Genomic DNA, 72,089 nt, shown 5'->3' on the forward strand with positions numbered 1-72,089 from the left:
CCATTTAAGCTGGGACCCCAAATGAGAGATAAAGACCAACAGGTTGTATTCCTCATTCTTGGATGTAAGTTGTTACAGCAAAAGTGTAGATGTGTTTTAAGAGCTTCCCCACCATTAAAAGCAAGAATTCCAACTTCTATTGGGTTCACAATAATAAACTGCTTCCCAAGGTAAGAATTCTAGGAAATTACTCCAGTTAGACTGCATGACACAGGCGCGTACCCCCTTCAGGATCTTCTGCTTGGGTGTGAGGATAGTTAAAAGGTAGTCTTCAATTTAGGCCTTCTGTTTCTAAGTGTTAACTGAAGAGGCAGTTCTTCCAGTGCCCTATATCTTTGCTATTTAAAGCCTGTCTTCTCATTTTTTGAGAAGGGTTATCAGATTTCCAAATATATAAGAAACAGAAGCAAATGTCAGAGTTGAAGTCTCCAGTTTTTTGCCTTGTGTTCATCAAGAATAGAACACCAGAGGCTTGGAAATGATACCAAGGCTTTAAAATAGCTGTAAGAATGTTTTAAGAGCTGACTGAACAACTAGGAATATTTCTTACCAAACAGATAGCTTGCAAAGGCCATTTAAAAATTTGGACTCAAAACTTTGGCTGAATTTCTTTACCAGAGGCCACAGATCTGTTTATCATCAGTCTTTGTAGCAGCTGGTAAAGTCTCTAGAGGGCTTCCTTTCTGTGACTTGCATGACAGGCTCATTTAACTTCAAACATCCTTCTTTAGTGTCTGCTAAGCTTCATACTTTACCTCTTAATTAATTCTCATTTCCCATATTAAACTCTAGAGACATAGCAAACTTATGCCAATAGGTTTTACATTGGAGTCTTAGAGTTCTTGTGTGGCTCCCGATGCACAAGGCTCTAGTCTCCCATGAACTATTACTTCATGCTGAATTGATTAGCCATGTAACTGTTCGAATTTCCATAGAAATATCTAGTTACCACATTTCTTCAAGTGAGTATGCACCTCTTAAGGTAGAGTTTCTGTCCTTGGTTACTTCTGTAGAGAGCAAGGTGAAAGAATGAGATGCTATAGACTCTTTGAAGGTTGGAAATTGGGACCTAAAACCTGGAAGTCCTACCAGGGACTGGAATCCAGGAGATGACGGAGGATCTGCTTGGGTTTATTCTTAAAATCTATGGCTTTGGGCTTTATAGTGGACTAATATTGTATAATCCTTATAATGGGAAACACTGGTGTCTTTAAGCTTCCAAGGAAGGAATTCTGTTTTGCTCTAAATGAATAAACCTATCAATGGGTTTTATACAAGAACAAGGTCAAAGTCCCAGTCAACCAAATGGCCTTTAGAGTTTATATAGGATGAATGCTCACCTACTCATAGAACAGATGCTCCAGACACCTCACAGGAGCAGGTCACATCCTGTTTAGTGTAATGACTATTTGCAGATGAATCAACAGGTGGCAGGCAGAGATGCCTACCTTCACAACTTCATCCTTTTCCTCTGTGTGCTTGACCGCCACACCCCCACAAAAAAGGTCCACACCAGAATTCACTCTCATCCATTTGACTGGAATCACAAGAGGGTATCTATTAAACAAGTTGACAGAAGCACCTTCTCATCTAGGATTATTGATCTCTTCACCTAAGCCACAAGCCAAAGGACAACTGTCTTATTTACATTCCATATGCAAGTGGACTCTGACTCATCCACTGATCCATTTAGCTCTTCAAAAATATCTTCTCTTCTCCTTTGGCTACTGCACTGATCAATCTGCAAAGATTGCAGCTCCTTCTGCAGTGGACCGCCACCTTGCTTTGGGCTTGGAGTATCTCCCCAGGGTTAAAGCTTTGTTTCTTCCCTTGCTTGCTGGCTTCCTGAGGTTTAAGAGAAAGAAATGGCCCATCTGATGGAAATCTTACACAAGTTGTCAGCTACTTTTTCTTCTACCCAGTGTCCTTTTCTACTCTTCATATGAAACGTTTGGAAAATTGTCCATAGAAGGAATTCATTCTATGCCAACAAGCCTGACAGATTAGATCATCTTATAGATTCTCCATGAAGTCACTTTAAAATAGTGATTTTTAAATATTAGTTTACATCAGAATCACCTGAAGGGCTTCTTAAAACACATATTCCTGGACCTTGCTCTCAGAGCTTTTGATTGAGCAGGTCCAGAGTAGGGCCTAAGAATGTGCGTGCTTAACAAGTTCCCAGATGATGTAGATGCTGACCTTAACCCCACTGAGAACCACTGCTTTAGACTGTTCAAGAATGGCACTGACTGTTACCTCCCTAGCTGTCTTCAGGGTCGATGGAGTAGATGTGTAAAAGAAGAAAGTTCTTACCCATGCATTGGAAGGCACTTTTCCTTGAATGATACATAATTTTAGGACATGGAAATCTGAGACAAGTACAGAAAGAATTGATAGAAATCTTTAGCATATGTTACTGGATCAGGAAACTAATTGGAGTGAAATTTCCTCAAAGGGTTCTAGGTACCAGCTAAACTAGCTTCTTTTACCAAACAAGAAATATTTGGGGAGGCAAGTATTAAGTGGTACCTCATTCTTTTAGTACTTAATTGTAAGAGAAACAAGCCATATTATAGGCTTCGTTATACAACATCAAGATCTAGAGCTCATATATTTAGTTAGAACACCTGATACTACTCAGGTTGTTTACAGAAGTTCATCCTAGAGGAATAGGCACAAACCATGGTTAAGCTGCTTGGTTTAATTTTTTTTTAGCACTTGGAAAAAAAATGTACAGTAGTTTGAACACTTAGTCTTTGCAAACCTCCATTGAGGTCAAAGATTTCATTCATACGTACAAAATTAGTTTACAAATTTTTTTTTTTGGCAATTTCACCTTAGTAACCCGTTTTATCCTATTGCCATTGTCCCAACCATTGAAAAAGTTTACAATAATTTACATAGAAATATTTTCAAAGTGCTTAAGAATACTGATTGTTCTCTGGGATATTTACAGATGGCCTATACAATGTATGTACAGGTGGTATACACTATAGCACAAGTTTCGTTGCTGGAATATGGCTTTCGAGGGAAAGTGCATATTTGGCCAGAGGTGGCAATACTGTCTAGAGATTCAAGGGTTACAGATACTTTTGGTAACCACATCCAAAACTGAAGGAGAATGTGGATGGGAATATTTACAAAAGTAATATAAAAATGATTAAGTATACAAGCTTGATCCACGCAAAGATATCTTGATGTTCTTCCAGATGGCAGGAAGAAAGAGGCTTCAGCTGCTGGCTTGGTTACCATTCCAAAGTGGGGGGTTTCACTGGTTCAGACCTCAAAGGTCGTGACTTGTCTCAGAAGTCAGGCTAGATCATCGTCTGTGCTTACAACTGATATCTGTGGAACAGAAAAAGCATGGCGTGAGTTTGGTGATTCCTTTGTTGGTAGCAACTTCATTTTGTAAAGCAAACCTTGTTTTTGAGTTGTTCATTCAGAGACCAAAGGTGCCCAGAAGGGAAGCCAGACCCCAAACTGTACTGAGTTGCATCACTAATGCATTTTAACTTGAATTCAACTATATTTACTGGGTAGAGAGAGAAAATAGTGTGACTGATTCTGCCTATTCTCCTGAATGATCTTAGATTATGGATAAAAATGTGAAAAGACACACATGTGGCATGAACTGACCACCACTCTTGCTTCACCACAGCTCTGCACTTGTTTTGTTCAGACTGTTCCAAAAGTGAAGGCTAAACAATCCATGTTGGTTTCAATTGAAGATCAAGTGACTGAGTCCAGTGTTGAAAGGAAGGATAGCTCTGTGAAGTGGGAGAGGTGATTTTCAAGCATTTGGTCATCTTGGCTACATGAACCTTGCTCAATACACTGACTTTAAGTCATCCACCCTATAGGCACCTGCTTTAAGTTCAAAAAGGAGATCTTTGGTTCATGCTAATATTTACATGTAGCTTCCATAACCCAAAATATCTTAAATTGTACAATGATGTCCTTAAGTTGACTTGCCATTCCGTTCAGGGTAGACAGTTGTCAACTGACTTAAATTCTAACAGGCTAGACTGTCTAATCTTCAGGGAGTAGATGAAGTACCAGCTTGACCAAAAAGTTTGTTTGGGTTTTTTGATAATAGCTTATGAAAAACCCAAACAAACTTTTTGACCAACCCAATATTTGGTGACTCCATGGTTCTAATGGCTCTTTCCAGCCCAGGCAATCACAGCTTGTGTTGCGGCCTCCTTTCTAAAATGTCTGACTGCAACTCATGTACATAAAGACACAGAGCTGACTTACTGCTGGGTACGTGTGTCCAACAGAAGCACTGTGTCTACCAATGTCTATTGATAGGTCCTCTTCAGTGGTCTTCAAGTACACAGGATTGTCAAAGTTCATGCTTTTCATGTTCTTATGTTGCCAATTCCGCCACATCAAGTAGCCACCTACTGCTGCCATTGCTAAGAGCACTGAAAAAAAGTTAGAAGGTGACTAACCAAGGTCTAGTCTCAAAACATACAAAAAAGGAGGATGCTAAAGAATCCATGATTGTTAACTAATAAACTCTTCATGTTTTAGGAAGCTGGGATGACTAGAAGTTAGAATATAAATGGGGTAGGAGCTTAAAACAAGATCAGACCAGAGGTTGTATTGTTCTATAGCCTCTGATGCATAGCTAGACACCTCTGTCTGGGCAGTTGTGGAGTCCTTGGCTCCTCCCCAGGCTGATCGAGTTCAAATTTCAGAAGCTTCTGGAGAGTTCTTCAGATGGTCCTCCTGATGAGTTAGCTAAGCTTGGAATCCCATAATTTAGGATAAAGAGACCACTGTAGCATAGTGCCTCACACTTCACATGCCCTAGAATAGTGTTAGAGGTTCTTCTCGCTGGGCTTGGAAAGGCTTAACTATTTTTAATGTACCTTCTATAACTCCTCAACAAATCATTTAAGAACTCATGTATTTCCTCTGTATGAAGCATTATACATATTTCGAAGGGGAAGATAAAAGTGCTCTTCACTGGAAGGGACTTATTATGAAAGGGGATAAAGCCAGACAAACAACTCTGAAGTAGAAAGCAATGAGCACCTTGTACATAACAACTGAACATTCATGCCTGCCAGTTGCCGTGCTAAGAACACCACTGTAGAGAAGGTTATGGACTCTTAAATGAGCATGCCAGCTTGGGGAGGGGGCAAGGGTGATTCAGTGTCCGGAGTGCTGTGACAGTACAAGGAGCTACGGGAAGGGCCTCTCTAGATGGACTAGAAACAGCCATCCAGTATCTATGAAGTTCCTTGGATCCAGATGTGTGGGGAATGTACTTACAGAGGGGAAGGATGGCCCAGGCAGCAGAAGTCCCTTTAGGGGGGACATTGACCTCCGATACTGCTGTGGTCAAATTGATCCCTACAGGGGAATAAAGGGAATCCGTTTAGGAGGATCTGAATTCAGACTTAGAAATTCACCCACCTGGTAGAGAGCCTCATGCCCTCTTGCATCCACCACTGCTGCTCAGTATCTACTCCAACTGTATACCAAGAACAACTGGTCTAGAAGTATTTGAGAGTCTCATGTTATAATAGCCATTTCACGAACAGCTCCCTCACAGATGTCTTACTAAGTCAGGTCAGGCTAAGAGCTGCAGGTTCTAAGTCTTTGGAGTTTAAATACAGGTTACCAATTAGGGGCAGAACAAGGAGTTAAAGGCTGCATTAATGATATAAGGCACAGGTTCAATGAGTGTGGCTGTTAGTTGAGATTAACCGTTTGCAGTACTGAACCCAATACCTCCAGGAATTAGTCCACTAGTTGGAGAAATTTCCGCTGTGTTGGTATCTTTTGTCTCATTGTAATTCACAGTAGTTGCAGTACCTGAATTATAAAACCAAGAACCTGGTTAATGCCAAGGTTCCAGAGTGGCTAGCTCTTTAGTCCAAACAAGCCATGTGGTGGGTTATTTTAACATTGGGAAATTGACAAACCACTGCTGAACCGAGTTGCATGGTGGATGTGTCAAAACTAAGGGAAACCTCAGCAAAACCACAGATACACATGTCTTTGGGCAGAACTGTAAGCACTGGGAATTTGACAATTTGAAAAGATATACTGCCACACTTAACGACCTCTCTAGGCAAAGTCCCAGGTTCCTGGAAGTTGCAAGAAATGCTCTCAAAACCATATTACCAGGCATACTAGTTTCACTGTCAAATTGTTTTGTAATTGCTTTCTCAGTAAACTGAGCTTGTCCCTGCAGGGACTCAGTATCATGCTAATAAAAGCCTCACATTACGAGATCCTAATTCACAACATGTAAGTTTTAATTTGCCACTTAGTCAAAAGCTAAGGACAGGAGACCAAGATGCAAGCTTCATTTAAGTATGCGTTTAAGACAGTGTCACCCACTGGGGCCAGAAGTTTTCTTGGAACCCTGGCACTCTTTAAGCCTCATTTCAGACCCTTTCTCTGGAGGACAATGTTAAGACTTTAAGAATCTGCAAGTTGGCTGGGTCAGTGCTGTTATGGGACTAATTGGTACAAATCGGTATGTGAAGTCGCGTCGCTCAATCGTGTCCGACTCTTTGTAGCCCCATGGACTGTAGCCTATCAGGCTCCTCCGTCCATGGGATTTTCCAGGCAAGAGTGCTGGAGTGAACAGTCACCTATAAACTCATCTTATGTGAGTTAGAAGTCAGTCCTCAAGGAATGATGCGAACTCTTGGTAGAGTTGGTAGCAGATACGTTCTCTAATTTATTCCAAGAGTGAGTTAAAACAGAATTCTTAAAATCCAGGCTATTGCCTGTTGTAGGTCCTGCTTATGGTTGAAAAGGAAGAAAGCCTTACTTTGGCACTCTCGGCCATTCTCCTCTAGACTGTATCCATTGGGACAGGAACAGGTGTATTTTGGAGAGTGGTCATTAATCTGTGGGGCTGGCAGGCAGAGGTATTCACATCCTCCATTCTCCACATCTTCTTCACACCAGTTTTTACCTATTCAGAAAGAAAAGTCTTTTCAAAATGGGTCTTCCAGTGCCTGCTATACATAAAGCTTGGTTCTAGATGCTGAAGACATGAGCCCTTGTCTTTAAGGATTGCTCTGTCAACCCCTAAAGTTAAGCCAATACTCATGAAGGATAAATAGTAGTAGTACAGGCAGCATGCTCTAAGGACACACAGGGCCAGAAAACTTCTTGGAAGTAGGAAAAGAGTTATGCTGTACATAGATGCATGGAAGGAGGAGGTGGGAAAAGAGGTGAGTGAGCAGACCTAGCTTCACTATCGGTCCAAAGCTTGCAGCCAAGGCTCAGAGGAAGGAGAGAAGCATGCTCTTCTGGCTTTGTCTCACTCCCACAGAATAGCAGGAACCCAGCTACGGGGAGGCCTAGAGGTTTCATTTAGCTAGAACCAGTCATGTATTCTGAGCAGGAGACCACATGCCCAGATGTGTTTGAGCATCTGTACAGTTCCATACAAGAGGTGTCATGGTGGAGAGAAAGGGAAAGGTGATGGCATAAAAGCTACTTAGTGCAATAGTTGTAGCAAGAAGGAATGAATGCCAAGGGGGATGGAAGGGATTGATATTAAAAGTCAGGAGGCTGACAGTTGGGAGGGAAGCTAAAAGCTGAAGTTCTGAAGCTCTTTGACCTGTAAGTTACACTATACTGAGCACCAGGTCTGAAGGGTTGGAGGGAGGGTCCAGTGGGGGGAAATTTCCATCACGGAGCAAGCTGAGTTACTAGGGAGCTGCTGATACCCAGAGGGCTCTGTGTCAGGCTGCTGCCCTGAAAGTAGCCAGAGGGGCTCTGCTTCCCCACGATACCTGATGGTTGTACAAGTTCGTGATAGACAATGATGTCCTGGGCATCATTAAGGTTGTTAACTAGAGTGGCCAGCTCCAAGCCAGTGAATTTATTGGCACCATAGACTGCTTCATTTTCCCCATCTATCCAGTAGACACGATCCTAAAACAGAACCCCCAAATTAGTATGTACATGTAGGATCAACATGAGTCAGTCTCTAAGGTCATTATTATTTACTGCCAATTTAATGGATCAAATTTATTTAAGGCTGGGTTGGGACGTCAGATGTAAAACTCTAAGAGAAGCAAGTTCAGGTTCTTAAAATGCTATGAGGGATCAGTATATCCACTGGCCCAGGTTTCAGGTGATGGCCCAGGTTTAGGTTTAGGTTTCTCAAGTCATGCCCCTCCATCCTTCCCTCCTTCCCCTATTCTTTCTCTCCAAGCTGCTACAATAACTCAGAGGTATACGCTTAAATGTGAGACACACATCTTACCTCAAATATTGTGAGTGCCAGGGGATGAGCTAGGAATTCCAGAGACTTCAGGACTATCCTGCGATCTTGGCCGTTCAAGTCCACACTGGATAACATGTGCAATTTGGAATCCAGCCAATAGAGGCGGCCCTTTATAAGGTCTGGTAGGAAAAGAATGGTCAGAAGTCAGAACTGGTCTGCTTCCATTTAAAATATCTAAGGAATCCAGCACTCTGCTTTCACTGTTCCTCCCCTAGCCGGGGTTCTTAACAGGGTTCCCCAAATCTTGTGAAGCAGCATGCAGAATCTGCACCCACATACACCTGGGGGGACTCAAGGGGTACCTGAGATTGTCAAAGTAACTGACTCAAGTATTAGTGACATCATAGAAGTATTAAAAGAGGCCAGCATTTTGTTGTTCTCCCCTTAAGGAGCCAGGAGTACCCTGAAATTCAGGAAATGCAAGGCACCTAGGTCAGGAGTATTTATGATGAGAGTTCACCTAATTCATGTCACAGATTAGCCCCAGATGGGTAGAAAAGCTAGTAATTATGGAGCAAGTGATTTGCGAAGTCCACCATTCCACTTGCACTGTTTGGTTCTTCTCATCACAAATCCCTGCTTAAGAAGGAACCTTAGAGTTGTCTGCTGTAGTCCAGCGTTCGCTATAGAGATTAGTAACACTCTGCAGACAGTTGAACCGTGGTTGAGGAAAGAAGAAAGCACATACCAAGTGTAATTCCGTTAGGCCACTGGATGTCTGCTGTCACCAGCGCCCGTCTGTCAAACCCATTCATTCCTGCTTTTTCAATTTTAGCTGGTTCACCCCAGTCTGACCAGTAAACAAAGCTGGGAAGAATTAAATTAGAAATCAGCTTCAGTGGTTTGGAAGGAATAAAGTTGCAGCTTGAGATATACATGTTCGAAAAGTAAATGGGAAACTCTAGAGTATAAATTGTACCACTTAAGGGTCAAAGTTATGTTCTGGGTAAACAAAAGTTAACACTCTGGATCAACAAGCTCATTATTAAGTATATTAAACTATGTAACTCTGATATTAAACTATGTAACTCTGACATTAAACTTCAACCCAAAGTCACAGGTTATATATTTCCTTTATGAAAGGCCAATGCTTTCAAGAGAGTAAAAGAGGAGTATCTGGCAAGTTTTACAGACACTCAGGGCTGGGCTGTGTTCTAGGGAGGCTTCATGGGAGTCAATTGTGATTACTACAGCCTTGGTCAAATTGCTAATAGCTGCTTTCCTATATTATTTAGGGGCAATTTGGAGGAAGTCCTCAGTGAAATGTTTCTAGAGAGGTTTATTTATTTTCATTGGACTTTCAGACAACTTGCACACTTAGATGAAAGCCTAGAGATAACGTGGTTACCCAAATCCTCACAACTCATGTGACTACTTAGGTTGGATCATTCAGAGCTAACCTGATAAAAGTGGTCAGACAAAAATTAAATCACTTGCATTTAGAAATGAGCCTATCTGTGAAGCAGAAACAGACTCACAGACTGACTATGGCTGCCAAGAGGAATGTGGGGGAGAGGGGAGGGGTGGACTGGGAGTTTGGGATTAGCAGATACAAACTATTACATATAGAATGGATAAACAACAAGGTCCCACTGTATAGCACAGGGAACTATATTTAATATCTCGTGATAAACCATAAGGGAAAAGAATATGAAAAAGAATGTGTGTATATGTGTGTGTGTGTATATATATATCTCCATATATATATATCTCCATATATATATATCTCCATATATATATATATATATATATATATCTCCATATTTCCAGGCAAGAATACTGGAGTGGGTTGCCATTACTTTCTTTATACTTCAGTGTAAAACATGCACAGAAGCTGGGTGGGCATAAGGGTTAAATACAGCTTTTGATGTATCTCAAATCAGAATTGTTGTTTCTTTCATGTGAACTAGCAGTCATCTGCTCAGGGAGGGCCTGTCATATAGATGAGTTCATTCCCAGCTTGCTCAACTATGGCACCACTGACATCTTGTACTAGATAATTCTTTGTTGTAGGGAGCTGTTAAATCCTGGGATTTCAGTACTATTTTAGGCACAAGGAAAGCTCCTGACCTACACAGATAGCATCTGAAAGTCTATGTGATGAAAAACACAGAATACAGACCCAGACAACGGGTCCACAGCTATGGAGGCAGGCTCTCGCAAGTCAGAGTTAAACAGGAACTTCCTCTTGGTTCCGTCTAGGGTAGCTACTGAAATAGTCTTAGAAGCCGCATCAGTCCAGTAGATGGTCTTGTACACCCAATCAACAGCAATGGCTGCAGGATTATAGACATTGTCGATCATTTTAACATGTCTACCAACTTTGTCATCAATTGAGGCACTGAAACAGAATAGGTCACAAGAAATTTAAGAGTTTGACACCATCGGAGCCTGGAGAATGGACTTTCTGCTCACAAAATGGTCAACTACTTTGTTCAGAATGAACTCTAGTAACCCCATAGTTCAACACTCAAATTATGTAACCATGCTGCTTACCGATTCCAAATTACTAACACTGTAGGTGATCTTGTTGTTGGTCTGCATGCTACTTGCAAGAACACCATACTCTTAAGTGAAGCTATCTGCTTTAGTAACTATCATCTGAGTTTCTACAGTTCCTAATAAGAAAAAGCTACCACTGCCATTCTAGTTGTAGCAACTATGAACTAACTCAACTGGAAAAAAAAAAAGGGAGAACATCAGAGAAATTACGATGTTACTTGTTATAATCTTATAATTGTAGCCATCTTTTATTTTGCAGGTGATTGTTAGTTTCAAATGAGGAACTGATAGTAATTTAATAATTAAAGAATCAGTGTTTAGATTTAATGTGTATGTGTGCTAAGCTGCTCCAGTCGTGTCTGACTCTTTGTGACACTATGGACTGCAGCCTGCCAGGTCCCTCTGTCCATGGGATTCTCCAGGCAAGAATACTGGAGTGGGTTGCCATGCCCTTCTCCAGGGGATCTTCCGAACTTAGGAACTGAACTCGCATCTCAAGTCTCCTGCATTGGCAGGTGGGTTCTTTACCACTAGCGCCACCTGGGAAGCCCCTTAGATCTAACATTCCTGACATTCAATGCTAGACTGGAACTAGAGATGAGGGAAATTCCCCCAAACCTTCAAAAGGCCAGTGACAATGACTTAGACCAAGACACCAAGAATGGAACTGTAAGTTACCTGAAGATGGCCTTTTGGCTTAGATCAGCCCAGAATAGTTTCTGAGCAGCGATGTCAGCATCGAGAGCCACAGTGTTTCGCAGCTGTTCAACTAGTTGGATATATTCTTTCCTCTCCAAGCCAATCTTCCTGATGTCTCGTCTATTGGTGAAGATCAGACTTGGCTCTTTGCCTGCAAGACAGGAGTCAGGTTAATTTAGTTTTGCTGAAAGAAGACAAAGTCCTTCCAAGTTACTTCCTCCCAATAGAGGAGCACTTAAAAAGTGAGGGCACTGCTGAACACTTCAGGAGTACTCTTGCCAAAGTCCATGCCCCTGGGCCTGCGAGCGCTTCCTACTGTTTAAGAAGACTGTCCTTGGGTCACAGCATTCAACAAAACAGGGCAGCTGATAAATAAGTTACTTATTTGAATTGCACTCAAGTTTTGGAAGCAGAGAATAAGCAGGTATTCATGATACATATGCAAAAGGAATTGACTAAGGCAGGCATCTGGGGCAATGGTTTGCTATCTAACATATGCAATTGCACTGTGAATTTACTAGCATTGCTCTCAAGTACTATTTTATTTTCATATTTCATTTGGCTGTTGTAGTCACTGGCTGAGCACTTGCTCATAAAGGTACCAGAGCAACACCAGTCTAAGTCCATTTACCTACTGCTTTGCACACGCCCGTGGCAAGATCCATTTGATAGCCACGACTACATTCACACTTGTAACCGCCTTTTAGGTTGATACAAATTTGACTGCAGATTCCTGGATTTTGGCATTCATCAATATCTAGGAGGGAAATTAGAATTAGTCTTGCTATTCCTAGATGACCTACAGAGATCTTCTGACCTTTCCCATCACCCCCTGTTCTCAGGCTCTGTTTTTCAACTCACCTCCACAGGTTTTCCTATCTATGAGTTCAAACCCAGCTGCACAGTCACATTCATAGCCTATAACTAGGTCTTTGCAGATATGGGAGCATCCGCCATTATTAACCAAGCACTCATTTACATCTGAAAGAAAAAGGTAGTAGAGTTACTCAATACTCAAATTGATATTTGATCTATTAACATTTAAAATCCAGGCTATTCCTGATAACTGGTCTAGATAGTCTAATCAAACCCATGATTTTTCAAGATCTAATATTGTGTCTTGCAGATATACATCTCAGCCTGTATTGGGGGAATAGAAAACCCAATCTCTTGGCAAGTTAACAGTTGGTTAAGCAGTATTTAGTCAAGGTTCTCTATTGCTGATTGGTTATCATTAAGGGGGTGAAACTATGAACTACTCTGTCAGTACTTTTAAGTCATAACATTTCACTTTTAAGCCCAGCCACTGAACCTAATTCATTAAAGTAGTTTACCCAGCCATTAGGCAGGCTCCAAACCGCATTAGCTCTGCTGGGTCTACTTAACCTGTCCAACTCTGTCCTCACGCAACCCCTTCACTTACGGCATTCCTTCAGGGGCTCGTCACTCCAGTCCCTGCAGTCCTGCTTCTGGTTGCACACTTTACTGATATCAATGCATTCCCCACTTCTGCACTTGAATTTCCCGGGACCCAAGCACTGATTGACTACAAACAGAGACACGGAAGAGAGATTCCATCAGTGGGTCTGATCAGAGCAATCATTGCACTTACAACCACAACCAGGGGGACACCTACCGTTCTTGCAGTTGACTTCATCAGAACCGTCCACACAGTCTCGGATGCCGTTACATTGCCTGCTGCCGTGGATGCAGCTGCCATCCTCACACTCGAACTGGTCAGGTCGGCAGGTTCGGGAAGCTACAGGGGGAAGAGTATGGGATGGGGTGAAGTCAGCCAAAGTGTCCCTGGTGGATACCTGGGTGAGAGCTGAGCATGCCTCACTGACAGGAAAGTGACTTACGACAGTTGACCTCATCGCTGCCGTCCTTGCAGTCGGGATCCCCGTCGCATCGCCACTTCTTGTGGATGCACTCGCCAGAGCCACACTGGATCTCGCTGGCCGGGCACCTGGTGTGGATCACTGGCTGGCGGCCGCACTGCTCCAGGGACTCATCCGACTGGTCTGAGCAGTCTGCGTCATCGTCGCACACCCAGCTGATGGGGATGCAGGAGGAGGTGCTGCACTGGAACTCGTGGGGCCCGCAGGTTGGTGGGGCGCAGTCCAGCTCATCGCTGCCATCACTGCAGTCATCCTGGCCATTGCACATGAAATTCCTGGAGATGCAGCGGCCACTGGAGCAGGTGAACTCATCAGAGCTACACGTTATGTTGCCTATTGAGAGAGAAGATATCCCATTGAAGACTCATCAGGACTTGTCCTTTCAAGCTTCTCGTCCCCAAATCTAACATGCAGGTCATGGATCATGAACCCCAGCTTTTTCACCTAACTTAACAGTGAAAGTTGGATTATATCAATATTTCCCAGAACACTGGGAAACAGCCTTAACATGTAAAACAGGCAAGGACATTTGAAGAGGAACAGAAATGGAAGGAATGAGAAAATAGATGAAGACTAGAAATTCATTTGGGATAAGAGGCATCTTAAAGTGATGGCAATTAATAACTTAAACTGTTACAAGATACCTCATTGGAAAAGGTGGACATGAGTTCTCTTTAAATGGTTACACTGCTCATCAGGCCAGGCTACATCCTGAGCTGAGATGATCAGGCATCAGGTACATGAGCAATGTATTCACTGCTAATAAGCACTGTGACACCATCACCAAAAAGAAGCCTCCGTGTATTATGCCACCATACACGGTTCCTTCTCTTTTGGTCCTTCCAATCAGGATCAGGAGTAACAGGTCTTGTAAAGTTTTAGAAAGTCACTTTTGGGGCTAGAACTGAAATCTAGCAGCCAAGTGTGCTAGATAATGGTAAGCTAGTCAGTTCATACTTTGACTCAGATTCCTGCCAAATTAATAAAGGTCAAAATTTGGTGGTAATTGGGGTGGAGACCACGACTCTCTTGGGAAGCAAAGTCTAGATTGAAGAGGGAAACACTTGGCAGCTCCATGGCTTACCAGTACATAAAGCTCAGTTCTAGGATTCAGTGCCAAAACTCATTGGACTAGGTGCAATGGTAATGACCTTGGGATGTGACTTCTACACACAAGACGGGTGTTTCAACCACAAGTGCCCTCAACTCATTGTACACTTACTGCATCAGGAGGCCTATGCATGTCAGGCTCAACAGCTGTGGTTTTAAAGGCCCTATAAAAAGGTAGATGCTTGAAAGAACATTCAACACAATGTCTGTTCAACCTAAAGACTTTCCCAGGGCCTCGCCTTTAACATGGAGCATTTTATTACACGTTTTCCAAGAGCAGAAACATGAAAGGCTAGGAAACAGAGTTAGTTTTTACAGGTAGGAACTGTGATAGGAGACAAAGGTACCGCTGGTTGGTTAGAAATTTCTTTGGGTATCACCAGCAAGACATTAATTTGTCCTTCTGTTTCAGTTTAGCTTTTGGAAAGGTTAAAAGAGAATCTAGTTTGGGGGCTGAGGAATGCTTGTGTGAGACTCAAGTAATTTATGCCACTAGGCAGATCCAGTTTGGACCTGGGGATGTGTTTGCTGGCTTTAGTCTCCTCGTTTGATGGAGCCCAAGTGAGGAAGGCCCACGAGCTGCTGTCCTAACCGAGACAAGAGTTCACACAACTGCTGCTTCACTGAGCCATCTCAACATGGAAGTGCCTTGGAGGACTTACCTTCTTATTTCTATTTGCCTAGAAGAACCAGCCAAGCAAGCAATGGTCAGTTACCATGCACACTTCTCTGAGTTTGAGGGCAGTTAGGAAAGACAAGGAGTTGAGCAGGTAGTGAAGTCACTAGAAAGCAAGTCAAGTCAACTGCACCTTCACGCCCACCCTTCTTGGAGCAAGAGGGTCTTTGGGTTAAGCCACTCAACACTGATCTTCTTACCACAGTTTTCTTCATCTTCTCCACTGTCACAATCATTTTCACCATCACACCGCCAGGACACTGGGATACACTGAGTGGAGCGGGCGCCACAGCTGATTTCATTTATGCGGCATGTTCTCATATCTGTTGATGACATACAGTCTCAAAAGAGCCTCCAAACTCATCAGCACAAAGCTGCTGCTCCTGTGCTGCCTGGAAGTGGTGACGTCTGTGACTCAGTGGCCAGGCACACAGCTGAAATTCGACTGACTAGCTGGAGCCTGGGCAGATCTTCCGTGGCCTCCATGGCTGGGGAGCCAGGCCAGCCTAGACTACCTGGCAGTCCACCCGAGAGCCTTGAGCGTGCTACACTGTCAAGGTTCTGTGGCGTGTGCACTCCTGGCGTTTGTTTTATTTGACATGGTTGGGTTCCTTGGCTGGCCTGCTCCGTGACTATTATGTATTTGCTGGGTATCAAGTGACACACCCAGATATTGGCAACGAATGCCAACTTCATTAAAAGCCAGATGGTCTAATACCTATGAAGTCTTGTTCACAGGCCTCCTTCAGATTATCATCTTGTGAAGTAGGGGAACCCTCTAATTCTTGACTTTACAGGGTTGTCCCCCACTAGAACTTGGAGCTGGATCTTTGTGGAACCCCTCTTCACCTATGCTAACTCACCGCCTTTGGCCAGTGCTCTTATTATTCACCTTACTTCTTGCCTGGAGAACTGCAATTAACACATGTCTCTTCCTTTTTGCTTAATTTTCCTTTGTAATCTTATATTCCAGAACTAAACTTTGTTCATATTAGACTTCCACTTTCAGTGCTTTAGCAGGCCTCTACTGCCTTAGAAGGAACATGAGAACTTTCTTCACCAGGATATGCAAATGATTCTAATTTATCTATCCCCCATCATCTTCCTTTATGATGTCACAGACTTTCTCCTGAATGTCAAGCCTAAGGACACATGTGTATTTGCATACCTATGAAGTTTCTCTTATATAAGAACAAGCTGTAAGCTCCCTACTTAAATAACTTTAGGTTACATGTTTCTTAAAATCACTCTTATCACCCTGTTTGTAGTCACCTTACCCCTTCAGCAGTAGATTTTTTTCTCATAATATGAGAAACTCTGTATCTAAAAGCTTATACCCGGCGCACAGGGGACCCTCACATCTTGACTTAGCTTCCAGGACCAGAGTACCATCTGCTCAGTGTCATTATCATCGAATATTTGAAATCTATGCACCTAGTCAAGGAGTTCTTAAATCTTCTGGCTTCAGTCTTAAATGTTCAATAGTGAAGCTACCCAAGAGAATGTCAGTCTTGTTAAGATTAGGGAGAACATTCTTTAATATTATTCAAGATTGACTGATAATGATCTGACTGACCTTGGAGTCAACTGGCCTAACTTTAAAGAAGGGCAAGGAAAACTAGCAAGTTTTAGAGTATACAGTACTTAGAGCTATGAGACATGGAACAGCTTGGGAAAATTCAAGTCCAAAGCGAGTCGCACTCACGGCACTGTTCTGGGCTTTCATCAGAACCATCTTCACAGTCAGGATCCCCATCACACTGCCATCGATTAGGAACACATTGGCCATTGTTGCATACAAAGTCAGACTCAGCGCATGTCTTCTTCACTACAGAAGTGGATTTGCAGGGTTAAAGTTGAAGTCACTCACCCAAGAACCCTACATTCCCGTTAGGGGTACAACTGCATTTGAGATACTTTATTCTAAAAATAAAGCTAAGTCAATTAGCAGTCAACTGCCAATATCCAGCAGGACCTTAGAAAAATCTTTTTTTCCCTCCCTTTCCCCTAGAGGAGGAAGGTGATCATTTGAGAGCCTTGGAGGACACTGAAGTTAAGGGATCCCTTCCAATGAACTTCTTGCCCATTTTATAACGTTGAGATGGAGTAATAAGTTCATTCTTTTCAGGCATTTCTTCCAAGTCATTCAAGTGCTTCATAGGTTTAACAGTCAAACATTTCATCTTACGACTGGCTCACAGTTTAACTGTTTTAGGGGCACCTTGTAACAACACATGGGTTTAGCATAGAGACAGAAGGCCAAGCTCCAGTACCGAATACCATCACCCCTACAGGTGTATTGGGGCAGAGGAACCAATATTTCTTATTGGATAAGATAAGAAATATTGGAAGCTCAAATCTGAGTGTAAGAGAAGTTGTATTTAGCAACCGAAGGGTGGACTCACATCAACCAGCTAAAAGTCACTGAACTTACTATGGAAGCTGCCAGTCCTCATAACTGACTACTAGAGTTAAACAGCCTGAGACAAGGTATCAGTTCTGCTACTAATTCTTACTATGGCAGACTTTTCTCCTTAATTAGGGTGACTATGTAATTTGTCCAAATTGACACAGTCTCAGTAGAAAGAGGGTCGTCTTATTTTTACCAGGAAGATAAACATCATTCCAGGACTGTGCTAAGCAAAGCTGTATAGGCAGCTTGGTCATCCTACCCATGAGGAACTCCCTACCCAGGGAGTAAGATGAGTCTTGACAAGGAACCACATAGGGCATTCCAAGAGCATCCTTCTTAGGTTATATTCTTCTTTGCCCCTGTGCCTATACTTTCTACTTGAATTTCCAGTTTAAGTCATTCTTTAACAAATATTCTGAATGGAAAATCAGTTAAAAGTCAACAATTTATTGAAAATATGAAAGAGGCCACTTCAAGTCAGGGGTTTAAGCCAGGTACAACTCTCAATTCAGAGTGCACGAAACCAGAGGGCTGCTCTGGGTTGGCCTCAGATATTGTTAATGGGGTGACTTCCTAGGTGGTGCAGTGGTAAAGAATCCGCCTGCCAATTCGGGAGACAGAGGAAATGCAGGTTTAATCCCCAGGTCAGGAAGATCCCCCGGAGAAGCCAATGGCAACCCACTTCAGTATTCTTGCCTGGAAAATTCCACACACAGAGGAGCTTGGCAGGCTACAGTCCACAGGGTGGCAAAGTTGGACACAACTGAGCAATGAGCATTGTTAGCGGAGAGACAGGATTATAGTCAACTTCTAGAACTCAACATGGGATGATCACTTATGATCTGAAAAGGATTATTTATATCCTAAAATTGTGTAGCCAAGGGAACAAGAAAGGCCATATTACTTTCAGATTTACACCTGCTTCTAAAATCACTGAAATGCTCAAACCCCCCCCAGTGTTCATGGTTTAAGTGATATCCAAGGCCTGTCTTCTCCTGAGCCTGTAGAAAGATGCCAGAGGGTCTCGGTTATTGTAATTCACCCTGTGATACTCTTCAGAACTTGTGAAAGAGAGCGTAGGGAATGGTTATAAAGAGACTTTATGAATTTACAAAGTATAAGATGTTACAGGGATAGGAAAGATTGGTTGTATTACAAAATGAACAAAAGACAAACAGGGTCAGTAGGTTGCTAGGGTTTCTCTCTCTCCATTCTGAACACAGACTGGGAGGGTAAAGATGGGCTATTTGAACTGGGCCTTGAGAGATGGATAGAAATTTAGATGTGTCATGGGGAAACAGAACTACTAGTTCCATACTGAGGGTATCTGAGTTACTGATTTATCAGTTCAGCCTAACACCTGTAGAAGAATGAGTTACTGGGACTCGTAGAACATGGCTTGTAGGATCCAAGTTGAGTTGACTAAATATGCTAGTTGACATGCTTGAAAGAAAAAGCCCTGCTGAAGTTGTAACCAAGTTCAACATCAAGAGGTTGGACAGGAAAAATAGGAAGTAGCTTTAGAAGTGTTAAGTAATTGTGTAGGCTTTCATGGCAGAACATCTCCAAATAAGCATTCACAGCTTCCTGAGCAAAGCTCCTACTTTCCTTCTCTACTCTCATACCTGGAAGGCAGAGACAAATTATGGCCAAGCATATATTTCCTTTCTCCCATTCTGTGTGATCTAGATTGTATGCACACCTACCTCCTTATCTCTTCCAAGTCTTCTGTGATGTAGCTAGAACTGATTGATGTGGAGACTATTTTAGGAAAAGCCAGTGATGACCCCTGCAATGACTCAGGTTAGTTTCTGCTGAGGTGGTCAGATGGTAAAGTAAGACTTCAGAACTTCCAAACATGGAGATAATAATTACTCTCTAAGAACATAAAAGGGTTTTGCCAAATACATAGTTTAGCATAGAAGAAGAATTACTACTTACAGCAAGAGCACGGTTGACAAGAGTGAGGTCCTTTAGTGAGAAAACTAGTGAAAGAATTATATTATCCAGGTAGCACAGAAAGAGCATGGAGCTCAGTATCTTGTAGAGGAGATTAAGATCTTAGCTTTGGAATGCAAAGATGTAAACATGTCACATAGAACTATTCTTGGTCCTGAGACTGGAGATAAGCTTCTTGCCTGAGATTGCAGAATGGACTTACTCTGCTTCCAAATGAGCTACTAATTTACATATTGGCAGGCAGGCATCCACGATACTGCTCTGAGAGCTCAAGCACAGGACAGCCTGCCAGGATGTTTCTACTACCGAATTTTAGTAATGATGCATGAAGAAGTAGGCAAGGGCCTAACAAGAGAGCAGTTGATGACAACTATACTTAGCTTCTACTTTTCTTCCGTATTTTTAATTTGTATAGCAGATATCTTTATGTAACGCCTTTTAAAAGGTAAAAGACAACATTATCACCGACATTCATGAACAACCTTGTTTCAGCAATTTAGTGACATGGAACAAAGGGATCATAAAGCAAACTTCAGCTTGTATCCAAGGTCCCTAAATGCCATCATGGCATGTAGTTCACAGCTGTCCTGGCTTAATGAGAGGTCACACCAATTGCAAAAGCAGTCATTTCTCACAATAATCTTTTAATAAATGCTGATCGATCAGTATAATGGTATATCCCTGTTTTCTTGGGGGAAGAGAATGTCTCCCATCCTGTCTAGTGCTTTAAAATTAGCATCTCTGGAGAAAAGGAATTGTAAAAGAATCCTTATTTGATCTTTGATCTGGGCTGACTTATGAGGTACTGGGACTCATAGAACATGGCTTGTAGAATCCAAATTGAAGTTGACTAAATAGGCTAGTTGACTACACTTAGCAACTAAATATGCTAGATGAAGTTGACTAAATATGACAGGAATTAATTAATCTCTGAAGCTGCAAGGGATTTCTTACTGTCCATGGCTTGCTTTTGGGGGGGTCAAAACCATTTGAGAATTTTAAAAAAGTCTTTTCTAAGCAGTCTTCTGTCTCTATTCCTGGTCCTCTCCTCCCTTTCCCTAGCTTCCTACAGCAAAAGTTTGCCTGATCTAAGATCAACCAGGTCCTTTCACTGGAAAGGAACTCCACTTTATCTTCACGATTCCATACTCAGGTCAATAACCTCACACACTCGGTTGTATTCCTCCTAGACCAGAAAGTATAGAATCTTTGGACTCTGGTTCCAAGCAGTTCTTAGGAGTGGATTCAGAATCTTAACACATCTGTAGGAGTGAAGATAACGTCGTCCTTTTTCAGGAAAATGCCCAAGTCCTAGTGAGGAGACAGGTGAGACTGTGCAGCTCTTTACTTACCACAGTTCTTCTCGTCACTGCCATCCGTGCAGTCTTCATCCCCATCGCACTTCCACAGCAGTGTGATACATCGGCCATTTGTGCACTGGAACTGGGAGGCTTCACATTTGGCTTTTCTTCCTAAAAGCAGGAGGGAACACTTAGCTAAGCTGGGACACCTGGATGGTAAGTTAGAGATGCTAGTTACCTGAAACCCACGGATAGGCGTCCTCTCAGAGGGACAGGTGCAGCCTCAGAGGCTGTAACACTGTAGGGGCTGGAGCTGCATGGGCCTTGGGGCAGTGGCTGACAGTAATGAGTTCTTAGCTGAGCACACACTATCTACATAAAACTAGATCTCCCCGTCTCTCTTGCAGGAGGCATAGCCATCGGATGTTCTGGCTGATGAATGTCAGCAGAAATGGTATATACAGTTTCTGGGAAATATCCTCAAAGGGACAGGGGATCCAGTTTCCTCAATTTTGTTGCTTTCTGGTTCCTGAAAACTAGGCATGGAGGCTGGAATAGTGATATAAGGAACATAGATTGCCTACAAACTGCAGGTGGTGGGGCAGGGGTTCACCTGTGGACTCATTTCTCTCAATTGTTTAAGTCATTTTGTGTCACTATAATCATGCAGCCAAATCCTAATCCTTTAATGGCATTTCTTGCCCACATTCTATATTGTTACTCATCAATGATGTTTCTATTATGAGCAAAGTAAAGGAGATTTAGAAGAGGTGGCAAGGATAGAGGTGAGGTTAATACATGGTTCCTTGTCTTAGAATTTGAGTCTAATTGGAAAAAGATATGTTTACAAAATGACTCCAAGATAAAAAGTATGAAGAAGATACAGTTAAGAGGTGAAGGGAGATAATTTTTTTTAATCTAATTTTTATATGAGAGTTGATTTAAATGTGTTAGTTTCAGGTATACAGCAAAGTGATTCAGTTATACATATATCCATTCTTCTTCAGATTCTTTTCCCACATAGGTTATTACAGAATATTGAGTAGAGTTCCCTATGCTATACATTAGGTCCATGTTGATTATCTCCTTTATATATAGCAGTGTATACATATTAATCCCATATTCCTAATTTACCCCTCCCCCATTTCCCCTGTGGTAACCATAAGTTTGTTTTTAAAGTCTGTGAGTCAATTCTGTAGACAAGTTCATTTGTATCCGCTTTTTAGATTCCACATATAAGTGATATCATAGGATATGTGTTTTGTCTGACTGACTTCACTTAGTATGATAATCTTAAGTTCTATCCGTGTTGCTGCAAATGGCATTATTTCATTTCTTTTTAATAGCTGAGTAATATTTTATTGTATTGGGTTGGCCAAAAAGTTCATTTGGGTTTTTAAAATGAACTTTTTGGCTAATCAAATATACACATGTCACATCGTCTTTATCCATTCCTCTGTCCATGGACATTTAGATTGCTTCCATGTCTTGGCTATTGTAAACAGCACTGCAGTGAACACAGGGGTGCCTGTAGTTTTTTGTTTTTTGTTTTTTTTTTTTTGTCTTTTTTTTTTTAATTTTAATTTTTTATTTTTTTAATTTCAAAATCTTTAATTCTTACATGTGTTCCCAAACATGAAACCCCCTCCCACCTCCCTCCCCATAACATCTCTGTGGGTCATCCCCATGCACCAGCCCCAAGCATGCTGTATCCTGCGTCAGACATAGATTGGCGATTCAATTCTTACATGATAGTATACATGATAGAATGCCATTCTCCCAAATCATCCCGCCCTCTCCCTCTCTCTCTGAGTCCAAAAGTCCATTATACACAGCTGTGTCTTTTTTCCTGTCTTGCATAGAGGGTCGTCATTGCCATCTTTCTAAATTCCATATATATGTGTTAGTATACTGTATTGGTGTTTTTCTTTCTGGCTTACTTCACTCTGTATAATCGGCTCCAGTTTCATCCATCTTGTCAGAACTGATTCAAATGAATTCTTTTTAACAGCTGAGTAATACTCCATTGTGTACATGTACCACAGCTTTCTTATCCATTCATCTGTGGATGGACATCTAGGTTGTTTCCATGTCCTGGCTATTATAAACAGTGCTGCGATGAACATTGGGGTACATGTGTCTCTTTCAATTCTGGTTTCCTCGGTGTGTATACCCAGCAGTGGGATTGCTGGGTCATAAGGTAGTTCTATTTGCAATTTTTTAAGGAATCTCCACACTGTTCTCCATAGTGGCTGTACTAGTTTGCATTCCCACCAACAGTGTAGGAGGGTTCCCTTTTCTCCACACCCTCTCCAGCATTTATTGCTTGCAGATTTTTGGATCGCAGCCATTCTGACTGGTGTGAAGTGGTACCTCATTGTGGTTTTGATTTGCATTTCTCTGATAATGAGTGATGTTGAGCATCTTTTCATGTGTTTGTTAGCCATCCGTATGTCTTCTTTGGAGAAATGTCTATTTAGTTCTTTGGCCCATTTTTTGATTGGGTCGTTTATTTTTCTGGAATTGAGCTGCTTAAGTTGCTTGTATATTTTTGAGATTAGTTGTTTGTCAGTTGCTTCATTTGCTATTATTTTCTCCCATTCAGAAGGCTGTCTTTTCACCTTGTGTATATTTTCCTTTGTTGTGCAGAAGCTTTTAATTTTAATTAGATCCCATTTGTTTATTTTTGCTTTTATTTCCAGAATTCTGGGAGGTGGATCATAGAGGATCCTGCTGTGATTTATGTCTGAGAGTGTTTTGCCTATATTCTCCTCTAGGAGTTTTATAGTTTCTGGTCTTACATTTAGATCTTTAATCCATTTTGAGTTTATTTTTGTGTGCGGTGTCAGAAAGTGATCTAGTTTCATTCTTTTACAAGTGGTTGACCAGTTTTCCCAGCACCACTTGTTAAAGAGATTGTCTTTACTCCATTGTATATTCTTGCCTCCTTTATCAAAGATAAGGTGTCCATATGTGTGTGGATTTATCTCTGGGCTTTCTATTTTGTTCCATTGATCTATATGTCTGTCTTTGTGCCAGTACCATACTGTTTTGATGACTGTGGCTTTGTAGTAGAGCCTGAAGTCAGGCAAGTTGATTCCTCCAGTTCCATTCTTCTTTCTCAAGATTGCTTTGGCTATTCGAGGTTTTTTGTATTTCCATACAAATCTTGAAATTATTTGTTCTAGTTCTGTGAAAAATATGGCTGGTAGCTTGATAGGGATTGCGTTGAATTTGTAAATTGCTTTGGGTAGTATACTCATTTTCACTATATTGATTCTTCCAACCCATGAACATGGTATATTTCTCCATCTATTAGTGTCCTCTTTGATTTCTTTCATCAGTGTTTTATAGTTTTCTATATATAGGTCTTTAGTTTCTTTGGGTAGATATATTCCTAAGTATTTTATTCTTTTTGTTGCAATGGTGAATGGAATTGTTTCCTTAATTTCTTTTTCTACTTTCTCATTATTAGTGTATAGGAATGCAAGGGATTTCTGTGTGTTGATTTTATATCCTGCAACTTTACTATATTCATTGATGAGCTCTAGTAATTTTCTGGTGGAGTCTTTAGGGTTTTCCATGTAGAGGATCATGTCATCTGCAAACAGTGAGAGTTTTACTTCTTCTTTTCCAATTTGGATTCTTTCTCCATATATATGCCCAGGAGTGGGATTGCAGGATCATATGGTAGTTCTATTTTTCGTTTTTTAAGGCACCTCCGTACTGTTTTCCATAGTGGCTGTACCAACTTACATTCCCACCAACAGTGTAGGAGGGTTCCCTTTTCTGCACACCTAAATAAAGGGAAATCATTTTTAACTTAGTGATGCGAGAACAGCAAAACAGGGTGAAGCCACACACCTGTATTCTGTTTCTCTGAGCCTGTTTTCCTGTGCTCAGTGGACAAATATAATTCGCATAATGGCAAGAATGAACACTTGGAAGTAGGGCACTTAGTTTTTGCCGGGCGTGGGGCAGCTAACATTCAGGTGTTTCCTATCATTAGCAGGTTTGTCCTCCTGGAGGATGTAATTTCTTTGAGACAAAAGGCAAAGATCTGGGTGCTAAATGCTGATATACTGCAACTATTCGAGAAAACCAGCCAATGGAGGCATACAGTTCATGTAGAATCCTTAGGGAGGCCTGCCAAGCAGAAAGCCTTGAGCCTTCCTGCACCTTTCAGCATCTGCAGCTGTGGCATGCAGGAATGAGAACAGATGCTATAGAGACAAGCACAGACTGGGACTCTTGTGTTATGTACACAATGCTCTAGTTGGCCTCCCTGCTATCAGCTACTCCCTACTGTCTGGGAGCATTCTAGGCTTTGTGGCTAGTTCCCAGGAAGATTAAAAGTTGGTCCTAGTTTACTATATGGGTGTGTGATTACTTAGGTACTGAATGTGCTCGTTTCAAAACTATATGTATCATTCTGCCCTCATGAGTCTAGTTAAGCTAGGACCCAGATTCAAAGGGGTGTGACTCAATGGCACTCCTACCTATATTTCATTTTTCACTTTTTAAAACATTTTAATTTTTTGGTCCCACCACATGGCTTGCAAGGTCTTAATTTCCTGACCAAGGACTGAATCCAGACCCCAACAGTAAAAGCACTAAGTCCTAACCATTGCACCACCAGGGAATTCTGCCCAGCCCCAGTTTTTTGGGTTTTTTAAAATTTACAATCTTAACCATTTTTTATTATTTATTCATTTGGATGTTCCCCGACCAGGGACTGAAGCCAAATGCTGGGAGGTATCTGAACCAGGGCCCACTGGCTAGTGCTTTATCCGTACTACCTCTGAAGGCTGTGGGAGTGGTGAGAATCTACTTTGAGTACTTTATTTGAAAAGTTAAAAAAAAAAAGAACAATTTATAGTCAGAGAACAGAAATATACATATATGACAGAAAAGTCAGGTTGCACTTAGAATACCTTTTCAAAAGGTTTTCGTTACCAAAAGCTGTTTGGTCAAAATGAGATGCAAAAAACATGGAAAAGATAACCATATAATCTGACTTGGATAGGACTTTAAAGTAGACAACAGATAATAGTTTTCCACTTCGGGGTTAGGTACCTGGCAGATCTCTTTAAAAATGAGTCTTGAAGCTACAGATTTTATAGACACTCAAGCTGCTCTGAGATTAAAGACGGGCACACAATAGTCTAAGGCTGCTGTTTAGCCCACTCTCACCTGAAGGAGGCTCTCTGAATGTAACTGTTACATACAAGTCATCAATAGTAACAAATACTGGGCTAAAACCCCAGCAACGCTGCCTCAAGAGTGGCTGCTGAGTGGACTTAGGACAGACGCAGGCATTTTCTTAGTGTTTATTCCAGTATCTTTAGACAAAACAGAAGTTTAATTTCTACCTTTTTTTAAAATCTCAGATGTTTCCCCTTCACCCAAGCTTCTGCCCAAAGGTCAGTCATAAAGCTATGTTTTACCATAGCACACACAGCTCTCCATCAAGAATGGTAAATAATGGGTTGGAGTGGAGTATGCTACTAACCAGCCATCCCTGCTTGTTTAAAAGAGGAGCAGGGTTGAGGTGGGGCTGGGTAAAGCTAGCTGACTTTATAAAGGGTCCTTTCTTTAAAGAGAGGAGAAGAAAGATGCTAAGCTACATGGCCATGCCTCAGTTTCTTATTTCCTAAGCACTTTGTTTTGGGAGATTGCTCCTGGGCAGACAGGGTTCCCTGTGTGTGTGTTAGTTGCTCAGTGTCCAACGCTTCGTGACCCCATGGACTGTGGCCCGCCAGGCTCCTCTGTCCATGGGATTTTCCAGGCAAGAATCCTGGAGTGGGTCGCCATTTCCTTCTCCAGGAGATCTTCCCAATCCAGAGATCGAACCCAGGTATCCTGCATTGTAGGCAGATTCTTTACTGTTTGAGCCACAGGGCTCCCTGTTGCTGCTGCTGCTGCTAAGTCGCTTCAGTCGTGTCCAACTCTGTGCGACCCCATGGACAGCCTCCCACCAGGCTCCCGTGTCCCTGGGATTCTCCAGGCAAGAATACTGGAATGGGTTGCCGTTTCCTTCTCCAATGCATGAAAGTGAAAAGTGAAAGTGAAGTCTCTCAGTCCTGTCTGACACTTTAGTGACCCCATGGACTGCAGCCCACCAGGCTCCTCCGTCCATGGGATTTCCCAGGCAAGAGTACTGGAGTGGGATGCCATTGCCTTCTCCAACAGGGCTTCCTAGTTCTGTTTAATTCCCTGTGTTGTACAGGGATGGGCAGTGTTGGGGGACAGCTCAGCCACCTGGTTGCAGCGCAGTAAGTTTTCTGTCCAGGTTTCAAGAAGATCCTCCCTTTACACCTGTGGTGCCCACCTAGGAATGTTGCCGTGCAGAGCTCCAGGAAGCACCAAATGAGTTAAGAAGCTTTTGGTTTGCAAAGCTTTGGGGGATTACAGGATTGTGGCTTTGTAGTCTATTTCCAGCCATGACAGTTAAGTCTCCAGTTCAGTATTATACTTTCATAAAGGGAACAGGGTGAGCTCAAAATCGTTGACACCCAAGGTCCTTTTAATGCTTAGGCTAAGCTAAAGCCAATGATGCCTCAAAAAAATAAGTTATAAGTACAAGCGCTAGGCATTCTCTATTTCAGGGTCTATTGGCTCAGAAAGGTGAAAAGTCAGAGTAAATGGGATTTTTAGTGGGTTCCTTAAAGTCATGGGGTTCACAGGAATGCTTCTGCAGCACTGAGGTGGTTGAAGTGAGGGGAAAGGCTATGACAGCAGGGAACCTGGGTGTTCTGTCTCTGTTTCAACCAGTATTTCTTTTCAACATTGAAATTTTGTGTAAGAATTTGGAAAGGGCCCTACAGCTTTAAGAGATCAAACAGTCGGACTAGATCTGGGTCTCCTTTCAGCTCTAATACTTCGGATGAATACCCCTGCCTCTGGGCCAGGGGGTTGGAAGTCACTTGGACCTAGTCCTCCACATGGCTGTTTACATTGGTAATGACTGAATGCCCAGAAACACTGAAGATTCCTTGCTTACTGTCACACAATTGATACCAGACTCGACAAATGGAAGCCTTGCTCATTACCTAAATAGGTAACGTTGCCACCCAGATATGCTGGCATTTCACTGGCTCCAAGAAACTCAGGGGTTTTCATGTATTTAACAGGCAGCCTGCTGTTGTTGTCTAATTGTCCCTGTAAGGGTTAATATGGAAGAACAGTACGTAAGCTTTGGGGAAAAAAAACTGTATAGATCTTACAGTAAATGCCAAGCCTTCCAAATGGGCCAGAGTTTTCTGTAGGGCTCCGAGTGGCACCTTTGCAGGAGCGGTCCAAAAGAAACGCCCACAACAAAGAGATGTTCCTGTGTCAAGCTCAGACATGAATTTCACTCTGTACAGAGGGGCTGTGGCTGCCACACTGCTGGAACTAGCAAGGCCACATGTTCCCATCTCTCACAGGCCTCCTGTTGCTGAGCACACGGGTATTATCATCTCCTGGGATTTCTTCAGTCCATTTGTTTTGGCACTTCTGAGGCCGCCAAGGGCATTTATTTTTAGTTGAGCTCACTTCTACTGCTTGCCACTTGAACGCCAATCTTTCTATTCTTAGGCTAAAACTCATTTTAGGACAAGCAGCTTTCCAAGTCAGCACAGAAGTTTTCCTCCAAGGGAAGAGGGTTAGTAAGAGGAAATGGGAAAGAGGGTCTGAGCTGTGTTCTGGCCTTTAAGTCAGTCTCTGAGAATCAGGAGGGGTCAACTAAACACTGTGAAATAATTAGGTTAATCCTTCTGATTCACTCAGTCCTATAGTTCAATTGTCAGTTTCCCTATTTACAGTGGATTGAGATGATCTTGAGAATCATGGATAAATAACTTATTATTATTATTTTTTTTTACTGTTAGCCAAACACTACTCTAAGACCTCTTTCAGTTGATTTAGCTCTCCAATACTACACTGTCAAAACTACCATTCCCCTTTTACACATCAGGGAAGCTGTTTGGAAAAGGGAAGGACAGCACTTGCCAAGATCACCTTGGGCAGAACTAGAATTTGAACCTGGGTAGTCTGGCTCCAGACACCATGTGACTGAGCATGCATACCAAAGAGCGCACCTGACCGGGACCACTTCCTTCCAGAATATTCTGCTGACTTGTGATCTGGGTAGTAGCGTCAGTTTAAATTAATCCAGAATGAGGTAGTATCACTTGTCAGGCTGACCCTATCCTAACACAGCCTTATAGTTGAGACAGAGCCCTTGCTTCCTTCCCTATCCCTATTTTGATTTTTTAAAAAAAGGTGCCTCAGTATCTCCTGCAGGTCTTTTCCTAGAGAACCACAGTGCTTGGATTTCTGGTCTAGAGTGAGCAAAGGCCCTCCTGATACATTTGGGAAGTTATTCATTTTGTGGGTGGGAAAAGTCAGTGTTTCTCAAGGTCAGGTTGGTATCAGAAGCCTGCAAGTTCAGTTCAGTTCAGTTGCTCAGTCGTGTCCAACTCTTTGCAACCCAATGAATCACAGCACGCCAGGCCTCCCTGTCCATTACCAGCTCCCGGAGTTCACCCAAACTCATGTCCATCGAGTCGATGATGCCATCCAGCCATCTCATCCTCTGTTGTCCCCTTCTCCTCCTGCCCACAATCCCTCCCAGCATCAGAGTCTTTTCCAATGAGTCAACTCTTCGCATGAGGTGGCCAAAGTACTGGAGTTTCAGCTTCAGCATTATTCCCTCCAAAGAAATCCCAGGGTTGATCTCCTTCAGAATGGACTGGTTAGATCTCCTTGCAGTCCAAGGGACTCTGAAGAGTCTTCTTCAACACCACAGTTCAAAAGCATCAATTCTTTGGTGCTCAGCCTTCACAGTCCAACTCTCACATCCATACATGACCACAGGAAAAACCATAGCCTTGACTAGACTGCAAAATACTTGTTAAAACACCATGTGCCCCCACACCAGAGATTTTGGTTTAAGAGGTCTAGTGTGGGGCCTGAGTTTGCATTTCTGTTGAGTTCCCAGAGGATGTCGACGCTGCTGATTCCTGACCACATTTTGAAACCACTGTGGGAAGGTCAGGAGGCTAAGATTCTGCCAACGAGCCAGTGGCTACTTTGACCACTTCATTCTCAGTGTTGCTCTCTACAGTACCCACCCCATAAGCCCTTACGCACATCACTCGGTGGACTTGGTGACAGCAGTCAGTCTAACAGCAGATATTATGATGACATCCCTGGCATAAAGCCTTTATGCTATTAGGTAAAATCTACCTCGATACCATGCAGTGAAGATGTTCTTCTAAAAATCCGTCTTCCCCTCCCCCTGTGCCTCATCTTTGATTGACCCACTGCTTACTCTAAATCAGTAGTTCAATAACAAGCCTAGATCCTTCTCCCCTGGTATTTTGCCATCAAGCCCTGGGTGTGTCCAAGCTCTCACCTAATCTAAACTGATCTCCTGTTCCTCTACCTCCAGGCTGCCATGCTCTTTCTTCACATCAAAATGGTGAATCAGGCAGCCGAGGAAGGCCTGGAATGCCAGGGATGGGATCACTGGCAGGCTTCTCCACGGCTCTACGATTGAGTCTGGTTCCCTATCCATTTTCCCCAGCTTTTCTGTCTTGCTTACCACCCCACTCAAATGTCATCCTTGAATGATATCTTCAAGTCCTTTCTTGACCAACTTGGGGGTGGTTTGGAGGCTTTCTCATCATCTCCTGTGCCTGTCACATAGCTCTCACATACTGGGATGTACTCACCTACCTGTTTCCATCTCTATGGATGGAGATCCCTCAAGGCAGGGCCTGCAAGGTGTCTTTCTCTCTTGGGACCTGGTGCCTGACATCGAAAGATTCTTTAGGCACTAGTGGGTATTCTCTGACACATCTGCTGATTTATTAGTTTGCTAATGAAACTGGTCTACAGACTTCTCCCCCCACCCCCACATCATTCTTTCCAGGTTTTCTGAGCTTGAAACCAAGTGTGAGCAGTTGTTTTACTAGCTAGAATACTCTGAAAGGCTCTTAGGTTTCAAAGGCCACAGTTCCCTATGCCTACAAGAATACTTTCACCTCATCTTCATGATACTTTATCATGCAACGTCAGCAGAATGAATGTGTCAGGGTAGGTACACCAGCCTCATTTCCACGTGAGCAGAGAGGTTCCAACACAGCGTGCAGGGAAAGTTAGCAGCGGCACACTGTTAGAAGTTTCAGGGACTTTTATCTCTGACAGATTTTAGCATTCTTTGGTAATGCTGGCAGGCATACATTGTCATTGGAGCCCTATCACCTTTGTAGAATCATCTGCAGGGATGGAATGAGAGTCTTAAGTTTTTGGTAGTTTCTGAGAAACTTCATAAGCTGTGGCCCACGTGACGTGTGGGACCTCCAGCAATTCTCAGCTGTTACCTGCCTCTTTTATGACTAAGTCTTAACCACTGGGTCTGCTTGCTCCCATCCAGAGCTTCTATCCAGGCTGTCTTTGGATCACGGATTTCCTGGTTTGACTTCCCCACTAGACTAATGAAAGAGGAGCCCAGCTCCCTGGTCATTGTGTCCCCTATGTCTGGGGCTATATGGCATATGGTGGGCACTCAGTAAATGGAGGGCATATGGTTTTGAGCAACTGGACAAAGAAGGCTGGCATCAATCTACACCCTACTTAGTGAATCTACAGATCAGTTAATAACTCAGACTTAGGGAAGGTGTCTTAAGAAAACTAAAGATGAGAGGTGGTCTATAAAACAAACCTTATTTACTCATGGTATTTGGGGGAAGAATTATAACATGAAGTATTTAATTTCCAAATGTCTATCACCAAGGTTTTTATCATCTCCCTTGCTTGGCAAATTGCAGGCCCCACCAGATACCCTACCCCACTCCCTACCACAGTCACCACATCAAAATATATAAAGGCAACCAGGTAGTAACACCAACTCAGATGACCCAAGGTAGGGTGGCAAGGTCAACAACTCTAGCCAGTGGTCCTGTCTTACAGTTCTGTCCCCAAAGTTATCTCTTTAAATACAGGGCCATGAATACCCTTTCCCTGATTTACCTACCCATGTAGCATTTTTAAAGTACAAAGTGGGCAAAGGCTCTAAGCAAAGAGGAAGCCATTTCTAGCCACATCTCTGTATTTACTCTCACAGCATCCAGCAGGCATTCTCTTATTAATTTAGCGTCCACAAACAGCCAACAGGCCCAAACTTTTTCAGGAAACTTCACATAAAGAGGAAAGTGTGCTAATTTTATGGTGTCACCTGCCATTTCATTTAGTCCCTGCAGTGCATCTAGTCTATCTAAGCATCATAATGTGTCTAATGGCATCTAATACCATCAGTGAAAGTGAAGTCACTGGTCGTGTCCAACTCTTTACAACCCCATGTCCATGGGATTCTCTTGGCAAGAATACTGCAGTGGGTTGCCATTTCCTTCTCCAGAGGATCTTCCCGACACAGGGATTGAACCCAGGTCTCCTGCACTGTAGGCAGACTCTTTACTGTCTGAACCACCAGGGGCTCAATACCATCATTAAGTGGTATTAATGATGTTTAGAATTTCTTTTGCAAACCAACAGAAGAACTTAGCAAAGAGACACCAATTTAGACTGAAATAATGCACAGAGTGAAACTGAGATAATTTTCAGTTATAAAGCCAGATTTTCCCAGAACTAAGTCATTCTCTGCCTTTTGTTGTTTGTTTAGTGACTAAGTCATGTCTGACTCTTTGCAACCTGTAGCCTGCCAGGCTCTTCTGTCCATGGGATTTCCCAGATAAGAATATGGGAGTGGGTTGCAATTTCCTTTTCCAGGGGTTCTCTGCCTTTAAGTCTTATGAAGAGCTATCAATTTCCAGATTTCCTAGCCAGACAACTCTTTAGATGGGCCACACAACTACCCTGGACCACTTACTTCTCATCAGGTACATCTCATCCATCACCTCTGCCCAACATATTCTTGGACTCTTTGTCATGAAAGCAGTCTCTGTGCTGTGACCTAAGCACAGACAGGAACAAACTAAGCAATACAGAGTCTAACCACCTGGACAGCAGCTGTATTAGCCCGTGCTGAGAAATGTTTCTAAGGCAGGAAGTTTGATCATAAGCTTATGGTCCTTCTGATAGTCCTTTAAGGGATTTGATTTGCACAGACTAGTATGTGAAGGTGGTTATCCAAAGAAAGGTCAGTATCCAAAGTAAATTTAATTATGACTTGAAATTGTACAGGTGACTGCCTAAATTTGATCATTATTCCCTCTACTGGGAGGGACGACTTTATTCACATTCTGTAAGCACTAGAAAATGGTCTCCATTATTTCTAGGCTGTGCTCCATGTCTTCTGGTGTCAAGATCAAAACCTGAAGCTATACAGCTGGAGGGCTATGTGTTCCCTTAATCTTATGGCTGTGTTCTGCTCTTAAGAGTTCTTGCTCTTGATCAGTTTGACACTCCTCCTGAAACAGAAGGGGCTTGTGACTATTTTTCACCTCTTGTAGAGTTGTAACAAAATTACTCAAGTGAAATGGAGTTTATGGTTATCTGATTTTTCAAAAGGCAGAAGCACTTCTTTTGAGCATGTAGGTGGCTATAATTAAAATAGGCAGTATGGTTATACTGATGTCCTGATATTTGGCAGCTGTACTGAACTTGGTCTTTTATATACATGCTTTAGGAACCTAGTGACTCAAACAGTTTGAGCAAAGAATCAGAATGACTCAGGGCAGGTAGGCAGGTACATAGCTAGATGCCACGTGAAGTGGGCAGTGGGATGATCTGGGGGACAGTGCTGCTCCAGACCGCTGGTGGCTGTCACTGCCAAGGAAAGCTTGACTGGTGACACTCCTCCAGAGTCCCTGCTCACGTGCTTACTCTAATCTAGCTGGGGACTGTGGTCATCATTGTCACATCTTCTCTTGGTGCTATCTGGGTGAGTCAGATTTATTTTTCCCCAGCCCTCTGTTCTCCTATCCCTTCAGGCACTACCAATTTCACCAACCCACTCCCCACAACAGAAGTTCTGTCTACTCTTTTGTTGGTAGCTAGCCATATCTGAATAGCTCTCACAAAACCTTGGTTCTCCTAGGCTCTGGCCTTAATGAATATATGGTACTCTAGACCCTAATCTTGATTATCTAAGCTGGAGAAAAATGTCCTACAGCTCCCAGGGTTGGTTGGTGGTTTAGCCTAACTTAAGTTTTTTTGCCAAAGTCTTTGAGCACACCTCCTCTGTCCTAGAGTATTTTAAACCAGCATCATGAGTATGTTTGGGGCAGACTGTATAAGACCAGGGTCAAAAAGTCAGCCCACATGCCTTGGGGCTTTGAACTTCAGACAGGAGCCAATCTGGGTTAGTTCAGGTCAATATCTACCTCAGCCAACCCTAAATTTCCTCCAGTTCACAAAAGATGTGTCTCCTTTCCTTTGAAGAATTTAAGTTTTGCATGGGCTTCTATTCTCCACTGTTCACGGCTTGTCACGTATTTCACATGTGACCTAGGGGAGCAAAAGGGACACTCACCTACCTGATACAAGGTGAATATATGGCTTCAACTAACTTACTTTGACAATTTAGGTGAATTCCTAGCATTCTTTAAGATAAAGTTAAACTCCAATGAAAAGTTATTATATCTTAAAAGAATATGAACAGAACACACAGCAAAAATGAATCATCTCTCCCACCTTCCCGGAGCACCATCAGTAGATTCTGGTGTATCTTAATCTTTTGAAACGATATGAAAGGTGTAATGCAAGTCATGGCACTACTCTGAGAAATCGTTTAGTAAGTTAGTATTGCTCATCCATTAATGATTAATGCTAGAGTCTGAAAACTTTCATAAGCAGGGCTTTTTCCAAGCTCCGTCTGGTTACACATCAGAGGCCATCTTCACTACACACACGACTTTTTCAAGGAGTCCAGGCAAGGGAAAGAGTTTGAGAGGGCAGTCCATTGAAGCCTGTCCATTTTTCACGTTCCCTTAAAGATAACATTTCTCAAGCTGCTAAATCACCAGTCCGTGGAGTCACGTGACCAATCTAAACGTGATCGGGCTGCCAGCCAATCGCAGAGTGCAGAAAAGCCCGTCCCAGCTTCTCACGCTCGGGACAGTCAGAACCTAAGGGCAGGGGGGTATTTGGAGACTCAGCCTCCCCCCCTCCTCCAACCCCCGCTCCAAGTACTGCTTGAGGGGCTGCTTGACCACACACTTTGAAGTTCTCTCTCACTTTAGGAGACTCGTGACTGCAGGCTGGCAGGCCTCCCAAGCCACCGGGCGACAGGAGCTAGGGACTCTGGAGTGGGTACTTAAGGCGCGGGCCGTTTTCCATCCCAACTCCCCAGAGCTGGCGAGCCAGCCCCTTGGTGTCAGGTCGAGATAGCTTCGGGGACCCGCGAGGATTTTCACTGAATCCTCTCAGAAGAGCTTGCTGACGCCTGCCTGGGAAAGTTGCGCGGCCCCAAGTGGGAGCGTGGTTGAGGACAGGGCTCCAGGCCCAGTGAGGTAGACCCTGGGGACCCGACAGCAGTACCCCCACCCCCTGCAAACCACAGTCGTACACCAGCTCTCCCAGCTCCCGCGCTACTCCCTCTGATCTATTGTTTAGAATGAGGACTAATTACAGTCGCCAGATTAGGACTCGATTCCTCTCGAGGAAATCTCACCGGGAACGAGGCTCAGCAAACTAACCTGATTAAGTCTCCGTTCCACTCCCCTCCCCCGTTCAGCTCTCCTGGAGACCGAGAGGTTTACGATTGCGGCCCAAAGAGTGGAAAGGGGAAGAGGGGAGAAACATCTAGAGGGGAGTCCTATTTCAAGCCTCACTCGTCCTCTAACCCTCACTCCAGAGGCGGCCCGGTGCCCGGGGAGTCGCAGTCCGGGTGCGAAAGCGCCGCAGCCCACCGAACGTACGCCCCCTCACCGCTGCTGGGGACTCCAGAGCGGGTCGGCACCGGCGCCCCGCATCCCCAGAGGCGCCCTCCCTCATCCGCCGCCCACTCCCAACCTCCCTGGAAGTCAGAGGAGCGTGCCCGGGGCTGCAGCGCACGTCTCGGCCCACGCGGCCCTCTGCCTCCTTCCTAACACTCCGCCTGGCAGAGGAGATACAACCATTGTTCAATGGCTTAGAAGCCCACATCACCCATCCCTGGCCCAGCAGAGTGAAAAACGAGACAGAGCAGAGGCTTGAGCAGAAGGAGCGGAAGGGAATGAAGAAGACTAGTTCGGGAAAGGCGTTAGGACACCCCAAACCCCACTGTCCACCCCCCCCACCCCCCACCCCGACCAGCCCGGCACCAAAGAGCCGCGGTGCTGACAGCTCAGAGGCGCCACCAGGGTGGGGAGGGAGAGAGAGAGAGGCGACAAGAGCGGAGAGGCGCCTCCTAGGAGGGGGTGGGGGGAGGTGGGCAAAAGGAGACCCGCGCCTTGGGGCCCCCTGGCGCCCCGGCTGGGTCCCGGCAGCCCGCTGAGGGGCGCGTCCTCACTCACCGGCTCCGGTGGCGCCGCTCTCTCGGGGCGCCCAGCACAGCGCGAGCAGCAGCCAGAGCGCCCAGCGCGCGGACGTGCCCATGGTGCCCGCCTGGATGGTGCCGCCGCCGCCGCCGCTCGCTCCGCACAACAAGTTACCAGCCCTTCGGAAAGGAGGAAGGAGGTGGGGGCGGGGAGGGAGGAGGGGAAGGGGGAGGAGGGGAAGGAGTTCGAAAGGGGGGGAAAGGGAGCAGGGAAGAAGAGGGCACCCCCTCCTCTACAACTTGCACGATCTCCGCCCCCCCTCACCAGCTAACCCACTCGCCTACCCACCTCCCCGGGCTGCAGCGGCAGTGCAAGCCGAGCCCGCGGGCAGAAAATAATGCAGGCGCTGCAGAAGAGCCGAGGGAAGAGGAGGGGAGAAAGGGAGAGGGGGTGGGGAGCCGAGAGCGGAGAAGACAGAAGAGAACGGAGCGGGTCTCGGAGAACCCACACTGGCGGCGGCTGGAGCGCGGGGTGAGGAGCGAGGAGGGGGCAGGAGGGGGAGTGGTCAGCGGGGAGGGGGTGGCGGGTGCGGCGGCTTCAGCCCTCCTCCCCCTCGACGCGCTCCTCTTATAAGCTCCCGGGCCGGCAGGTGCGTGCGCCGGGGGTGTGTGTGAGTTTGCGTGCGGGTGTGAGCGTAAGCGGCCGTGGCCGTGGCCGCCGCTGCCACCCGGACTGCTCCCGGGGCCTGGCTGCTCCGCGCGTCCGCCGGGAGCTCACGGGGGCCCGGGGCGGCCGCTGGTTGGCTCGCGCACCGCCCTCGCCTCCAATCCCCGGTGCCTGCCCTAATTTCCTGATCCAGGGAACCTGCCGCCGCAGCTGTGCGCTCCCTACAGTCGTTACTGTACCTTCCCGGCAGCCGCCAACAGTAAATGCAGCAGCAGCAGTTAGCACTGATGCAACTACTGAGGCTGTTGCCACCGCCTTCTCACTAACGGGGCTTACAGCCCGGGGAGGGGGACTTGCAGCTTCCAGGGGCAACACGCATCTCTCTATACCACCCTCTCCTGTTCCCCAAAGAGAGGCTGGTACTAGGAGGCTGGTAGGTAGCTTCTTCCTTGGGTCTCCTCTCCATTTCAGAGTGATGAGGAGGAGTGGATCTAAACGTTTGGGGTACTCTGATGTGGGGTTGGGGCTGCTTGTCTCAGTTGAACGCTGAGATGCCATTTTTGCTTGGAAAAAAAAATTCAGTGTGTCTTTAAGTGGGAGCGTGTGTGTAAGGAGAGTGCTTGTGCTTGTGGTTTGTCCTCTGTAATAGAGTGGGACTAAAATAACCCAGCCTGGGATGAGGAGGAGAGCTGCACGCTAGTACAGCTCTCCATTCTCCCATCAACGATTCTAGTTAATTGCTAATTGCACAAATGATAGTTGGAGGGCCTGTAATTAAACGCTTAACCTTTTCTTGTTTGGGGGAGGGGAAACCCGTAGGTTTATTCTTCTTGATATAGTTCGCAACATTCAATTACACGGCTTACGGAAAGAGAAAAGGAAGCCAAGGCAAGACTTCTGTAAAGGATTGAATCCTGTTTTGTGTCTGGCAATACTGGGTTTTTTTGTGTACTTTGGTTTTCTTACTCAATTTCCCCTGCTTGTCCCTATCTAACCAGACCGGGAGGACACATGGAGCTATTTCACCTTCTTAAATAAAGGGTATGTATACATATATATGTGTGTGTGTGTATGTGTGTACATGTATACATACATATATATATATTCAAATTTATTTTGGGCTGTGCTGGGTCTTCTTTGCTGCACAGTGGTTTTTTCTCTAGTTGTGGTCGTGTGCTTCTCATTGCGCTGCCTTCTGTTGTGGAGCACGGACTCTGGGGCACGCAGGCGTCAGTAGTTGTGGGCACACCAGTTTAGTTGTCCCCCACCCCGCCCTGCCCCGACCATGTGGAATCTTCCCAGACCAGGGATTCAACTGGTGTCTTCTGCATTGGCAGGTGGATTCTTTACCTCTGGACCACCAGGAAAGCCCTGAGTTTATATATGTTATTAAAAGTTTTGATCTCCAGTGACTCTAACTCTGCCCATTTCAATAGGACCAGCTCTGACTATTCTATTGATGATATGAGAAGTAGAGGGGTCCTGCCTAGCTGCAATCCTCTTGTCTTGGTGCTCCAGGGCATTTGTCAAAGTTAACATTAGATGGGATGTTTATTAGAAACTTACTGCATCCTGGAGATGGAGAGGAAAATTCCAGGTCAGAGTACACTTTGCTGGGACTAGAGGATACCCAGATTGTGACTGGTCAACATGAAGGGGTTTAACTCTGTGTATTGGAAGAGACTTACACACAGTTCATTTTGAACTCTATTTTGCTCACCCTTGGTTATACATTTGATACAAACTGCAGCAGCCACACTTGTGTTGCCTGTGAAATTGAGCTGAACTCTGCTTTATGCCATTAGTAGTAAAGATGCATGCAAGGCATTAAGGGATGATGGAAAAAGAGGCGTGTGGCAATTTCAATGATCTCAGGGTTCTGAAAGAACATGTGATAGTGAGCTATGTCACTGACAGGAGAGAAAAGGTGGTAGAGGGGATGCATGGAAGAAATATGAAAAGGTACAACGTTAACATAGTTATGCAGCTCTTAATATTTTATTAATACTCAGCTAAATATATATACTATAAGATGAACACTTTTATGGTATGATAAGATTTACCTTTGACAAACACATTATACTTTCTATATCTCCAAAGGATATAAACAAACTGTTGGTGAACTTAGCTGCAGCTCTATGTGCAATCCTGCAGCTCTCTTGTTGAATCCAAAGGAAGCATAACTTTCACTGGCTGTGTCACTTGAGCAAATCTCAGTACCTCTCTGTGCCTGCCTTCTGACCTACAAACAGAACACAAAACCAGCTCACATAAAGTCAGAGTGCTCTGTGGCCTCAAGGGCCAGCTCTCTGCAAAGTGCTGATTACCGGAAGGATAGGTTGTAAGGAAGAGTGAATTTGATGAACATAGAAAGTAACCGATGAATTTATCATGAGTGGAGACAGGTAGAGTTGAGCTAGATAGGCTCAGGGAGGTGGATGCTGCTGGATTCAGAGCCTACAGGCAAATGCTCAGGCAACCCCATTCCCGCAATCCACCACCTTCATTGATTTGTTGAAGCAACACACACTGAGCATCCCTGGGTAGCAGGTACTATGCTAGGCAGTGGGTATGCAGAAATGCTTCTTGGGTAAAGCTCAGGATATGGTGGGGAGGCAAACTGCCATGATTGTAATACCCTATGCATAGCACATGCTTAGGCTTCAAGGTGTTGTAAGGTTAAAAGGAAAGAGTAGCTAATATGACTGGCATAGAAGGGAATCAGAAAAGGCTTTCCAGAGCACTTGTCTCTGAGCTGAAATCATATTTTTACCAAACAATTCCAGTTCTCTTTACTGCTGGTCACATGATAGGATTGCACTTTCTGGCTCCCATAGAGTTAGGTGGGGCTGAAAGACCAATTTTGGCCAGTTATTTGTGAGCAGAAGTTTTAAGGTGCCACTTCTGGCCTGGAGCATTTGATGGGACTTGCATGAGACCAGAAGTGCTCAAGAAGTGGCTGCTCCGTGAGCCTGGTCTCTGAATGACTAGAATGACATGTTCTCTGCTGTCTGCATGTCTCTGCCATGGTCATATAGAGTAGAGGTCAGTAAACAGGGACCTATTTTGGGGACCTTTGAATAAGAATGGTTTTTATATTTTAAAAAAGAGTTATACAAAAAAATGTGGAAGAAAATGCAACAGAGATTGCATGTTGCTCACAAAGTGTTAAAATATTTACCATCTGAGTCTTTTGAGAAAAAACTGGCTACCTCCTGACACTGAGTGAGAAGTAAATCTTTGTTGTCTTTATTTAGTGAGCTTTTCTTACCTCAGCATGACCTCTTGTTAGCTTGAGTGATACTCTGGGTAAAGGAAGACCCTGGTGCATGGAGGGAACAAAGGCAAAGAACATGAGTGCTGAAGGAAATTCAGGGGCTTCTGAATAGTTCCATGTTGGGGTTCCAGTCAGCTAACAGAGGGAAGTAAGGCTAAGGAAGACAGGCAGGGACTGGATTATGAAAATGTGTATGTAATGCCAACACTTTTTTTTTTCATTATAAGTATCTTTTTATGTTTAAAAATGTATTTGTTTGGGCTGTACCAGGTCTTAGTTGTGGTGTGTGGAATCTTTAGTATGTGGCATGTAGGATCTAGTTCCCTGACCAGGGATTGAACCCTGATCCCTACATTGGGAGCACAGAGTCTTAACCACTGGACCACAGGGTAGTTCCCCTACAATCTTTTTTTTCCTTTCAGTTAAAGTGTAGTTGATTTTGGAGAAGGAAATGGCAGCCGAATCCAGTATTCTTGCCTAGGAAATCCTATGGACAGAGGAGTGTGGTAGGCTACAGTCCATGGGGTCACAAAGAGTTGGACACAACTGAGTGACTGAGCATACACACATAGATGATTTATAACGCTGCTTTAGTTTTAGGTGTACAGCAAAGTGATTCAGTTATACATGAGAATACATGGATATTCTTCTTCAGATTCTTTGCCATTATAAGTTGTTATAAGATTAATTAAATATAGTTCTCTGTGCTGTATTGTAGGTCCTTGCACATCTGTTTTTTTATATAGCAGTGCATAGCTATTCATTCCACACTCCTGATTTATTTATGCCCTGCCCAACCCCTTTTATGCCAATATTTTTGACTTGACCCGGTAGGCCATGGTGAGGACTTGCGATGGATGTTTTTTTTCCCCATTAAAAAAAAAATTCTTTAAGTTATACAATTTACTGTGGAGCAATTATAAAATGCAGAGAAAAACTGCTTTTAAAATATACTTTCAGTATCCAGAGATACTGTTAACATGTCTATTTCTTTTCTTTTAAGAACATTTTTAGTTATATCCTCAGGTCACAGGATTGTATTGACATTATTATAATTGGTTCAGTTATGCCTGTTTTTACTTGTTGATTTTACTTTTGCAAAACCAAAGACCAGTATTCATGAGCCCAGTACTGCCTCCAAGAAATAGAATATTGACAGTAACAGACCTCTATGCAGGCATGTCCCCATCTCATAAGCCTTCTCCCTGGAGGGAAACCACTACCGTGATAGACTGTGATGAGATTTTGGGCGTTCATTGTGTTTTAGAAAGTTCGCTCTGGTGTGAAGTGGTCTGTTGAATGACTCCTTTGGGAAACAGTGTAGAATAAGACTAGGGGAAGAACAGTTAGAGGCCCTGGTAGTAAGGGAAGACACTGAGAAAAAAGAAGAAGCTATTACTTGCAGTCAGAAATACTTGCATAATTCTTTCATGCGATTCCCACCCCCCCACCCCCAGTTCTCTGAATGTAGCTTTTAGAACAGTATTTTCCAGCCGTGATCAATCCATAAGAATCCCTGGCAATGTGTGTGAAATGTGTAGATTCTTAGGCCCCTCTCTCGGAGACCCTGACTCCATAGATCCAGTGTGGAGCCCAAGAAGCTGTATGTGTAACCTTGCTCCAGGCGACTCAGGATCCGCAGTGATTAAGAAGCCTTCCTAGAGAGTGTCTTCTTCAATGCAAGTCTTAACTGCCAAGCAGTTTTACCTCTCTCACACCTGTATGTATAGATTTGACCAGTTTTCACATGGAGGGTGAGTTAGGGCCCACAGGCAAGGGGAAGGTTAGTGTTGGGTTTTTCTTTTACTTCAAACGCTGGAAACTAATAAATACAGGAGTCATCTCCAAGCCCTCTTACTAGACTAAAGCCCTGATGACTGTGTTTTCTACTTCATAGCCTCACCGTAGGAAGTAAGAAGTGAAATGAACTGTCCCTTGTGGAGCATTCTCCTTCTAAAGTATTCTGATGGTAACTTTGCAGACCTCCACCTCACCATTTTCTAATTGTGTGGAGGCCAGTGAATTAAATGAGACTCATCCCTCTTTAGGCTTCCAGGTAGGATCTGCTGGTTTTAAACCCGTGGCTTATAAATTTTAGCTTTCCTGAGAGTCACCCGGAGGACTGGTTAAAACATGAATTGCTAGGCTCCATCCCAGAATTTGTGATTCAGCCTGTCTGGGGTAGAGCCAGAGCATTAGCCTTTCTGACAAGTCCCCTAGTACTATGTCACTGGTCAGAACCATCACTCTAAGTCCATCAGCATAACTGCCCTCTTCAGCTGCTGCTAAGTCACTTCAGTTGTGTCCAACTCTGTGCGACCCCATAGATGGCAGCCCACCAGGCTCCCCCATCCCTGGGATTCTCCAGGCCAGAACACTAGAGTTGCCATTTCCTTCTCTAATGCATGAAAGTGAAAAGTGAAAGTGAAGTCGCTCAGTTGGGTCTGACCCTCAGTGACCCCGTGGACTGCAGCCTTCCAGGCTCCTCCGTCCATGGGATTTTCCAGGCAGGAGTACTGGAGTGGGTTGCCATTGCCTTCTCAGCCCTCTTCAGCTTCTGTTATCCATTCAAGGGCCTCAGGGAGTCATCCTCTAACCTTCTGGCCACTCTGATTGGATGCTTCAGCCCTAAGCACATTAGTCCAGGCAATCCAGTTATAATGAAGCTCAGGATTTTTGCTTGATTAGAGAGGCACTCTTTTTTTTTTTTTTTTTCCTTTTTACCAACTTATTTTCTTAAACCTTTCCCCAATATTGCTATTTCTGTTATTTTTAACTTTTATTTTATATTACAACATAGTTGATTAACAATGTTGTGTTCGTTTCAGGTATATAGCAAAGTGATTCAGTTATTCATGCACATGTATCTATTCTCTTTCAAATTCTTTTCCCATTTAGGTTATTACAGAATGTTAAGCAGAGTTCCTTGTGCTGTGCAGTAGGTTCTTGTTGGTTATCTATTCTAAATATAGCAATGTATACATGTCAATCCTAAACTCCCAATCTATCCATCCCCCTCACCCTTCCCTCTAGTAACAAGTTCATTCTCTAAGTCTGTGAGTCTGTTTCTGTCTTTTAAATAAGTTCATTTATATCATTTTTTAAAGATTCTTCGTGTAAGTGATATCATATTATATTTGTCTTTTTCTGTCTACTTGCTTCACTTAGTACGATAATCTCTAGGTCTGTCCCTGTTGCTGCAAATGGAAGTGTTTCATTTTTAATGGCTGGGTAATATTCCATTGGATATACATGTTCCATGTTTTCTTCATCCATTTATTTGTTGATGCACATTTAAGTTGCTTCCATGTCTCAGCTATTGTAAATACTGCTGTAATGAGCACTAAGGTGCATGTAATCTTTCTCAGATATATGCCCAGGAAGTAGGATTGCTGGGTCATACAGTAGCTCTGCTGCTGCTAAGTCGCTTCAGTCGTGTCCAACTCTGTGCGACCTCATAGACGGCAGCCCACCAGGCTCCTCTGTCCCTGGGATTCTCCAGGCAAGAATAAATGAGTGGGTTACCATTTCTTTCTCATGGTAGCTCTGTTTTTAGTTTTTTAAGGATCCTCTATACTGTTCCATATTGGGTGTACCAAGTTACATTCCCACCAACAGTATAGGATGGTTCCCTTTTCTCCACACACTCTCCAGCACTTACTGTTTGTAGAATTTTTGATGATGGTCATTCTGACTGGTGTGCAGAGATATTTCATTGTAGTTTTGATTTGCACTTGTCTGATAATTAGTGATACTGGGAGTCTTTTCATGTGCCTCTTGGCCACCTATATGTCTTCTTTGGAGAAATGTGTTTGTAGGCCTTGTGCCCATTTTTTGATTGGGGTATTTGTTTTTTTTGACACAGCCACATGAACTGTTCATAAATTTAGGGTACTAATCCCTTGTTGATTGCATCTTTGCAAATATTTTCTCCCATTCTGTAGGCTGTCTTCTTCTTCTTTTTTTTTATGGTTTCCTTTGCTGTACCAAAGCTTTTGTGTGTAATTAAGTCCCACTGGTTTATTTTTGTTTCTATTTCCATTACTCTAGAAATGGCTCAAAAAAATGTTACTATGATTTATGTCAGAGCATCCTGCCTATGTTTTCTCTAAGAGTTTTATAGTATTCGATCTAACATTAATGTCTTTAACCCATTCTGAGTTTATTTTTGTGTATGGTGTTAAAGAATTTTTAATCTCATTTTTTACATGTAGCTCTCTAGTTTTTCCAGCACCATTTATTGAAGAGACTGTCTTTTCTCCATTGTTGTATAGTTTTGCCTCATTGTTGTAGATAAATTGACCACAGGTATGTGGGTTTATTTCTGGGCTTTCTATCCTATTCCATTGATCTATATTTCTGTTTTCATGGCAGTACCTTACTGTTTTGATAACTGTAACTTTGTAGCATAGTCTGAAGTCAGTGAACCTGAGTCTTCCACCTCCATTTTTCTTTCTTAAGACTGCTTTGGATGTTTGGGCTCTTTTGTGTTTTTCATACAAATTTTAAGATTTGTTGTTGTTGTTGTTCTAGATCTGCAAAAATGCCATTGGTAACTTGATAGGGGTTGCATTTAATCTGTAGATTGCCTTGGGTAGTACAGTCATTTTGACAGTATTGACTCTTTCAGTTAAGAACATGGTATATCTTTCCATCTGTTTGTGTCATCTTCGATTTCTTTCATAACCATCTTATTGTTTTCAGAGTACTGATCTTTTGCTTCCTTAGGTAGGTTTATTCCTAGACATTTTATTCTTTTTGATGCAACAGTGAATGGGGTTTTTCCTTAATTTTTCTTTCTGATACCTAATTTTTAGTGTATAGAAATGCGACAGAGTTCTGTGTATTAATTTTGTATTCTGAAGCTTTACCAAATTCATTGATGAGCTTCAGTAGGTTTCTAGAAGCATCTTTAAGATTTTGATGTGAGAGTTGAACCATAAAGAAGGCTGAGTGCCAAAGAATTGATGCTTTAAAATTGTGGTGCTAAAGAAGACGTTTGAGAGTCCCTTGGACTGCAAGGAGATAAAACCAGGCAATCCTAAAGGAAATTAACCCTGAGTACTCTTTGGAAGGATTGATGCTAAAGCTGAAGCTCCAATACTTTGGCCATATGATGCAAACAGCTGACTCATTGGAAAAGACCTTGAGGCTGTGAAAGACTGAAGGCAAAAGGAGAAGGGGGCAGTAGAGGATGAGATAGTTAGATGGCGTCACTGACTCAGTGGACATGAATTTGAGCTACTCTGGGAGACAGCAAAGGCCAGGGAGGCCTGGCATGCTCAGTCCATGACATTGCCAAAAGCTGGTCATGATTTGGCAACTAAACAACAACAGCAGCAGCAATATATAGTATCATGTCATCTGCAAACAGTGACAGTTTCACTTCTTTTCCAATTTGGATAACTTTTCTATTTTTTCTTCTCTGATTGCTGAGGCTAGGGCTTCCAAAACTATGTTGAATAAAAGTGGCAAGAGTGGACATCCTTGTCTTGTTCCTGGTCTTAGAGGAGATGCTTTCAACACCATTGACTATGATGTTAGCTGTAGGTTTGTTATGTATTGTCTTTGTTAAGGTACGGTAAGGTGTATGTTAAGGCATGTTTCCTCTATCGAAAGGCACTCTCTTATAAGCAAAGGACGTTAAACCAGAACTTCTGTAGCCACTGTGCCACTGTGAAGAAGCCAGTTTGAAGAACAACTGACTCATGGAGAAGAGGAAGCTGAGAGCCTCAGGCGAACAGCACCCAAGCTGGAGCTGGAGCCCAGGTGTGATTCTCTTGAAAGCTTTCGTTCTGTAGGGCTTTCACTTACCTTAGCCCATAAATTCCCTTTGTTGCCTAAGCCAGTTTGGATTGAGTTTTGTGTTGTTAACAAGTAACTAGTTGATAGAGGTGCCCTCTTGAAGGAAGTAGCGTGCATATGATGTACATACTGAGCAAAACTATGCCTGCAGACATATTTCCAGTGGAAATAACATGTTCACCTCTCTTGATGGGTTTTGGGAGAGGAATGCAGGTGTCATTAAGGACTAATCTTGAACAACTGCTCTCTTGGACATCCTGACCCAGTCACCTCCCACCCCACCTCAGCCTGAAATAAAGCACTCGATGTCAATTAATTACAAATGAATCTTTATTGAGGGTTACAATCTCATAAGAACAATTTTTTTTTTTTAACATTCCAAAGTCAAAGACTTTTGCAGATAGTTTTTGAAGAATTTTAGAAAGTAAAAATGTGGCCAAATGTGGTAAAAACAGTTATGGTTTGAGAGAAACTCCAAAATGGGTTGAGTATGATGGTAGGCCAGTGGTTCTCACTTGGGAACAGTTTTGCCCCCAGTGAACATTTTTAAGTTGTTCTGCCTCAAGGAGAGGTACTACTGTAGTGGTTTATAGGGCTGAGCCCGGGGCTGCTGCTGCTCACCCTACAGTGCACAGGACAGCCCTCACAACAAAGAATTATCTGGTCCAAAATGTCAGTGGTGCCACAGTTGAGACATCCTGGGCTAGACTTAGGTACAGTCTGGTGATTCTGAAATGTATGAGATTATTTTTTGCCTCAAACAGGGTTGGGGAACATTATTTGGAACTTGGACGACCCACAAAAAAGATGTTCTCTCTTTGGACAACAAAAACAAAACTGGGTTTTGTCCAGTTGATAACAACAGTGAATGCAGTATCAGAGGGCACTGTGTAGATTTACAGACCTAGGAAAAAAACAAACAACATTAGAGTGCATTCAAATTGAGATAGATCAGTTCAGGCCATCCATATTCTGGCAGCATTGTGAACTCATAGCTTACTCCTTATAGGAAAGTTATGACCAACCTAGACAGCATATTAAGAAGCAGAGATATTACTTTGTCAACAAAGGTCCATCTAGTCAAGGCTGTGGTTTTTCCAGTGGTCATGTATGGATGTGAGGGTTGGACTATAAAGAAAGCTGAGCACCAAAGAATTAATGGTTTTGAACTGTGGTGTTGGAGAAGACTCTTGAGAGTCCCTTGGACTGCAAGGAGATCCAGTTAGTCCATCCTAAAGGAGATTGGTCCTGGGTATTCATTGGAAGGACTGATGTTGAAGCTGAAGCTCCAATATTTTGGCCACCTGATGTGAAGAGCTGACTCATTTGAAAAGACTCTGATGCTGGGAAAGATTGAGGGCAGGAGGAGAAGGGGATGAGAGAGGGTAAGATGGTTGGATGGCATCACCGACTCAATGGACATGGGTTTGGGTGGACTCTGGGAGTTGGTGATGGACAGGGAGGCCTGGCGTGCTGCGATTCATGGGGTTGCAAAGAGTTGGACATGACTGAGCAACTGAACTGAACTGAATTGAGGTGCGCTTTGAAAAGTTTTTATTTTGCTTGTGTTTTCATTTCAGGAATGATATACATGACCATTTCTTCGGTGATGATTAATTCCTGTGATCTTTGTCCCAGATTTGATTGTTTTCATTTGTCATCAGTGTGATTTACAAGAGGTTTTAGAATGTATGGTTGTAGCTTAACACTCTTACAGTTGGAGTGTTTTGGAAAACAGGGGCTATGTGGTCCCTACTGTGCTAGTTAAGTAGAGATGCTTATTAGAACATAAGAATTTTAACCTGCAAGTTACAACTAATCAGTCAGTGAGTTGTAAAGTATGTACCATTTCACCATGATTAATTCCATTTTCAAACTTTTAGGGGTTTTGTGGAAGTGGATAGTTTTTTTTAATGTTTCTAATGTTTTTTACTTGGCTATGTGCATAGTTTAAATTTGTATTATATTGCTGCTTGCATTTCTTGAAGGACTGAGTTTCTAAATGGGTATGCAACCTGGCTCTTTGAGAAGGTTTTGTCCCAGTGTCTCTAAATCGTTTTAGAAAGATGTTTGTGAGGAGTTTGAATGCTGATGGCTGCATCTGGAGTATGGAGGGAATCCTTGGTTTTCAAGCCCACTTTTAGGGTTCTGTGGTGGTTTGGAGGAGGTACAAGTAATTCTGGATTCTTGAAGGATGAGGTGGCTTAAGGTGGGAGTAGATACCAGAGGGGTAGCCAGGTACAGTTGAGGAAGGTATTTGTGTATCATTTGAATTTGTATCCCATAAGCAGTTAGGGATACTAACCCAAACCATTCAGGGCTTTGGATTAAGAAATGATTGGATCAGATATTTGTCTTCAGAAGTATGATTATTTGAGAAGGTGACCATGTCTGTATAGTATCTAGAGATCACCCTATGTGGTCCCTGTAAGCCTTTGTGCATTGAATGTGTGCAGGGAGCCAGTGTAGGTTAACAGTCATGAGAGAAGATGCTGGAGCCAGTCTTCCTGGGTTCAAATCCTGGCTCAGGCACTTATTAGCTGTGAAATTTTGGGTAAGTCATTTAACCTCTCTCTGTGCCCCAGTTTTCTTCACCTGAAAAATGGGGATAACAAGTACACTCATAACAATTCAGTGCACTCATACAGATAAAACAGAAATGTGCCTGGCATATAATAAATGCTCAGGAATTATTAGCCACCATTGTTAATAGTAATAACATTTATTGCTGTTCTTATCAGTAGCCCCTGTGTAAAAGAGAGGCAAAGGGATTAAGGGTGCAGGCCCAGGATTGGGACATTGGACGGCAGTGGTTCTGGACCCTGTCTGCACACTAAAAATCCCCTGGAGAACTTTTAAGAATATCAACCCTGGAGTCCTACTTGAGATCAGTTCAACAACAGTGTCTGGAAACAGGGCCTGGGCATGAGCATTTTTAAAGCTTCCCAAGTGATTTGCATTCTAATTATAACTCACTTGGTGTCCTGCCCATGGGAGACAGAGGGAAAGCTGGGTGGGGAAATTTGAGTGGAATGCACCGCGAGGGAGACAGGGATGTCCTGGTGGATGCCGCAGAGGAAACACAAGCAAATCCCCTGCCAGCGTTCCAGAACAGCCTCCCTGTCCTCATGCTGTGTGTGCTGCCCCTGGCCTGGCCTCCCACGTTCAGCCAGATTTGTCCGCTGTAAGAGAGCCAAGGACCATGGGAGGTCAGAAGCACTGTGCAGCCAGACTGCTAGGACCCCAGCTGGCATCTACCTGTCAGTGACGGATTATGGATTATCTCCAGCCTCATGCCTTTATGCATAGCCTCCTAACAAGGACTTGCCGAGCACCTTCTGGAGCCCAGTTTGCATGCCAGGTGACTGGAGGGCAGCAACCAGATAGTGATGTGGCTGCCACTGGGGAGTGAGTTGCTATTGTGTTGTTTGCCTTTTCTACAGGAGCCAAAATTCAGGCTTGTTAAGTGGTAATTGACAGTCCTTTCTTCTAAGGAAGTTTCTCTTGGGTTTGCTGCCAATAGGAAGTGTATTATTCCTCTGAGCACTACAGCATTCATTTATCGAGTGCCCACTCAATTATGAGGCACGACAGAGTTTGCCATCTAAGAGAGGAAAGACCACTTAATGATTCCTAGAGTCAGAAGTCTGGAATAAATGAATAGACAGATCAAAGAGTTAAGGGGAATCCATTGTAATTGGGCATGCACTTTAAGCAAGAGCTGGGTCTTCCACTGAAATCTTAAAGGAGCCTTTGAATAAGTTATGTGGCAGAGAAGATATCTTTTTGAACATTAAGCTACAGTGATTTCAACTGACCATCTCATAAGATAAAATGTGAGGGTTGTGGTTGTTTTGCTAAACCATGGTGGGAACACACACAAGCTTTGGTAGAAACAGGAATTCCATTTTGAGATCTTAAGCACTATTTCCCCCACCCCAAGAGAAATGGAATTCTCTCAGGGAGTATGTTTACCATAATCATTTTCTGGGGGCTGATTGTTTTACTGGATGGACAGTTCTTACTTGTGAGGGAAACAGAAAATCTTTACCCTTTGGGAGAGGTTTCCTTCTAGAGTTGAAGAAAGGTTCATGGTTCCTGATCCAAACTGAAGGACGAGTGATGGTTAATGACCCAAATCAGACCTTGTTCCTGGGATTTGTTTTGGGAAGAAGAAAACGGAAGGCCGCTTGGAAACACACATCAGCGGTCTGCTGGAGATGAAGTTGGGGAGGATACCAGCACTGGATGAGGGAGCTTGGGAAATGAGACCTGGCTAAGAACTCTGTTGACTCTAATACTTCCCTTTCATCATTTTTTTTCTTCTGCTTTTTGGCTACACAGGTGGCATGTGGGATTTTGGTTCCCTGACCAGGGGTCAAACCCATGAGCCCTGCAGGGGAAGCACTGAGTCAACTGCTGGACCTCCAGGGAAGTCCTTGCCTTTCACCTTCTTAACCATAACATCCCAATGTCACCCATATCCTTCTTTGCAATCAAAACTTATTTCTTTCCTGATGTAAATACTAAACAAAAATTACAGTGTAAACAGTTGCCATGTTTGTGAAATGAAATTGAAATGTGGGAACAGGTGTTTTAATCAGGTTCTTTCAGTGAAGTCCAGAAAGGTATCTCTTCTGCGAATAAGTGACGGAAAGGTTGATGAGTCATTGTTGAGGTTTCTGTCTTGAGTTTCCTTCACTCCCCTATTCTGTTAGTCAGAGATTCCCACAAAGAACAAAGAGATGAGGGGAGAAAGGGCAGGCTGACTGAGCATAAAGACTATGCAAAACACTCCATAGAAAATCGCGAACTCCCGGAAGATCTCTTCTTTTTATAGTGATTCCATAGGACTTGCCTGGCTAGTGGAACAGTTTTCTGAACATGAGACAATAACAAATAATGATGGTTTTGTCTTACATAGCGTGAGAGGAGTGTCTTGAAATTGTGCACTGTCTTTCTCCTGAGAAGGTTCAAAGTACTCGACAAATACAACATCCTTTCTCCCTGGGAGGAGACTGTGGACAGACTTGCAGAATAATCTCTCATCAGTTTGGAAGGAGCTCAAGCAGAGCTCAGTGTCCTGACTCAGCTTAAGCAAGTGTCCCAGCCTGGTTGAGTTCTAAATCTCACACAGAAAGATTGGTATTAATATGAAACATGGCCAGTTGAAGTCTACCTTGTGGTCCCTTGGTGAGCTCTGTGTCTCATGCTTTAAGAAGGCACACTGTAAGTTTTTCCTATTTCTTATTCTTTTTTTGCAAGTCAGTCAGTACAGTTGCTCAGTTGTGTCTGACTCTTTGCAACCCCATGGACTGGAGCACGCCAGGCCTCCCTGTCTATCACCAACCCCCGGAGTTTACTCAAACTCATGTCTATTGAGTCAGTGATGCCATCCAACCATCTCATCCTCTGTTGTCCCCTTCTCCTCCCACCTTCAATCTTTCCCAGCATCAGGGTCTTTTCCAATGAGTCAGCTCTTCGCATCAGGTGACCAAAGTATTGGAGTTTCAGCTTCAGCATCAGTCCTTCCAATGAATATTCAGGACTGATCTCCTTTAGGATGGACTGGTTGGATTTCTCACAGTCCAAGGGACTATCAGGAGTCTTCCCCAACACCACAGTTCAAAAGCATCAATTCTTTTGTGCTCAGCTTTCTTTATAGTCCAACTCTCACATCCATACATGACCACTGGAAAAACCATAGCCTTGACTAGATGAACCTTTTTTGGCAAAGTAATGTTTCTGCTTCGCTTCAGTCATGTCTGACTCTATGTGACCCTATAGATGGCAGCACACCAGGCTCCCCCGTCCCTGGGATTCTCCAGGCAAGAATACTGGAGTGGGTTGCAATTTCCTTCTCCAATGCATGAAAGTGAAAAGTGAAAGTGAAGTCACTCAGTCATGTCCAGCTCTTAGCGACCCCATGGACTACAGCCTACCAGACTCTTCTGTCCATGGGATTTTCCAGGCAAGGTACCATTGCTTTCTCCAATATGCTGTCTAGGTTGGTCATAACTTTTCTTCCAAGGAGCAAGCGTCTTTTAATTTCATGGCTGCAGTCACCATCTGCAATGATTTTGGAGCCCCAAAAAATAAAGTCTGCCACTGTTTCCATTGTTTCCCCATCTATTTGCCATGAAGTGTTGGGACCATATGCCATAATCTTAGTTTTCTAAATGCTGAATTTTAAGCCAACTTTTTCACTCTCCTCTTTCACATCAAGAGGCCCTTTACTTTTTCTTCGCTTTCTGCCATAAAGGTGGTGTCATCTGCATATCTGAGGTTATTGATATTTTTCCCAGCAATCTTGATTCCAGCTTGTGCTTCCTCCAGCCCAGCATTTCTCATGATGTACTCTGCATATAAATTAAATAAGCAGGGTGACAATATACAGCCTTGACATACTCCTTTTCCTATTTGGAAACAATCTGTTGTTCCATGTCCAGTTCCAACTGTTGCTCCCTGAAATACATGCAAATTTCTCAAGAGGCAGGTCAAGTGGTCTGGTATTCTCATCTCTTGAAGAATTTTCCACAGTTTGATGTGATCCACGTAAAGGCTTTGGCATAGTCAATAAACAAGAAGTAGATGTTTTTCTGGAACTCTCTTGCTTTTTTGATGATCCAGTGGATGTTGGCAATTTGATCTCTGGTTCCTTTGCCTTTTCTAAATCCAGCTTGAACATCTGGAAGTTCACGATTCACGTATTGCTGAAGCCTGACTTGAAGAATTTTGAGCATTACTTTACTAGCGTGTGAGGTGAGTGCAATTGTGCAGTAGTTTGAGCATTCTTTGGCATTGCCTTTCTTTGAGATTGGAATGAAAACTGACCTTTTCCAGTCCTGCGGCCACTGCTGAGTATTCTAAATTTGCTGGCATGTTGAGTGCAGCACTTTCACAGCATCATCTTTTAGGATTTGAAATAGCTCAACTGGAATTCTATCACCTCCACTAGCTTTGTTCATAGTGATGCTTCCTAAGGCCCACTTGACTTCACATTCCCGGATGTCTGGCTCTAGGTGAGTGATTACACCATCGTGATTATCTGGGTCATAAAGATCTTTTTTGTACAGTTCTTCTGTGTATTCTTGCCACCTCTTCTTAATATCTTCTGCTTCTGTTAGGTCCATACCATTTCTGTCCTTTATCGAGCCCATCTTTGCATGAACTGTTCCCTTGGTATCTCTAATTTTCTTGAAGAGATCTCTAGTCTTTCCCATTCTGTTGTTTTCCTCTATTTCTTTGCACTGATCACTGAGGAAGGCTTTCTTATTTCTCCTTGCTATTCTTTGGAACTCTGCATTCAAAAGGGTATATCTTTTCTTTCCTCCTTTGCCTTTTGCTTCTCTTCTTTTCACAGCTATTGTAAGTCTTCCCAGACAACCATTTTGCCTTTCTGCATTTCTTTTTCTTGGGGGTGGTCTTGATCTCTGCCCCCTGTACAGTGTCATGAACCTCCATCCATAGTTCTTCAGGCACTCTGTGAGATCTAATCCCTTGAATCTATTTGTCAATTCCACTGTATAATTTTAAGGGATTTGATTTAGGTCATACTTGAATGATCTAATGGTTTTCCCTCCTTTCTTCAATTTAAGTCTGAATTTGACAATAAGGAATTCATGATCTGAGCCACAGTCAGCTCCCAGTCTTGTTTTTGCTGATTCTATAGAGCTTCTCCATCTTTGGCTGCAAAGAATATAATCAGTTTTCGGACATCACCATCTGGTGATGTCCAAGTGTAGAGTGTTCTCTTGTGTTGTTGGAAGAGGGTGTTTGCTATGACCAGTGTGTTCTCTTGGCAAAACTCTATTAGTCTTTGCCCTGCTTCATTCTGTACTCCAAGGCCAAATTTGGCTGTTACTCCAGGTATTTTTACATTCCAGTCCCCTATAATGAAAAGTACATCTTTTTTGGGTATTACTTCTGGAAGATCTTGTAGGTCTTCATAGAATCATTCAACTTCAGCTTCTTCAGCATTACTGGTCAGGGCATAGACTTGTATTCCTGTGATATTGAATGGTTTGCCTTGGAAATGAACAGAGATCATTCTGTCGTTTTTGAAATTGCATCCAAGTACTGCATTTTGGACTGTTTTGTTGACTATGATGGCTACTCCATCTCTTCTAAAGGATTCTTGCCCACAGTGATAGATATAATGGTCATCTGAGTTAAATTCACCCATTCCAGTCCATCTTAGTTCGCTGATTCATAAAATGTCAATGTTTACTCTTGCCATCTCCTGTTTGACTACTTTAAATTTTCCTTGATTTGTGGACCTAACATTCTAGGTTCCTATGCAATATTGCTCTTTACAGCATTGGACTTTACTTCCATTACTAGTCACATCCACAGTTGGGTGTTGTTTTTGCCTTGGCTTTTTCTCTTCATTCTTTCTGGAGTTATTTCTCCACTGATTTCCAGAAGCATACTGGGCACCTACAGACCTGGGCTTCCCTGGTGGCTCAGATGGTAAAGCGTCTGCCTGCAATGTGGGAGACCCGGGTTCAATTCCTGGGTCGGGAAGATCCCCTGGAGAAGGAAATGGCATTCCACTCCAGCACTCTTGCCTGGAAAATCTCATGGATGGAGGAGCCTGACAGGCTACAGTCTATGGTGTCGCAAAGAGTCAGACACGACTGAGCGACTTCACTTCACAGACCTGGGGAGTTCATCTTTCAGTGTCCTATCTTTTTGCCTTTTTATGCTGTTCATGGGGTTCTCTAGGCAAGAATACTGAAGTGGGTTTGCCATTCCCGTCTCCAGTGGACCACGTTTTGTCAGAACTCTCCACCACGATCCGTCTGTCTTGGGTGGCCCTACATGGCATGGCTGTTAGTTTCACTGAGTTAGATAAGGCTGTGGTCCGTGTGATCAAATAGGTTAGTTTTCTGTGATTGTGGTTTTCAGTCTTTCTGCCCTCTGTTGGAGAAGGATAAGAGGCTTATGGAAGCTTCCTGATGGGAGAGAGTGACTCGGGGGAAACTGGGTCTTGGTCTGATGGGCAGAGCCATACTCAATAAATATTTAGTCCAATTTTCTGTCGAAGGGTGGGCTGTGTTCCCTCCCTGTTATTTACCTGGGGCCAAACTATGGTGGTTTTCCAGCAGTCATGTATGGATGTGAGAGTTGGACTGGGAAGAAAGCTGAGCACCGAAGAATTGATGCTTTTGAACTCTGGTGTTGGAGAAGACTCTTGAGAGTCCCTTGGACTGCAAGGAGATCCAACCAGTCCATTCTAAAGGAGATCAGTCCTGGGTGTTCTTTGGAAGGAGTGATGCTAAAGCTGAAACTCCAGTACTTTGGCAACCTGATGCAAAGAGTTGACTCATTGGAAAAGACCCTGATGCTGGGAGGGATTGGGGGCAGGAGGAGAAGGGAACGACAGAGGATGAGATGGCTGGATGGCATCAGTGACTCGATGGACGTGAGTCTGAGTGAACTCTGGGAGTTGGTGATGGACAGGGAGGCCTGGCGTGCTGCAATTCAAGGGGTCACAAAGAATCGGACATGACTGAGCAACTGAACTGACTGACTGAACTGAAACTATGGTGGAGGTGATGAAAATAATGGCGACCTCCTTCAAAATGTCCCATGCAGGGACTGCCTCACTCCGTGCCCCTAACCCTACAGCAGGCCACCACTGACCCACGCCTTTGTCAGAGACTCCTGGACACTCATGGGCAAGTCTGGGTCAGTCTCTTGTGGGGTCACTGCTCCTTTCTCCTGGGTCCTGGTGCACACAAGGTTGTGTTTGTGCCCTCCAAAGTCTGTTTCCCCAGTCCTGTGTAAGTTCTGGGGGCTCTGTGGTGGGGTCAATGGCGACCTCCTCCAAGAGGGCTTATGCCACACCAGGTCTGCTGCACCCCAAGCCCCTGCCCCCAGGGCAGTCCACTGCTGACCTGTACCTCCCCAGGAGACACTCAAACACAGTTCTATCTCAGTCTTTGTGGGGTCCCTGGGTCCTGGTGCACAGAAGGTTTGTCTCAGCCCTCTGAGCATCTTTGGCAGGTACGGGGTTTGATTCTAAAGGCGATTTCACCCCTCCTACCATCCTACCCCAGGAGAAGCTGTGGCTCCTCCTTTGCCCTTGGATGTGGGGTATCTCCTCACAGTCGCTCCAGCACTCCGCAACTGCTGCTCCAGCACCTACCATCTTGCTGGGGCTTTTCCCAAGTGGCCATGCTTAAATCTGGCTTCCATCCATTTTGGGGGAGCAAGGCAAAAGTAAAATGATAGAACAAAGCAAGAGACACCAAGAAGAATTTGTGTTATCATGGCAACACCAAATTGTCTCACCTCAGCAAAACCTGGAGTCTTAGAGATTCCTTGAAGAGAGAAATGGAAACATACCTCCCTCTGTTGTTCTGATTAGGATCTATAGCAAAAGGTGGTCATTAGAAATTCCATTAACTTGAAGGAAAAAAACAAACTCAGTTGTTACTATTTTTCTTTCTGTCTTTACAAGGGAAATTTAATCACATCCAATAAATTTACTTATTTTTGTTTTCTTCATTCCACTTCTCAACCCCTGCCCTGCCTTCTGCCTGGCTCTCTTAAGAAACTTGGGAGGTCCTGCCTATGGCAGAAAATTCACAGGATAGAAAGAGGAATGGAAAGGTGCCTTGTAGATCTAATATTTCCTCAAATCAAGGTCCACTTCAGGGGAAGATTCAGTGGAAGAATTACTAGAAATGTTGCAGCAAGGATTATTTAGAAACTGAAGGTGAAAACAGGAACTGTTTATCAGTAGGTCAAATTCTCTTCCCATTTCCTTTGACTCTGATATGAATTGGCTTCAGTTTGTCTTTTTCCACTGACAGTTTTGATACCTTGTGAGATAAAGTAGCTATTACATTAGAATCTTTATTTTCTTAATCACTGAAATATCTCTGGAAGGAAAAGGCGCTGGCCATTTAAATCATTCTATAAATACCTGTCGTGTATCTAGACCTGGCAGTGTACTTAGGTTTACAATCAAAGCAGCAAACTGTGCCTTTTTGTGTGGTTACCAAGATTTTTGGTGGGCTGTGTTTCTCTTTCCAAATACCTCCTTGTTAATTAAAAAAAAAAAAAAAAAAGGAAAACAACTTCCTGGAGGTACAGTGGAAGTGTTTGATTGATTGAATTGGACTGAGTAAGAGACTGTGAAGGTTTGTGGCATGACCCTTGAACAACTCAGGGGTTCAGGGTGCCAATGCTCCAACCCTGTGCAGTCAAAAATCTGCATATAACTTTTGATTCCATGAAAACTTGGCTACTAATAGCCTGCTGTTGACCAGAAGACTTACTGATAACTTAGTCAAGTAGCACATACTTTGCATGTTAAATGTATTATATACTTATTCACAAAATAAATCAGGAAAAAGAAAATGTTATTAGGGAAACTGTAAGGGAGAGAAAATACATTTACAGTACTATACTGTTTTTATCCATACTGTATATTTACATTGTCTATTTATAAGATGAATGGTCTATTAATAACCTATGTCAATACTGTCTTATATGATAGAAAACACTGTAGATGTTATATGTATTGTTAACACTATCATGACCCCATGGACTGTAGAGTCCATGGAATTCTCCAGGCCAGAATACTGAAAGGTAGCCTTTCCCTTCTCCACAGGATCTTCCCAACCCAGGGATTGAACCCAGGTCTCCTGCATCACAGGCAAATTCTTTACCAGTTGAGCCACAAGGGAAGCCCAAGAATACTGAAGTGGGTAGCCTTTCCCTTCTCCACAGGATCTTCCTGACCCAGGAATTGAACCGGGGTCTCCTACATTGCAGGCAGATTCTTTACCAACTGAGCTATCAGGGAAACGCCTTTCATATGATCGGAAACATTGTAGATGTTATATGTATTACTAACACTAGCATCAAAAGTAAGAAGATAATATACAAAGAAATATATATGTATTTATAAGTGTAATAATTCATGCATTGATAATGAAGAAACGGCAGTATGATTGCTCTGTGGTAGCCTAGTATAATCAATGCAATTGCTTCACAGTAGCCCAGTGTATACACTAGTGAATGAATCGTTATAAAACCTTTATGGCATACAGTATTAGCCATATTCATACTGGATATTGTATTGTATTAGAAACATTGTTACATTTAAAAACAACACTCACCTGTGATGATAGGCTGATATGCAGTTTCTCCAGTTACTAGAGAGAGGGGCATAGCGTATGGTAATGAAATTCTTTGAAAGCAAAGTTATAACAGTAAGGAAACTAACACATGATTGATTTTCTATTAAATATCACCCACTTTTATGCTAGTATACTATAGACTAGTGTCTACATATGTTTATACTATAGACCAGTATCTACATATGTGTCATGCGTTCACGACCTACATTTTTCTTAATTTTTTGTATATCTAGGCTTTGCAGTTTGCCTGCATGTTTTTCAAGTTGTCACAAGTGTCCAAAATTTTTTCCAACGTATTTATTGAAAAAACCTCTATGTAAGTAGATTTGTGCATTTCCTACCAATATGTTCAAGGATCACACGTAGGTGGACTGCCAAATTCCACCTTCTCAGCTTTCTCTGTTGTACACATTACTCTTGTTGAGAAACTTCTGGTATCTTTCCTTCCAAAGGCTAACCTCCTTAGAAGGCACACTTGGGCTTCTTCCCCTACCTGTCCCTGTGAGATCATCACCCCCCCTTCCCCAGAAGCCCCTGCTATGGTCACGCATTTTCTCAGGGCTTATTTTTGTCTTTGGTTGCTAGTGTCATGGGAGACAGAGTCTATGAAATATTAGCCTTTGTATGCATGTTGTCATATTCAATAAGGTTGAGGATCACAAAACATTACTCTTGATTTGCTGTATAATTTTTCCCTTCTGTAGTGATTTTAACCTTCTAAGGTTCTGTCTAGTCTGTTCAACCGTGTTGACATTCCTGAAATGTTTGGGATCCCAGCCATGGAGCCCACAGTGGCAGGCTTCTATGCATACACACGTGAGAATGATCTGTCCCCAGCCTGTACTGACTGTACCCTCTGTAACCTACTGAAATTCCTACTGGAATTAGAACTGAGATGCCAAAAGCTTGAAGCCTTCAATAAGTTCTGTCCTTTGAAGCATGGAGCTCTCATAGATGTGAAGCTTTGTACCAGAATCCTTGTATAACTTGGCAATGTAAAGTCTGGGACTGGACACAGACACTTATCTTGTGCTAAAGTTGCTTCGTGGAAAGAAGTTAACAGTGGGGTTCCACTGTGTGTAATTTAACCACTGAAAGTGATCTGTGGTACTTGTTCATTGATAGAAATCATGCAGAACAATTGCCATTCTTAAGGGATGAACCCTGATGGGTGGGTTCTAGGGGTCCACAGCCCTCCCATGCATGCAGCCTGGAGGTGCTCCTGTTGTGGGTAGCAAACACTGGTTTCCGGGTCCCAGGAGCCCATAGCCCTCCTCACTCACAGAACTGCTTGCTGCTCACAGGTCTCCATTAGTTCCAAGAAGTGAGTTGGGGGGGCTGTTCCACCAGCATCTTGCATGTTCTCATGGAGTTCAGGGGTGCCCAGCAATGAGAAATACTGAGGTGCCCATGTTCAGAAAGGGAACGAAGAATAGCCTGTGTCAAAGTGACATGGAATTTCAGAGCAGGAAGAGACCTTCCTGTCCTGCTGTAATGAGGAACACACACACAAAAGTGGCATTCTCAAAAAATTTTGCTCTTTCCCAAGCTCTGCAGGACCGTTGAGTTCAGGAATGCTGGATGTTCGATAATTCCAATATGAACCCTGCAGCCCCTCCATAAAATTCTAAATTGCTTGGGTATGTTCCATTAATAAGTAGCTGAGTCAGTAACAAGTGGGAGTCTGTACGTTTGCGTGTGTGTGTATGTGTATGTGTTAGAAGGATTTCAGGCAACTATTGGTGATACTGTCCAAACTGCAAGTACTAAAGCAAAATGGCTGTCTGAGGAGGCCTTATAAATAGCTGTGAAAAGAAGAGAAGTGAAAAGTAAAGGAGAAAAGGAAAGATATAAGCATCTGAATGCAGAGTTACAAAGAATATCAAGAAGAGATAAGAAAGCCTTCTTCAGCGATCAATGCAAAGAAATAGAGGAAAACAACAGAATGGGAAAGACTAGAGATTTCTTTGAGGAAATTAGAGATACCAAGGGAACATTTCATGCAAAGATGGGCTCGATAAAGGACAGAAATGGTATGGACCTAACAGAAGCAGAAGATATTAAGAAGAGGTGGCAACAATACACAGAAGAACTGTACAAAAAAGGTCTTCACGACCCAGATAATCACGATGGTGTGATCACTCACCTAGAGCCAGACATCCTGGAATGTGAAGTCAAGTGGGCCTTAGAAAGCATCACTATGAACAAAGCTAGTGGAGGTGATGGAATTCCAGTTAAGCTATTTCAAATCCTGAAAGATGATGCTGTGAAAGTGCTGCACTCAATATGCCAGCAAATTTGGAAAACTCAGCAGTGGCCACAGGACTGGAAAAGGTCAGTTTTCATTCCAATCCCAAAGAAAGGCAATGCCGAAGAATGCTCAAACTACGGCACAATTGCACTCATCTCACATACTAGTAAAGCAATGCTCAAAATTCTCCAAGCCAGGCTTCAGCAATACGTGAACCGTGAACTTCCAGACGTTCAAGCTGGTTTAAGAAAAGGCAGACAAACCAGAGATCAAATTGTCAACATCTGCTGGATCATGGAAAAAGCAAGAGAGTTCCAGAAAAACATCTATTTCTGCTTTATTGACTATGTCAAAGCCTTTGACTGTGTGGATCACAATAAACTGTGGAAAATTCTGAGAGAGATGGGAATACCAGACCACCTGACCTGCCTCTTGAGAAACCTACATGCAGGTCAGGAAGCAACAGTTAGAACTGGACATGGAACAACAGACTGGTTCCAAATAGGAAAAGGAGTACGTCAAGGCTGTATATTGTCACCCTGCTTATTTAACTTCTGTGTGGAGTACATCATGAGAAACGCTGGGCTGGAAGAAGCACAAGCTGGAATCAAGACTGCTGGGAGAAATATCAATAACCTCAGATATGCAGATGACACCATCCTTATGGCAGAAAGTGAAGAGGAACTAAAAAGCCTCTTGATGAAAGTGAAAGTGGAGAGGAAAATGTTGGCTCAAAGCTCAAAATTTAGAAAATGAAGATCATGGCATCCGGTCCCATCACTTCATGGGAAATAGATGGGGAAACAGTGGAAACAGCGTCAGACTTTATTTTTTTGGGCTCCAAAATCACTGCAGATGGTGACTGCAGCCATGAAATTAAAAGACACTTACTCCTTGGAAGAAAAGTTATGACCAACCTAGATAGCATGTTGAAAAGCAGAGACATTACTTTGCCAACAAAGGTCCGTCTAGTCAAGGCTATAGTTTTTCCAGTGGTCATGTATGGATGTGAGAGTTGGACTGGGAAGAAAGCTGAGTGCCAAAGAATTGATACTTTTGAACTGTGGTGTTGGAGAAGACTCTTGAGATTCTTGGACTGCAAGGAGATCCAACCAGTCCATTCTGAAGGAGATGAGCCCTGAGATTTCTTTGGAAGGAATCATGCTGAAGCTGAAACTCCAGTACTTTGGCCACCTCATGCGAAGAGTTGACTCATTGGAAAGAACTCTGGTGCTGGGAGGGATTAGGGGCAGGAGGAGAAGGGGACGACAGAGGATGAGATGGCTGGATGGCATCACGGACTCGATGGACATGAGTTTGAGTGAACTGCGGGAGTTGATGATGGACAGGGAGGCCTGGCGTGCTGCGATTCATGGGGTCGCAAAGAGTCGGACACGACTGAGCAACTGAACTGAACCTCTTTGCTTATGGGGAGCAGGGAGTAACTCTGGTTACTTTGTTTAAGAAAGAATGAATATATTTTACAGCCTGTTGTAAAATATATGTTGTTTGGCTTAGAGCTTGTTTGACTCAGGGAAGCTTTGTAACTGTTTCCATTTTCATCCCTTTGATGTGACCCAACCTGTGCTGGCATTTGGTTTCAAAACCTGGAGTTGGATTCTAGGCTCTGCTGCTCAGGAGCTCTGTGTCCTTGAATAAACTCCTGAACTCCTTCTGGGCCTAACTTATTCAGCTGGGGGAAGGAGACAGTTCCTGGCCTCCCTATCTCTTAGAGCATTTCATCTGGCTCCAAAACACAAAGTGCTTATGAAGGAGGGGAAGGGAGAAGTACTAATAAATTTGCCTAAGGACTTTTGGGATTTTCCTGGGAAGGAAGGAACCAAAATCTCAACCCTTTCTTAGTCATTTCAGGCTATAGAAACCTTTAGGGTGGGCTGAGTAATCTATAGGAGTATAAAAAGTCCTCTGTAAAAGCACTCAGGGTAGAAAGAGGTGTTGGATGTGAGCCGAGGTGCTGGATGTTGCCTTGTTCCAAAAGCAAAGGGTTTGGCCTGGAGCAAATGGCCCAGCTGGGTGAATCTAGAAAGATGGCAGTTGCCAGCCCAAGTCACATTTGGCATGTGGAGCCCTTAGCCAAGATAACTCTGAGTAGGGAACCCTCCTTTTTATCTGAAGGTCCATATTGCTCTGCTTGGTGGAAGAGGAGTGTTCGTTAAAACTGAGTGCTATCAGTCTTCCTCTCTAATAAGAAATATCTTAAAACATTCCTTCTCTATCTTGAAATGAAAGTCATAGATGATAGCTTCAGTTCAGTTCAGTCACTCAGTCGTGTCCGACTCTTTGCGACCCCATGAATCGCAGCACGCCAGGCCTCCCTGTCCATCACCAACTCCCAGAGTTCACTCAGACTCATGTCCATCAAGTCACTGATGCCATCCAGCCCTCTCATCCTCTGTCGTCTCCCTCTCCTCCTGCCCCTAATTCCTCCCAGCATCAGAGTCCTTTCCAATGAGTCATGTCTTTGCATGAGGTGGCCAAAGTACTGGAGTTTCAGCTTCAGCATCATTCCTTCCAAAGAAATCCCAGGGCTGATCTCCTTCAGAATGGACTGGTTGGATCTCCTTGCAGTCCAAGGGACTCTCAAGAGTCTTCTCCAACACCACAGTTCAAAAGCATTAATTCTTTGGTGCTCCGCTTTCTTCCCAGTCCAACTCTCATATCCATACATGACCACAGGAAATACCATAGCCTTGACTAGACAGACCTTAGTCAGCATATACACACTTATAATCTGCAAAAAATAATCATCATAATATCCTAAGTATAATATAAAGAAAAAATGGACACCAATTTGTAATAAAGCAGTATGGCCAAACTATACCAGAAGATGCAATACAAAGTCAGATATTATATGTGTGGAATCTTTGTGAGCAAAGTGGCCACATACACCAACTGGTACAGGTACAGTGGGTTAAAGACTGCCATATTACAAGTGGCTTTGCTCTCAGTGATATGATTTTCTGAAATAGTGATGCACAACTGGTGATGTTCCAAACATACCCAATAATTTTCTGTTTACTGGACATGATAGCTGCATTCCTGGAGATTTCAGTATAAGTTAAAACCTTGCCAAGACCTTGTGTGCTTATACATAAACCAGAATCTAAGCTCCAATAATTATAAACAAGGGAGAAAACTTTTATGCTTGGTGGAGTATTTTTGGGTGTTTGCGTCATGTAGGTCATAGTTCTTGATGAGTAAGAGGTATTACCTGCTTTGCAGGATGTCTAGAATCCCTGGCCCTGCCCATTAAAAGCTGGTAACATAACTTCAGTCATTGTGACAACCAAAATGTGCCCTTCTAATTTTAAGATACCCTCTGGAGGTCATGCCATTCTTATTGAGAAGCACTAGGGTAGAGGTCAAGCTTACCTTCACTGTTCTAGAGACAATTGGAAGTGACCAGGCTTTCCAGTGAAGGCATTGATAGCCAATGGAAGACTTTACTGCACTTCATGGGACCCCAGGTCTATTAGCTTAAGCTGCCATAACAAAGTACCCCAAACTGGGTGGCCTAAATACCAGAAATTTGTTTCTCAAAGTTCTAGAAGCTGGGCAGGCCAAGATAAAGCTGCCTGCTGATTTAGCGCCTCTCTTCCTGGCTTATCTTCTCTGTGTCCTCACATGGCAGGGGGAGGGCTCGTTGGGCCATGTCAGTCTTCGCTGCAGCACATAGGCTCTCCAGTTGTGCACACAGGCTTAGTTGCTGCATGGCATGTGGAATCTTAGCTCCCCTACCGGGATTGAACCCACATCCCTTGCAAGGTGGGTTCTTAACTACTGGACCACCAGGAAAGTCCTTCTCTTTCTCTTCTTACAAGGACCCTAGTGCCATCGTGGCGGCTCCACCCTCATGACCTCATTTAAACTTGATTATCTGCAAAGATCTTACGTCCTGGGCTTCAGTGTATGAAGTTTGGGGTGATGCAAACAAGAAGTCCATAGCACCAGGTTTCCAGCCTTTGTTTTATAAAACGACCATCTTCTGTTGGAAGCTGTTATGGTCTTCTGGGGTCAAAGGAGACACTGGAGTTCTGGTTCTAGGGGTTACCTAGGAGCAAGCTGGATGAACAGACCCCTTGTTTATGAGGAAATGCCTGGGAAGTTCTTAGATCCACTGGAGTGGGCAGGTACTGGAAAGAGAATGTAGACGTTCTGCTCTTCTGGACAACTGGAGTCCCAATCAACTCATGTTTAAGAACCTGTACTCAGGAGTTAGATCTGGGTTTTAATCCTGTTTCAGTCATCTGGTAACTGTGTGACCCTGGACAAAGTACTTAGCAGCCTGAGTCTCAGCATAAAAATAGTCATAGACCTGTCTTGAAGGTTGGTGGTGAAGAGTAATGAGATCTTCTAGTAAAAAGCTTTGCAGGATTTCAGGCACATAGCATCCATTAATCTGTATTGCTGCTTATGGTCATGCAGTCATCCTTTGAGGACTTATTTTTGTGTGGAAAAGCATTCATCACAGCTGAGGTTGCATAGAACAGGATGAGGTAGGGCTCCATTTCTATAGAAAAAGTGATGGGAATCTTTCTAGAAAGTAATTTAGGGGGTAAGCTAGGCAACTCTGGTTCATATTGCATGGAATGTTTGAAATATGAAAGCAAGCATCTTCCCTCTTACCCTTAATACATAAGGAAATTTCTGCTTAATGCTTCATGCTGAATCCCAAGGGACTACCCAGAACATTATGATCATTCATACAATAATCTTTGTACAGTTGGAGGTATATGCAGTGGCTGCCTTGGAATTACAGGTTTGCCATCTCATGTTGACTTGTCCCTAGCTAAGCAGAGTTAGAACCAATTACTACTCTGTTTGGAAAAGGCCTAGGACAGAAATTCACGGGATTCTTCCTTATCTATACTGTTTCCCTTCAAAGTGAATATTAATGTGTGCTTGTGTTGATGCAAAACAAACAACCAGGTCCTCTCATGCACACACATTTCCCTGGGACAAATCACTGAGAAAAACTGTTGGGATGTATTTTATGAAAACATTTTGCTAGCTCAGAAATTCTTAAAGAGATCCAGCTTTCTTATGGAAAACAGCCCAGGATTCTTAGAGAAAACACTGAAGGTTGGAGAAGTGTTCTTTTCCTTTATCAGTGTTGTTTTGCCAAAGAAGAGGCTGTGACTGTCTTCTTCGCTGAAGAGTGAAAGGAAGTTTTGATCGTATGCTTCCATCAGGCCACAGACACTTTTTCAAATTCATTTTTCTTTATAACATTAAGTCAAGTCATTTTCTTATAACTCTCTTGTTTCATAAAGACTTTAAGACAGTTAAAAAATGAGAATAGGTTTTCCCTGGTGGTCCAGTGGTTAAGAGTCCACCTGCCAATGGAGGAGACGTGGGTTTGATCCTTGGTCTGAGAAAGATCCCACATGCAGCGGAGCAACTGAGCCCATGCACGGCAGCTACTAAGCCCCTGAGCTGCGTACTGAAGCCTGTGTACCTAGAGCCTGTCCTCTGCAGCAAGCGAAGCTGCCACGATGAGAAGCCCGCGCACTGCAGCGAAGAACAGCCTCCAGCTGCTGCAACTAGAGAAAGCCCACACACAGCAACAAAGACCCAGTAGAGCCAAAAATAACTAAAAAAGGTAAGAATATAAAATATAATGAGGACTAAGGACAACGAGAAAGAAAGCAAAGTTCAGTGTAGAACATGTGTGCCTGTGGGGTGAAAATTTGGCTCTGGGCATCCCAGCAACCAGAGCAAAGAGGAAAGTCTAATTTGGTTACGTGATTTTTTTTAAAAAGTTTCTTAGAAGCTCAATTATCCCTGGCACTGAGAACAGAATTAAGTGTTCTCAGAGGTACAAATAAAGAGGATATTTTGAGCTCTGGTGATCAATTTCCTCAAATGCCCTCAGTGACTGCCACTGAATTATATAGGACTGCTTTATAGAACATCCCTCATGGCTGGCATTTTGCCACAGTATAATTCTAGAAATGAAAGAGTCTTCAGGCAATTCTCCATTTATACTATGTATTTTCAAATGAACTTTTGCAAAATATTGAGCAGCAAAGAGTTGGAGGTCATCTTGGATGAGTAACTGAAAGGCAGTTTTTTGCAGATAGGAAAGTGCAGAGACACAGACTTCAGAGAGTTGGGCCAGAGATGACATTCTTTTATAAATATAAAAAGGAAACCCAAAGGTATGGGAGCCAGAAGAGAAGGCTGTCTACTTCTGTATGTTGAAGGGCAACTACATCAGAGATGTAGATAATTTGGGGGAAGGAAAAAAAATGAATGATAATTTTATTACCTTAAGATAACTGCTATTAAGCAGTTTTGCATGTCCCCCCTTCCCCATCTACCCCATCCACCATGGTTAATGTTAATAAAATCAGAATTTGCATATAGTTTTATATCATTTTTTTTAAATTTGAGCAGCAGAAAATAAGTGATTGTATTTTATATTACTGGAGCATGTTGGGGGCTCTGATATGATTCCTACCATGGTTCCAGGCCTTCCATGAAGTGTCGTATACCCACATGCTGTGAGAAAATACCACTTTGGGAAAATTAGGAAAAGAGGCTATTTAAATGGATTGGTGGTCAGTAAAGAGACCAGAGTGATACTATTTGGGAGATTTTTTCCTCTTTTAAAGTAGCTTTCCTTAGAGTCCCGTTTTTCATGGTCAAGAATTTTTCTATATTTTTTGAAGAAGGGGCAAAAATTCATTCTTGATTATAGAGTTAGTGATGTTTACATTTAAACTAGTCCCCATATACAGACACTTCCCAGTAATGTATTGCTCATTTTGTTCAATTTTGTGTTTCTCCGTCCCAAAAACAAACCGTCTCTGATGCCTGGAAACAACCGCAAACGCACTAGACTCATATCTTGAATGACCTCTAGGTTCAGATATTTCTTTGTTGACCTTGTATAGATTTCCTTATCCCTTTATGGTAAGGCTTTGAAATGTGCCACTTTTTTCCTCTGCAACTCTGAATCGCCTTCTGTTCCAGGAAGGGATACATAAATGCATTTTCTTACATTGAGGTAGTTTTCTGCTAGCCAGATGCTGTGGTTGGATTTTACCTTCTCCCCGAACCAGAGTGTGACTGTCAAGTGAGGAGCCTAAGCTTTTTTCTTCCTATCAAATGTGGCTTATAGAAATCAGACCCAGTGTAGGGTGGTTGCTTTGTTCTCTGACAGCCTTAAAAAGTCAGGGCAGGAATCTACCAGTCGATTGTCTCAGACAATCCCTTTTGTACTAAAAGATGATTTCTTCTGAGGAAATTTAACCAAATGTGACTTGAACCTTCTAAATTCTTCCTTTCCCAATAAATGAATTTAAGTATCTGAAAAGACATAATAAAATTAGAACCTTTCAATTGACATAATTAAGTGGCAGGAGTTAATGAGAGGATGTATTTGGCCGGCAGTTAGTTATGAATTCTCTGCCATTACCAGGATTCAGTTAATGAGAGGAAACAATCAATACATGTTTGAAATTTTTTCTTCTCTCTAACACTGAAAATTTGATAAGCTGCTAGTTTTGAATATTTCAAGTCTTATGAGAGAAAAAACTGTTCAGTTTTCTTTCTTAACACAAGAGGGAATGGATTTCTGTGCTTCTAGCATAGGAGGTAGACGGTCCCCAGGTGGTATGTTTACTGCTCATATTTCTGTTTCAGAAATGTAAATGTGGTCCAGGGGCTCCATCATAGAAAAGGTCCATTTCCTGACAGATTGGTTCAGAATTTAACTGCAAAGTGAATTCTGTTTTCTCCTGAGCTTCTGTTCTAAACCAGAAAAACACTGCCTTGCTAGACTTGACAAATGAATTGAAAGCGTTTGATGGGAGTTTCATATCATTACCAGGTCCCTGAAATTCTGAGAACATTGATGAAATTTACCGGTTGACCATAATTCTCTTCTTTCCTTTGGAGCCTCAGGTTATACTGTTTCTGAGACTTCTCTGGGTTCTTCTTTGGATTCTAAGAATGTCTGTGTGTTCATGGCTTCTAAAACTTCTTCATTCTTCCTTTTGTTTGGATATCTGAAAGGACCTCAGTGCAGCTTGGCTTCAATGTCAGCTGACCCCTCTGTTCACTCAGCTGCACAGAGCCTCACAGGACTGTTTCTTCTTTCCCTCTCACTCCCATCCGATCTCCACCTTTCCTCTCCTTCCCCTCCAGCCCTGCCCCTCCCCCGTCTATCCCGCAATCCGCCCTTCCTCTCTCATAATTTTTTGTTTTTTATTTTGATTCATTAAAAAAATATTGAAAAGCACTGAACATCATATAACAACTTATTTTCAACATGTAAAACTTCTAATTAACATTTCAAACTCCAAATGAAACAAAGTCCTTTTTGATGCCTTGGTGTCATATTCTTTCTTGCCCTTCCTAGGGATAACTTATCAAGTGTGTATCTCATGAGGCCACAGGCTCATCTGATGGCTCTTCTTTGTCTGCATAGCTGTGTCAACTGGAGCTTCACAGAAGGTCATCCTGTTGATTTGTGGGTTATTAGTTTATTATATGTAGATGGGGGTGGTGGGTAGCCCAGAAGCAAATTTAAGAGACATCCATTCTCATCCAGAAAGTATGGGAAAGCAAGTAGATTGAGGGGCCCCTGGGGATACATTCATGAGGAAGAATCAACTGTAAGAGACTTGAACAGGTGTAGCAGGTCCTTTGAAGGCATAGGAGATGCTCTTGCTGGAGTTCTGTGTGTCTCTTCTCCCATCTGTACAAACACTTAGATCCTTGGTAACTGTCCACCTTTTTCCTTTTCTTCCTAGGAAGCCTGACTTGAGTCTTCACCATTCCTGATCTCATTCTTCATTACTCTCTTGGCTTTTTATGGATTCTGATGTCCATGTTTCTAACACTGACCTTGTGGGTGTTTCCTGATTCCATGGTTGTGTGATGATTTGGCCTTGATACTCTTAAATCTGTCCCCAAGCTCTGCTTAATTTAGTTGAAGAAACTTAGCAATGGGCTCTGATACAGTTCCCCATCCTAGCCCACCAGAGCATGCCAGGAGACAGGTATTTGCTGTTAATCCACCTAAGATTTGACTTTATCCTGAGATCTTCACACCTTTCTTCCATTACTGCCAACTTTCAAGTCTTTAGGGAAAGTGGTGACCCAGTAAGCAAGGCATTGAAACCCAGCAGTGTCAGGGAGCCTGGAGCCCAAGCTAGGGCTTGGCGTACTGAGACAGATCTTGGATGTTGAAACTGACTAGAGTTTCAAAGTTCCCTTCTGGGTCTCCTCTTTGTGGTGTGTCTGGGACCTGAAACTTCTGGGGTTGTTACCAGTCATGTGGAGACACACAGACAACGCTGGGCTGGTGTGGGGTGGATCAGTTCAGTCAGTTCAGCCACTCAGTCATGTCCAATTTGTTGCAGCCCCATGGACCGCAGCACACCAGGCTTCCTTGTCCATCACCATCTCCCAGAGCCTCCTCAAACTCATGCCCATCAAGCCGGTGATGCCATCCAACCGTCTCGTCCTGTTGCCCCCTTCTCCTCCTGCCTTCAATCTTTCCCCGCATCAGAGTCTTTTCCAATGAGTCAGTTCTTCACATCAGATGGCCAGAATATTGGAGCTTCAGCACCAGGACTGATTTCCTTTAAGGTGCTCTCTCACTCACTCTGCCACCTCCATTATATGCGTACTGGTCACTTCAAAAGCTATTTTGTGAGCTTGTTGTTGTGTTTCTCTAACCCTCTCTTCTTCCTCCAGCTTCTTTCCATTAATTTTTCTCTTCTCTTTTTGCCTTGACTTATGGGTTCTGCTTGACCCTTTCTCTCCTGCCATATCCGGTTAACTTGTCCTCTCGCCTGGTGAGTTGTAGGAGCATATAAATGGGGAAATGGAAAATATTGATCAGCCCAGTATAAAGCCTGCCAAAATGTTCATCATCCTTTCTCACTTTCAGCAAATACCAGGGAAATAATACGGTGTGTAATAGACTCCAACAAGCATCTGAATTCAGGTCTCACGCTGTAGTTTGTATTTACTGTGAAGAAATTTTTTTTATGTTGTGTCTATGAAAAAGATAATGGTACTCAAGAACAACCCTCTTTAATTTACATGTACTATTTTTAGTGGTCTTTGGTCTTACATCCCCCTCGTGATTAAACTTGTGGTCCATGAGGAAGAATGAGTGATTGACTTTTTCTCTGTGCTGTTATGCCATCTCTATTTAAGGTGGAGTTACAGTGTTGGAAGACCCTCATAACTGTCCCTTTTTCATGCTTTTTAAGAAAAAGAAATCAAATAACAGAAAACCTCAGCCAACACAAAATGAAACTTTCCTTATCCTTCTAGAGATTAGAATATGTTCAAGATTCAAATTACCAGCCAGACCTCTCAGTGAGCTTTCCTTCCTGGTAGCTGCAAAAATATTGGGTCCAAAAACACTGCGGAATCTGGCTGTCTGGATTCTAATGCTAGTTCCAGCATTTATTTCTCTGGGAGGACCAGAGAGAGATTATCTAACCCCTCTGAACTTCAGTTTTCTTATGTGTAAGATAGGAGTTGATGAAACAAGCTTATCTTTAAGATGTTGTAATAGCAGAAGTGGGTGAAAGGTGCTTAGCAAAGAGGCTGGTATAGTGTCAGCACTCAGGTGTGACTGACTCACCTCTGCTACCGCTTCTTTACCTGCCCCCACCCCACCTCCTACAGTGAGTGGTTCTGTCATGGGGCTGCCTGGGATTAATCTTGGATCCCCATTCTTTCTGTGTCATCAGGGTTAAAACCTTCCACTTTCTAAGGTTGTTTCTGTATCTGGGAATCATTGATAGTGGAGACAATGAGGATGACATACTCAACTTCAAGTTTTAATACAGTACCTGGAACATAATAAATGTTCACTCATTGTGATAATAATATGGTTATGGGTATTCTTTCAAGGATTGCAGTCTTAGATCCCTCTGAAGTTCTAGGGTTCTGGCAGAGTTGAGATAGAGGTAAAGTATTTATGAAGGTTAAAAGAATCACCAGTGACTTTTCAGAGAAGACATGCTGTCTTGATTTGTTCATTGAAATTTAAGTGAGTCTCATGTGACCTCTAAGGTCCGTTTAGTTCTATTACAGTTTCTGTCTTCATTTCCCTCAATCCCTAGAAGATGACAGAGAAATGGAGCTGCCTTAGGTCCCTTCATAGCAGCTGCTGTTGGGGTCTTGGGGATGAAGGGTCTGCGTGTCCTGCCAGGCTCAACCAGTGTTTTTCCTGAATTTTCCCATACCCTCTCTCCTCTCCATCCAAAATGTAAGACAGACCCAAGGAGGGTCAACACTTGGGATGTTGTCAGCCAGCCTTGCCTTTACTATTTTGGAGCTAGTAGAAATTAACTCACAATGTGTGTGAAAGCAAAGATAGGACCTGGGTGGGCCCTGCAGAGCAGCTCAGCACATAGTGTACAGCAGGTGGAAAGTACCCACATCCAACCACCTATTTTATTTTCTTTTTTTTCCAACCACCTACTTTATAGGTTTTTCTGAGTTCATTTACACTCAACTCCTTTGCTGGGCCTGCTTAGGTTGCAGTCTACAGCCCATTTTCTTTGCCTTTAACAAATGGAGACTCTAACCATACCGGCTTTTAGTTTGTCTCCTTTTGTGCATTATTGGCTGAGCATAATCCCAGTGATATTCCTCTGTGTGTCTAGAGGTAACCATCCTCTAGGTGTTC

General features: G+C 43.2%; 1 protein-coding gene across 1 annotated transcript; it reads right to left on the minus strand.

The window, feature by feature from the left end:
• Positions 1 to 2,733: 2,733 nt before the first annotated feature.
• Positions 2,734 to 36,361, minus strand: VLDLR (very low density lipoprotein receptor). Its single transcript, XM_068973531.1, has 18 exons — positions 36,280 to 36,361; positions 20,888 to 21,007; positions 16,869 to 16,991; positions 15,364 to 15,486; positions 13,339 to 13,710; positions 13,113 to 13,235; positions 12,900 to 13,022; positions 12,338 to 12,457; positions 12,108 to 12,233; positions 11,456 to 11,627; positions 10,398 to 10,616; positions 8,964 to 9,082; positions 8,255 to 8,394; positions 7,779 to 7,920; positions 6,803 to 6,949; positions 5,287 to 5,367; positions 4,261 to 4,430; positions 2,734 to 3,348 (listed from the first exon to the last, which is right to left on the minus strand). The coding sequence occupies exons 1-18, from the start codon at positions 36,359 to 36,361 to the stop codon at positions 3,313 to 3,315; spliced, it is 2,538 nt and encodes an 845-aa protein (XP_068829632.1). The 3' UTR covers positions 2,734 to 3,312.
• Between the last annotated feature and the right edge of the window lie 35,728 nt (positions 36,362 to 72,089).

The sequence above is a fragment of the Capricornis sumatraensis genome, chromosome 6 (assembly GCF_032405125.1).
Source record: "Capricornis sumatraensis isolate serow.1 chromosome 6, serow.2, whole genome shotgun sequence".
In the NCBI taxonomy this organism is placed as follows: domain Eukaryota; kingdom Metazoa; phylum Chordata; class Mammalia; order Artiodactyla; family Bovidae; genus Capricornis; species Capricornis sumatraensis.

Excerpts from the sequence above, each read along its gene's own strand:
- VLDLR (XM_068973531.1), bottom strand. The coding sequence starts at position 36,361 with ATGGGCACGTCCGCGCGCTGGGCGCTCTGGCTGCTGCTCGCGCTGTGC. Across the intron at positions 10,617-11,455 it reads AGCCAAAAGGCCATCTTCAG|TGCCTCAATTGATGACAAAG; the intron begins GTAACTTACAGT and ends ATTCTGTTTCAG. Across the intron at positions 6,950-7,778 it reads CGAACTTGTACAACCATCAG|GTAAAAACTGGTGTGAAGAA; the intron begins GTATCGTGGGGA and ends CTTTCTGAATAG.